The sequence below is a fragment of the Ambystoma mexicanum genome, chromosome 2p (genome assembly GCF_040938575.1).
Source record: "Ambystoma mexicanum isolate Mex_15411 chromosome 2p, UKY_AmexF1_1, whole genome shotgun sequence".
NCBI lineage: Eukaryota > Metazoa > Chordata > Amphibia > Caudata > Ambystomatidae > Ambystoma > Ambystoma mexicanum.
Window position 1 is genome coordinate 612,085,654 of NC_090923.1, and position 72,089 is coordinate 612,157,742.

Below are 72,089 nucleotides of genomic sequence, written 5' to 3' on the forward strand. Positions count from 1 at the left end.
TTACTTTTGCTATCTACCGGTTTCTGCACCTCATAGATCCGGGTAGCCTGTTCAATGACCCAGTCTAAAGATCTTTTCTCGTGAAAATCCCTCACGAGCTGGGTCATGATATATTTGGGCAAGGCATGGAAAAACGTATTTATAAATTCTCTGCTATCCGTGCGCACCCTTCTTGTGGTCTGTGCAAAAGCACGCTTTAACTCCTGCACAAATTCTTGTGGGGCCTGATCCTCCCCACATTGCAAATTGTAGGCTGCCTTGCGAGCCTCTTGAGGATTTCTGTGAACAGAAAAATGTTTCAAGATGGCCGCCTTATAGGTGGACCATCTTAAATGATTTTGGTCCTCCAGCCCCGCAAAGAAACTGGAGTATTCCGGGGAGAAGGTCCACTTTACATATTGAATACAGCTTTGGCTGTCCTTCAAATGGAAAGTCTCCATCATTTGTTCAAACAACTCTAAGTGCTCCCAAACAGAATACTTAGCGTTCTTATGGTAAGGCGTGATGACGCTCCTGATCGCCTTAATCTGCTTTAAGGGGTCCTTAAGCAAGGCCCTTTTTGCCTTATTGGCCATTTTGGTTCGGGTAACCCTTGTCCATTCGTCCTCGGACTCAGAGGCACTGCTCCCAGAGGTTCCCGTCTGTTCTTCCAGGTTTTCCCGGATTCTGCGAGCCTGGGAATGGCTGGCAGAATGTGGGGACCTGGTCTCCTGTGTCCTGCGCAGTTCAGAGGAGTCTTCAGATTCCTCCTTGCTGCCAGGATTTGATGGGTACCCCCTCCACTGACCTAACTGGGCAGAGGTTTTCAGGATGCCCTTAATGGGCCTACTCTCCTGGGGTTCCCCATTGAATTGCACCATGCTTGGGTGCCCATGCCCAGATGCCCGCCCATCCATTCCTGGGAGGTACTGGCCTATGAGCCCCACACTCTTAGCTGGATAGTAATCTGCCATCCCTGTGGCCCTGTGCTCATGTGCGCCAGGGGACATGGGGGTGGTAGAGTCCAGGGACTGGGGGAGATGAAGGCCCCTGATGTTAGGGCTCCTGCGGTTATGGTCAGGAGTCTCTCTTTCCCAGCGGACCTCATCTCTATCCGCCCCTGCTCCCTGTTGCAATGCAAGAGCCGGCATTTGTGCTTTCAGTTCCTCAGTCAAGGCCTTACTAGACTCTATCAGTCTCTCCTGCATCGCTACCTGTTGTTGGAGCCTATCATTGTGTTGACAGAGGGCCTCATTTTCCCTCTGTGCTTCCTGGTTGGTCCTGGAGAACTGGGCCAGTCTTTGCTGCAGGAGGTTTACCTCCTGAGTCCCATCCCTACCGGCCTGCTCCTTTCTTGCCAGAACATCTTCCACCCTTCTGGTGTGCTCTACCAAGTTCTGGTTTTCTTTTTGGAGGTCACCCAGCCCCTGGAGGGCCAGGTGATTTTCTTCAATTTCCTTTTTTAAGTGGCAGACTTTCTGGCCTAAAGTGTCTCTTTCCTGACTGAGAGCCTGCATCTGTGCTGCCAGGTCGTCCCTCTGCCTTTGAAGGGTACCAGCTTTCCGGCGCTCTTCATCAAACTCTGCCTGGGTATCCAGGTCTTTCAGAATCAGTTTATTGCTTTCTGCCTTTTCCCTATCTAGGTGGCCTTGCAGGGTGACTACCTGCTCAGCACATACCCTGTTGAAGTCCAGTTGTTGCTCCAGCTTTTTCTGGCTTTGCAGTAGGGAGTCCAAACCTTCTTAGTGTTCCTTCTGCAAGGCCCGAAATCTGGTATCCTGTTCTGACTTTTCCTTTTGCAGCACATCCATATCCTCCTTTATTTTAGTGATGTACTGTCTGGTCTCATTTTCTGACTCCTGGCTTCTGTGCAGCCTTTGCTCAGAAGAGTCCAGATCAGATTGGGCCTTCTCTAACGCCATCTGTTGCCTTTTTGCCAGATCATGGCCTTCAGCACATTTATTCTTTATGGCTCCCATATATAAATATAAATATGCCGCTATCCTAACAATCTTGTCGTGTTCATCTTTGGCCTTAGGAGCCATATATAGTTCACTCAGGGCCACATGTAATGGACCCTGATCTCTCCATGAGTCTGACCCTGTTTCAGTGACCTGTCGCGTGATGGCCTGCAACCAGGCATCCTGGCCCTGCTCAGCCCATTCACCTCTCACAAATAGTTTATGTAAGAAGTGCTCTCTGGCTATTTTCATATCTACCAAGGTCGTCATTCTAGAAATTGGTCTCTGTCCTGACTTACAGAAGTTTGTATTTTATTTTTGCAGAACAGAACTTTTCTTGGAGTGTCCCTTTTGAGGAATGCTTCACAGCGTAATGCAGCGTGGTGATCCGACTGGATATGTGTATCTGGTCAGCTGGCACGCTGTATTAAGCTGCACAAGTGGTATTCTAACCCAAACGTCCTGCCCGAGCCCCCAATTTGTAAGAGGATTCAATTCAGCACTACAGCCAAGTCAACGCCTAGTCTAGAATACTGAATGAAAACCCTTATTGATATATCCTGATGTCCAGTTCATGCGTTCTGGATGACTACCCCTCTATAACACCCCTCTCTTGGAATCCTCCTGACCCCACTGAGCCAAGAAGTAGTTCTGTTTTGCAAGTTAAAAGGTTTATTTGATAATTTAAACAATAGATATATATCACACTTTATAATAAATTAATAATTGAATAGCACACTTAATCTGATATGATAAAGATTAACAACGGAGAATCTGGCACTAACACACTTCTTTATAATCACTAATGAGTTGACATGAAATGGATAAGATAGCACACTGGTAAATAGGAACAAAAGAAGAAGGTGGTAAAGAATGCTTTATGTAAGCTCAGGTGGATGCACTATTCAATGAATGCAGTACAGAAAATAACTTGATAGGATTTCAGCAAAAGACAATGTAATCACTTTCTTGGACAATTCACCCCCCCTTTTATGCAATGCAAGGAAATGGAAGGAAGCACACAGTTCTCAGAAATGCAATTCAAATGTAATTCAGTTCACCCAGCAACTTAGACTACAGACGTTGAAAACACAGGCAAAATGCTTTGATAGGCGCTGGCAATGTAGAAAAAAATAATATACTAAAATGCTTTTAATTCCCTCTAGAGGTTCAGGGTGAGTGGTATCTAGTTAATATTAGCTCAGGCTCACTCTTGCAATGATTCAGGGATAGTTTTTATGAGGCAAACGATTTTCTGGCAAATGGAAGCAAAAGCAGCTATCTTTACACGTGAAGAAATTTGCAAATCGCGGTAAAATTCGCGAATGCGTGTTCCGCGATTGCGGTAAAACTATAAGGGGTAGGTATGCGGTTCTAGGTTCGTAGGAAAGCCACGATTCTCAGCTTTCAGGGGAAAGTTACTGCAAGTCTCTAGCACAAACGGTTGCGGAGATATGAGCGATTAAATAAAGGTCGTTTTTCAGATTTGAAATTTTAAAGTTCAAAAAGACAAGTGCAGCTTGCAACTAGAAAATGACAAGTGACAGCTTTACAAATGACCGTTGACAGTTAAGAGACAGTTCTACTTAGATTAAAATAGGATTGAATTATATTATTTTAACTAAGAGATTGGTTCTGCACAGTTTTCTAGGTACTCACACTATATTCTTGAGTGAAATGGGCCTCGCCATGGATCTGGTCAGGTTTTAGACTGAACTCTGGTCTGGCCTCTTCACAGTGATCTGGGTCAGCTCTCTCTGGTTCTCTGGTCTGGGTCTCTAGTTCTGGATAGATTGAAGTCTCTAGTTTGGCTCTCTGGAGGTTTGATGGAGGTAAAGTATGGATTTTTCCGGCAGAGCTTCCAGCTGCAAATGGATTTGAAAGTCTCTATCTGTCCTGTCTGTCTGCTTTTATGTATTTTGAGAGTGGGTGTGTATGCAGCATCACTAGACCCTACCCCTCTCCACTTGCCATTGGTCCAGCTTTCATTTCTCCCCTGATTGGGGGAGCTAAGTTGTGTCAGAGTGATGTCAGCCATTTATGATCTCTTGAAAAAACTCCCCTGTCATCTGTGCACCCAAATCTATATATGATCAAAACACATATTTCACAGTTACACAGTAGTTTGAAATTACATACCCATGTCACAGATCACATGAGGTATACTCTGTCCCAAATCTGCTGTTTCTAAGAGCTTGCATTGAGAAATGGCACATATTTCACTTTTTAACGGATTTTGCAATTTCTGACATTGACCCAAATTGACATACATGTGCGCAGGGAGTATGGACATTAACTGATGAAGTTTCAGATTTTTAACATGCACACATTTAGAGTAATATCTTCTTTTCCGCTAAAACCCCCCTGAACATGCCACCGGTTCGAAAAACCTCTTAAAATGTGGGCAGAAAAATCACAAGAATTATGGTGTCATTTATACAATTTTCACATGTCCGCTCTATGAGTTATTCATCTTTTTCTAAAACCATATTCTGGCTATAGAGGTGTGTCTTTTCATGTCACATGGTACAGAAACCAGTCTTTCCAGTTTCTGGCAAGCTCAGAGACCCTGCCCCTCCCAGCTTCTGCCAAGAGGAAGCTCCATTTACGACTCCCGCCAATAAAACATTTGCCTGAGTCAGGACAGGGCTTTGTTCAATTTCCTGCAGAGCCCAGGTAATTCAATCAGGGAAGTGTCATATCCCTTTTGGTGTGAGCAGCAAAAGGGCAGCTAGGCCTGGGAACACAGCTGTGACTCAAGTTTCACTCCTGATGGGGGTAGTTGCCAGGCAGAATTCAGTTCCTTAAGCCAAGTTTCAGATAAAATGTCACTTTTTGTTCCCCAGTTCCTGCATTCAAATAAAACTAAACATTTTTACATATGCAGCTAGAATGCTGATTCTAAGTTTACAACTATGACATTTAAACAATTTCAACCTATGTGACACTCAAAGTAGGTCACTCATTTCTTTTAAACATTTAGATTTGTAGTGTCTTTCAGTCCAAATTTACTTAAACTGCTGAAATCCACAGGTCAGCCAGTCTTGTTATAAACCTTCAAGTCACTTCAGAATATAACTTTACATTGGATCCACCTCTCAGTAAGTCTTTCTTTGGCTTGCTTTGGGTTCATTTATTCAGTTTTCTACAAAATCTGGTGGTTTTAAAACGCCGGCTTTTGGATAGTGGTGAGTACTGGTACTGCACCCCTTTTTGGGATTTAAGAAAATGAATTCCCAACAGTTATGGGTTTGCTTTTGGCAATCAGCATTGCCATTCCCAATGGTTTCAGACTACTGTGTGGGTAGTCCAATGGTGGTTTTAGGCAGTGTCCTTCTGTGCCCATAATATCGGCAAAAATGAGTGGCAGCCTATTCTTCATGCATTTCCCTGTGCATTTTCTGGGAAGCTCTGGCCATCATGAGGTTTTCCATGTCAGTACTGCACATTTTTGAGGTAGGGCTCGGATGCATGGGTAAATACATCCCACAACATATCAACCTTCATTTACACTTATTCATGAATACTATTAGTAAAGGGAAGGGGTAACAGAAGTGGATCAATATTGTGGGGAATTAGGGATTTGAACACGTTGGTCGTGAGGGGAGGAAGGTATTGATGTATCATTGTTACGTCTTTGATCACACAGATTTTAAGGGGATGGCGGTCTATGAAATGGGGAAGGGGTACACGTGCAGGTCGGGCAGTCGTATTTTATTTTGTCCATAATATGTCCTTGTACATAATATTTTAAGGCGGCAAACATGTTCACCAATTCTTCCATTTTGGCTTCCAGCCTGTCCAGTTTGCTATTTACAGAGTTTCTTTCCTTTCCTGTGTCTGCATGCTGTTTTGGAAGGGGTGCCACTTTTACTGAATTGCTTTCTTCTCCAATATGTTGTCTTAAAGAAAACAAATCTGTTAGGTGTATATGAAGCAATTGATGTAAAATGTTTCACATTTCAGACTGTGGTGCGTACCAATGGGGTTACTATCGTGAGTGATTTTGTCATCAGGGAAATTCTTTTCCAGCCACTCTAAGGTGCTTGCCATTGCTCTGTACAACAAGAAACGTTATGCTTATCTGCCATTGTGTACTGCACCACCTGTGCAATTATCATACAAGGTTTAGTGTGCTTACAACGTTGTAGTGACGTTCTGGTTTTAGTACTTTCCAGTCCTTACTGTGGCTGTTCATTCTTTGTTCCTATATAAAGCAGCAATGAGGTAAGATTGCCGAAGGCAGGCATCACTTCTCTTATTGGTGAATTACGTTATGGTGCACTCCTGATGCCTTTGTTCTGTTTCTTTCATAACTACATGGTTTCCAGACCTACTCTATTTTCCCTTGCAATTCACGTACATAGTGCTGTTTGTATATGTTCCTTGTGTTTACTGAATGGTACCACTATGTACCAGAACCTATGCCTTTCTAAGCAGGTTGGATGCCACCCAATGTCCACGACCAGACGCACACTCCACGACTGCTGTGCGCATTAGCCCGCGGGTTCAATATGTTATACGGTACATATCCTGTTAAAAACCTATGAAATTCACTGAAAAAAAGCGTTGTTAAAGGGTCTTTATGGTTAAGATACACTACTAAAGACCTATCAAATTCAGTGAAAAAACATTGTTTAAGGGACATTAGTACCCCAGAGAGAGACAATCAGAATGCAACAAGCATTCTGATTGGCTCTCGCCAGTTCCGTACCCAGGCGGGAATCCCTCCGTCGGGATTCCACGGCCTTTGTCCCTGCCGGGGGGTGTGGCAGCCCCTCAGCCAATGAGGAGGCTCGAAGCGGGGCCATCCACGCTCTGAGCCTCCCCACAGCTGAGAGGCTGCCTTTGCCCCCCGCCGGGGACTCGGGTAAGTCTTTTTTTATTTATTTTTTTCCTTCCCTTCCCTCCCCCCCACCCACCCCGCAACTTACCTTCTTGATCCTGCGTCCACAGCGGGGGACGAGGGAAGCCTCCAGCCGTGTGAAGACTCCGAGCAGGGCCATCCCCGCTCTGCGCCTCCACACGGCTGGGGGCTTCCCTCGTCGCCCGCCGGGGACGCAGGTACTTTTTTTTTTCTTTTTCCCCGTCCCACTCCCGCCCTCCCAACCCCACTTACCTTTTTTTTATCCTTTTTCGGGAGAGGACGCACTGGGAGTACTTGTGTTCCCAGCGCGTCCGCTCCCGATGGCCGCCATGGAAAGGGAAAACGGACTCCGTTTTCCCTTTCCATGGTGGCGGCCATTTTGTTAGTCGTTTTTTTTTCTGTCCCAAAAACGCTGCAGCATTGAAACGCCGCAGCATTTCGGGACAGAAATAAATTGCTTTTAGTACCCCGGTCACGCAAATTTTGCTTCGCTCGGGTCCTTACCTATGGGCCCCGGGGCATTACCTGAGTCGGTAATGCCCCCGCCGCTTGGGTTCTATTGCTTAATTATGATTTAGTTGCCCTACTAAAAAGCTATCTTTGTGATGTCATCTTTCATGTCCTGGGTGTTAGTCTTAGCAGTGCACAGTGGTGACGCGAGTTATGGTTGCTTAGCGTACCATACCTAGCGAATTTCTGGGGGGTTTCGATTTATGTGTAACCATAATATGGATAGGTTGATATTACTACAGAGTAACTGCAATGTCCCTTTAGACAACTTTTTGCACAGAATTTGATAGGTTTTTCTTAGGGCAACTGAACCATACCATCCCTTTAACAACGTTTTTTCACTGAACTTGATAGCTTTTTAGTAGGGCAACTTAACCATAACGTCCCTTTAACAATGTTTTTTCAATGATATATATATCATTGAAAAAACTTTGTTAATGGGACGTTATGGTTAAGTTGTGCTACTAAAAACCTATGAAATTCGGTGAAAAAATTATGTTAAAGGGATGTTATGGTTACAAGTAAAACCGAAAAACCCCTGAAATTCACCAGTTATGGTAAGCGAAACAACTATAACTCGCGTCACCACCGTGCACTACTAAAACTAACACCCAGGACATCAAAGATGACATCATAAATGTCATTGATGACACAACTGATGACATCACATGTCTGGCTCCCTCTGTTTTCCTTTACTGACATATCTAGGCCACATGGTTTTCTTCAGTAACAGTCAGGAATAAAAAATTCAAAAGGTACTATATTTGTAGACTTCTCCTTCAAATATGCTTTTACAGTAATTCTCTTAGGGTCCAGTCACATCATATGATACATATACATAGGGGAAGACACAAGCTTGAAAGACAGCAATCCTTTCTGTGCATGAAGATAATCAGTAAGGTTAAGAACACTTTCTGATAGTTCAGCTGTTTTTTTTTAAATTTGTATTACTGTACTTTCCCTGTATATGCTCATATGTGTATACATTGTAATCACACTGCTTTCCTTAGGGTCTAGTCACATCATGTGATACATATACATAGGGGAAGCAGCAGCTTTGAAACAGAGCACTAATTTTTGTGCATGAAGATAATCAGTTAGGTTATGAACAGTTTCTGGTAGTACTGCTGCTTTTTTGCTTACTTCACTTTCCTGAATATTCTCGTATTTGTATGCCTTGTTGTCTCTTTGTGTTTTGTCTGTAATAATGCAATTATGTAGTAAGTGAGTTTTATTAGCTACTTATTACATGTTTCACAGTACGCAAAACTCTAATAAGAAAGCATTTATCAATCGCTATTCAACATGGCAAGATTATGAATATTGCACCTACATCATGTATGCTGCACACAATGCCTATGTTTCTACATGAGTACCTTATTAAACTAGAAAGAACTTCATAATAGAATGCTATTTATATCAATGCATTGCTTAACTATATAAGCTGCCCCGATCCTCAAGACAGACACTTATGTTATTCTGCACTTGCAAGCAGCGTAAGGTTCACCATAGCCTGAGGTCAGACTTACCTTTGAAGATCCTGCTTCCTGGACATCCTGCTTCCTGCCAGAATACTTACCAACTGGGGGAAGCTGTTCTTACCTGTACATCTCTTCGGCGAACCAAGTATTCATCTTTACACTTTCCGGAATTGCAAAATCTTCATCTTGGCACCGCAGCACGAAACGCCCCATCGTCGACAGCAACGCCTGCAAGGAAAATAGAAGACAAGGTTAGACATCGAAAAAAAAGTCAGTTTAAGGTTGTGCTTCACCATACTTTGCGGTTTTCCTTAAAACATCACTTACCTGCTGTCGAACGTTGCGTTAGCATCCATCTTCCATCCGGCCGCATCTCGCGTCTCACAGCTGCATCGAGGCTGCATTTCCAACCAAGAGAAGAAAACAGAAGAGAGACATTATTCTGGAGCAACTTATAAAGGCATTAAACAGAACAAACAGCATCACAAGAGCTCAAGAAAGACTTACCAATCATAAGGAGAAGCATAGTCGCAGCTGGACTGGACTAATCCTTATCAGGGATCAGTGAAGGAACTAGATCCCATTCGACGCGCTCCTGCCAGAAGTAGCAGCATGGAGAGCTTATCTTCCATAATTCACAGGTGAGCTTTATGGGCCGGCGTATGCTAACAGAAACCGTACTTTGTGGTGAAGGGTTCGAGAAGAACAACAATCACAGATTGGCGCACTCATAGGGCCTCATTACGACCCAGGCGGTAAGTTACCGCCTGGGCCGTGACTTTACCACCATGGCGTAAACTACGTTTACGCCATGGTGGTTGGCGGACTTACCGCCCCATTCCGAGGTCGGCGGGGCGGTAAGTCCCCAATCCCCATTTACCCTTCCCCATTCCCATTTTTGCCCCATAGGGCATAATGGGAGTGGGGAAGGCGTTAATTACGCCACCGTAAATTACGGTGGCGTAATTAACTCCATGGTCCCTTAGCGCCATGGATTTTAACACCCGCTAAAAGCAGGTGTTAAAAGCGCCATGGCGCTAAGGGACCCCGTAATTGGCGGTAAGGGGTCGGCGCAGCTAACGCTGGCGCTAACCCCTTACCGCCAGGGTCGTAATGAGGCCCATACTCTCTTATCTCCACGCAGGAGCAGTATCACCATGTACCATTGCTCACAGCTTTTCTACTGAGGCAGAGGCCTGAAAGGGGTGATTCAAGTTCAGGGAGGGCTGCAACCATGCCCCAACGCCTCCGCAGAGACCAGGTGAGCGTAACACATTGTCGGTGGAGAACATCCCAGCAGTGGCTATAAAGTGACGCATGCTTCTGTTTATAAAACACCTTCCAACCTATGGCTGGGGACAAATTACACCAGCATGGTCCCATGCTCCTGTTGGTGGTATGCTTGAGAAAACCACCTTGGCAGTGGGAAAAATTTGCATCGCTGCTTTCATCATCTTCTTTAGGTGACGGAACAAATGTCAACATGACATGTACCCCAAATGTTCATCTCCATAATGCACGATAACAACATCAACAGTACTGACAGAGGCCACACATCTGCAAAGGTCAACCATACCACCGAAACTGCACTCATAGAGCGTGCCCCAGAAAGCCTCCACTCCTTCCAACTCAAAATTAACAGCAATGCCTCTTTGCATGGCATACCTGTGCAGATCTTGCAAAAAGGTATCACCCACAATAAGCACTCTGCTTCTCTCCATCTCTGCCAAACTCATAACACAGAGTATTGGGAAAAAATAGTTCTGCCCCTTCCTGTGAAGCACACCCTCAACACCTGATTGGAGAATCCACACAGTTCCATTTCCATGCCCATCATGTTGATAAGGGCAGATTGTGACACGTGCGCTTTCCAGCTACAGTGAGGGCCGCGCCACATTGAAGCATGGACAGTCCTTCTTCCCTTTCCACTATTGTTTTTGCAGCACTCCCTCTTTAGGAAATATCACATAGTCACGCAGGCTTGCAACAATCATATCCAAGATGTCTGCATCGTACACTATCATTTCTGTACAGCATTCCATATGTACCATTACACACTCAGAGTACACGTCTTGTGTGTTTTCCAAGCATCTCCCGTTAAATGTTCTCCAAAGTATCCACACTTTCAGGATCCACATTCTCCCAGAGCCACACCCATCTACGATAAGTACAGGTAGCAATAATTCTTTCCTCCCAGCACTCCAGTAAGTGCAAAGAACCAATATTTCAAAGTGCAGTACAGTAGTCAGTATTCTGGACAATGCACACTGCCCAAGAACATAAAATATCCAGTTCAACCCTACCCATTTCTCTACACACAGTATTTTAACACAGCACTCAGTGGGCACACTGCAGGAGTGTTCACACCATAAGCTGCAGCCATGGACTAAAAACTGTAGGATGTGCTAACAATCACCACACCCATGGAACCAACAATGTATGTGCGCCCAAACCACACACACAACGCAACAATGCCAAACCTACTTGCAAGCAAGCAACATAGTTGTCGGTGCAAGGGCTCCAGCCATGCATCCAAGATGCTAGGGCCTCACCACACACAACACTCCATAGTACACCCTATGTTTACATGCTCATGTCATGTGCAATGCACTCCCCATCTGCAATTCAGCCTGCCAACTTTCACCCTGGCCACATGTTTGCATGCATGGCTGCATGACGTTGCGTTGGGTGTGGTGAACGGTATGTGGGTGGCTGTGTACATTGTCCATATTTTAAATGTGTGATGCTGAGGACTTCCTTCATGACGCAATATCTTAAAGCACTTCCTACAGCAAGGGTCTTATAAGGGGCAAACCATAGCAAATGCAAATACTCACATGTGGCTCCCTAATGTGCAACACATGCAATGACCTACACTGTATGGTAATGTACGCATATCACCTCACTTCGGGTGTTCTACCAAGTCTGAAATGTCCTCCACAACCATTCTTGAAAGGTCACCACCATCAGAGATATGCAGAGTTAAACTTGCATGGCTGTATTATGTTGTGGTGGCTATCATTGAGGCATAGGCTCTTGGGTGCATGGCCTACGGCCTACGGCCTTTGGCCATGCACCCAAGAGTGTAGGCCTTGCCCACACCCACCACAACATAATATAGCCATGAATGGGAACATGTGGTCACGCACCTCAATCCACAAGCGTAACATCGGAAGGGTGTGATAAAGACAAACCATAGCAAACGCAAATGGTCACATGTGTCTCCCTAATGTGCAACACATGCAAATACCCTGCACCATATGGTAATGTACACACATCAGCTCACTTTTGCTGTTCTACCATGTATAAAATGTCCTCCATAACCATTCTTTAAAGGTCACCACCCTCAGAGAGATGCAGACTTAAAACTACATGGCTGCATTTTTTTGTGTTGACTATGGTGAAGTCCTAGGCTCTTGGGTGCATGGCCTATGGCCTATGGACTTTTGCCATGCACCCAACAGTGTAGGCCTTGCCCACCGTCAGCACAACATAACAGAGGCATGCAGGCGAACATGTGACCAGGTACCTCAATCCACACACGTAACATAAGCAGCAACACTGCTACCAAACCCCTGCACCATAATACAGCAATGCATGCATCCATGTAACAGTTACCAGAATCCACAAACATACCACAGTGTCTGGCACCCCTACCCACTTCTATTCACATAGCATTGTATTACTGCCAACCCAACCACAAAATCTTCACAACCGTGGCCCTGCTCCCACTACTCTATGCACAAAAACAATGCTACATGGAGCAGTAGAGTAGTCAGCATTCCGCGCAATGGACAGTACCTAAGCTGATAAAATATGCAGTTCACCCCGATCCACTTCTATGCAAACAGTACTTCAACACTGCACCCACTGGACACACTGCAGAACTGTTCACTCCATCAGGTCCTGCCATGGACTACACACTGTAGGATGTTCTAACAATCCGCACACCCATGGAACCAATAGTGTATGCAATGTTGACAAACCACACACACAAGGCAACAATGTGAAACCAACTTGCAACCAGGGCACATAGTTGTCAGTGCGAGGCCTCCACCCATGCATCGAAAGGCCTACGGCCTTATCACACGCAACACACCATAGTACACTGTATGTTGAAATGTTCATGCCATGTGCAATGCACTCTCCTTCTGCCATTGATCTGTCATCAGTCACTGCAGAAAGAGGTTGCCGCACCAGCTATCGTGCCATAACACAGGCTGCCTGCATTCACTACACAAGGTAGTCACATATGGCGGTACCCGCGATTTGGCGCAATACGCACGGATACTGCAGGCACACCACTGTCTTCTTCTACCTAATGAAATGTATCAGATGAACCACTTGTCAAGCCCCCATGCTTTGCATCCCTTCTTCCCACCACCACATGGCGTAAAGTATGTTCTCCAGGCCCTTCCGGCGCTGAACTGTCCTCCGATACACCATGGCAGCGTTTCCCAAACATTTTGATGCACAGCACGCTTCCCTCCAGCCAACCACCGGTCTCATCCAATGTTCACTGACATCGCAGCGTACTGCAAGCCAATGAGAACAGGGAAATGGGTCATAGAGCGGAGCCAGATACAACTCATTTTTGGAGACATACATTTCAGTTCTTTCCAACGAAAGTACTGGTCAGATTTCCACCAAACACACAAGAGCATGCTTTTGGAACCAAGCCCCCTCTCCTGCTGCAAATTTGGTTAAAATCCATCGAGTCGTTTGGCCTGTAGGCATGCGCAAAGTTTTTGCCCATTCAGTCTATGGAAAAAATAATTCAGAGCGGCCCATATACTTTTTCTGCATGGTTTGGTGAGGATTCGTCCACGGGGAGCGACGTTATAAGCTGCCAAAAAGTGCTCTTCCTATGAGTTGAGCAACTTAAAGATAACTACATGGCCAGCTATAGGAAGAGGGATTACTGTGCAATATGTATTCTGTTTTTCACTCTGGTTCGCTAACGTGACCAAGCGCTCAGGGAAGCGCAAAACGCGTCGTTCAGGACCCATCCTTGGCGTCCTGCTTTGTTTGCTGTGTGTTTTGCTTTTTTGTCTTTTTTTACCATCATTAAAACTCGTGTCTTTACACTGATTTGAGTTTGTTATTTCTGGGACCTGCAGTACCTCATGGTGGAGTGCGTTTTTTTCCCTCTGTTGTGCTTTTTGAGATATATATATATATATATATATATATATATATATATATATATATATATATATATATATATATATATATATATATATATATGAAGAAAAAAAACCAATTCCCAGATCCTGGATGGAACCGGGAAAAAAGTCGGCGGAAATGCACTCCCAAGAACAGTAGAGAAGGCCAAATAGCTCTCTACAAAGAGGTAAAAACACTCCAATGTTAGTCCAAACTGACAATGCTTTATTCTTTATGTCAGCATGATAAGGAAAAAAGACCAGAAAACGATGCGTTTCATGGTGCACAGACCGCTTGATCACGTTAGAAAGTGCAAACATAAACAAGGTGACTTTAAAAAGGGTACTTAGTCTCTTTGATCTCTGTATCAGATAGAATGTATCCCTTTCACACACTGTGCTTGAATTGCATTTCGGTGGCAGACATCTTTGAATGTATAAAGAAGCTTAGTAATTACCACAATGTTTGAGCACATGTCAGATGCTACTTAGTGTATAAATCCACTTTCTCAGCGATATTACATGCATTATTAACACTTGCTCAATCGTTAAACCGAAATGGAGAATAATTGAACATCTCACATATTATAAATAACATAACCACATGGATAATTAGCGCTTAGTGCGTGACGTTCCAAATGGGAGAATAAGCATATTAAGAGCATGTTAAAACCCAAAATGCATATAATAGTTCTCGTTTCGCTTACATAACTATTAGTAGCAGCCTCAAAAATATATGCTCATTCAACACCCCGTGTATGTATGTTCTTTTTCTTGCAATAAATAAAGGTATCACCAGATCATGCATCCGCCTTTTGCAATCTAATGCGGAATTGTAATATTCACGCATAACCCATTATTATATTTAATTATGGGCAAAGAAATGAACTAAGAATGTTACATGCAATCCTCAATTAAACATATACTGTGTGACTAAATGGAACATACGAGTTGGGTGTACTGCCCTATGCAAAATTATAGGACTGCACCAACCCTAATACATGGTTCCTAGTGAACTAGTCCTGGTCTCTAAAGTGCTGATTGCCTTTTTGCTGTAAAGTGCCAAGTGCATGTTTTGCATAAAGTGCAAAGTGCCTAATATAAAGTGCATAGTGCCTGTAAACATTCGACTTGTGCAAAATGGCAAAAAGATAGTTACAATATACACATTAAACCAGAAATTCAATCTTTAAAAATAGTTCACACAGCCAGCATAGTAGAAAGCAACATTCTTGCACAGCATGTAATAATTGTGGGTCTAAAATTCAAAAAATCATTTGTTAGATGCGGAAGAGATATATAAAAAGGCAGGAAAAGAGAGGGGATAGTAAAACAGAGACAGGATAATGGATACCCAATTATGTATGTAACCTTGGCGCACTTACATGAAACAAAATTAGGAAAAGATATGATGAAAAACAAATACATCACAATTCTAAAAACAGAAATATATCCTCTGCTGTGCTAGGAGTAGGGAAAAGAAATACATACTCAAATGAGCCCTATAGAATGATCTATATACTTAACCCAAAAAGGGGGTTACCCCTAGATTAAAGCAGTGCGGATTCAAACATGACCTCAAACCCTGAGGGGAAACCCAGTGACCACTGGCATGTGCATTACATACCTATGATTAACAAAAAAGAGAAACAGAAATATAGAATTACAGAAACCAAAAGCAGATCTAATGGAAAGGCAAGTAAAGAATGCACTACAAAAATGAATAAAACGAACTGTAGAAAGTCAATCAAAGGGATGCAGTCTGTAACCTGCAAGAATCATGTGATAATACCAAATAAGGATACCTTATAAAAATACCTCATAAGAAATATCTCTTAAAAAATACCACATAAAAAATACCATATATGAATAGCGCACGTCAACCTTTGTACATCTGGTTGTAAGACCTCAGACAGCTTGTGGATCTCAAACTGTTTGTATGCTAATGAGTCTCAAGAAATATACATGCCATCTCGCATATGAAATATGTGATAAATATAAAACGTAAGTCTAGAAGGCACTCTCATAGCAGCTGGTATGAAAAAGAGAGAAAGGGTGGAAGAGGAAAATGAAAATGAAAATAAAGGTTTACGAGGTAAAGGTAAGACAGAGTGGAAAGTTCTATCTCTTATACATGCCAGAAAAGGAAGAACAACAATATAACTCTTGATGACATCGTTTAGGGGAAATAGGTATTGTCATTAGGTCCCTAAAAAAGTATAAAGTTCTTCATCCAAATTATGACCTCTTGGTTTCTTCGTGTCAAGGTCAAGAATGCATTTAGTTTCCAACTGTCTCAGTGCCAATTCTCTATTGCCACCCCTAGGGTGTTTGGCTATGGTGTAAATGCCAAAATATGCAAAGCCATCAAGCTTACCATCATGTACTTCTTTAAAGTGTAAGGCCATGGGGTATGTTGCATCAACATTTTTAATGGCTCGAATATGCTGCAACATCCGCAGCTTAAGTCTTCCTGTGGTACTCCCAACGTACCACTTACCACACGCACACGCGAGCACATAAACCACGTACTCGGTGTCACAGGTGATTCGCGATGTGATGGGAATACTTTTAGCCAAAATAGGGTGATCATAGCTAGAGACATCCTTAGCAAACTGACAGGCCTTACATTTCCTACATTTTTGAAAGCCTATATTTGATGAATGTAGCCAAGTAGAGCTGCTAAGGAGCGAGGAAGGACTCATAAAGCTAGAGACAAGATTGTCTTTAAGTGAGGCAGAACGTCTGAATGTAATGTTCATCCTGTCTCCCAGGATCCCTCCCAAATGTTCGTCCAATTGTAGAACATGCCAGTGTTTTCTCATAATCTGTCGTATGTTCCGAGAATTCGTGCCATAAGTAAGAATGAGACGTGTCTCACTCTGACATTCTTGTGATGATGGTAACACTGTAGTTGTTAATAATAAAGAACGGTCTTGGTCCCTTGCTTTATGATATGCTCGTTCCAATATCTTCTTGGGGTAACCTCTCTGTTTGAATTTATGAGCCATATGTCCGCATTCTGCATCAAAAGTCTCCAGTCTAGAACAATTCCTTCTTATGCGAATAAATTCGCCATATGGTATAGACCATTTCAGGGAGGTGGGATGATTGCTCTTTGCATGTAGTGGTATATTTGAACTTGTCGGTTTCCTATAAAGTTCCGTTACAAGTTCCTCGAGGGCCACTTTAACAAGAATATCGAGAAACACAATAGCAGTCTTGTTGTGGCTCTCTGTAAACTGCAGATTTAATTCATTGGTGTTAAGTTTCTTCACAAAGTCTAACCACTCGGAGCTGGTTCCATCCCAGATAATGAATAAATCATCCATATACCTCAGCCAGAGTACAATTTTAGATGCATAACCATTGTACTCTGAGCCCCAAACAACAAACTTCTCCCACCAACCCATGAATAAATTGGCGTACGAAGGAGCAAAAGTTGTCCCCATAGCGGTACCCTGGAGCAGTATATAAAACTCTTTATCAAATATAAAACAGTTATTGGTTAGACAAAGGTGAATCATATCCAATATCATGCGACTGTGTGATAGAAAATTCATAGACCTGGTGCGGAGAAAATATTCACAGGCCCGTAACCCATCTTCATGTCTAATGGAGGTGTATAGGGAGACTACATCTAGGGTGGTGAGCAGGTATGTAGATTCCCAGGTGATGCCATCAATCTTATTCAGAAAATCTTTGGTGTCTCTCAAATAACAAGGAAGCGTCGTTACAAAGGACACCAAAGTCTCGTCCACGAATTTTGAGGTATTCTCATATAGTGCCCCACAGAGTGTTACAATGGGGCGTCCTGGGGGCTTCCTCATGTTCTTGTGTACTTTAGGTAAAAAATAGATAGTTGGCATCACTGGACATTTTGGATGTAGGTACTTGCACATGTCTTCCTCTAGTAGACCCTTGTCTTTATAAGTATTCAGCAAGTCAAAATGTTTCATATTCATACCTGCAGTGGGATCCTTACCCAATTTCGCATAGCAGGATTGATCATTGAGTTGTCTCACCGCCTCCTTGATGTAGTCAACACGGTTCATCACCACAATATTCGTGCCTTTGTCGGATGGTTTTATAATGCAGTCTGATAACATGCTGAGATCCTTCAGAACATCAAGTTCATGACGTGTAAGGTTGTCCCTATAGTTGCATTTAGTCTTTCTGATTTTCCTCAAATCATTGATGACTAGATCCTGAAATGCTTCAATATGTCCTCCCGGATTAAACATGGGATTAAATCTCGATTTGCACCTCAGTTGACTAGTACCTGGCCAGTCCGTATGTATATTCATGGAGTACCAGTCTAGATCTATGTTGTCATCAGATGGTGCACTGCCTGATCCCAGGCTTATGAGGTTACCAAATGTGGTCATATCTTCAATGGCAACTGATGTGTGACCTTTTAGCATCTCTGGACTTGTTATTTTGGACGGGTTGATGGCAAAAAACTTTTTGAGCCTGACCTTACGCATATATTTGTCGAAATCTATGCGTGTTTCTGCATAGTTATAATGGCTCGTCGGGCAAAAGTTGAGGCCAAGTTTCAGAATTTTAAGTTGGTCGTCTGAAAGGGGGTGGGAGGAGAGGTTGATGATGGACTTATCTTGTTCTTCCATATTCGTTGTTACAAATTCTTGGCGCCATATATGTACATTGTTGTATGTAATGTATTTCTTTTCATTCATGTACGCATGAGGATGTGTTGACTAGTGTGTGCTATCGAAGATGTGGGAGTTGTGCAATGTCAGTGTATCATGTTAGAGATACTGATGTGATGTTCTTGTGCTTCCCAGTAATGCACTATGCTGTGTGCATCTAGGGTTGCCTGTGCACCTAGAGAGTAAAAGAATGGAGAGAGTTGATGTTGGATTAGCAGATCCATAGTTGCCACGTTTTGCTTAGCAAAAACCGAGGCAGAGAAAAATCTATAACATTTTCCAAATACAGTTGCACCATAAATATATAAATAAACAAAGGCTCTACCAGTGCCATGTCTTAAGTAGTCTTCATCAAATCTAGCTTTTATCTTTTTTTGATGTAAATTTATAAACTAATTCTCATGTTTTAAATGTTATGAAATGTCACAACAATAAAAGGAAAGGCTTGTTCTACAATAATGGTTTTGTGTATAAAAGTAGCTGATTGCTGTGTACTGTAAGATAATGGTTGTCAAATGAACCCTCCTATAACTTCAGAAATATAATTATGTTGGTAGTTTAGTTATGCACTACCCTGGTGGTAGTTAGTGGGATATATCCTCATTGTGACATATTCCTCTTCGTGAGTCTGGCAGTGCCATGACACAAATTCAAAAGCGAGATGGAATGTTTCCATGCAGGGAAATGTGCATCAGATTCATAAATGGGATGCATTTTTCTGTGTAAGGAAAAACGGTCCTTCCCCTGTGCCTGTTTGAAACAGGCGAGGAAAGGCGCGCACTGCATAGCATGGGTATTTATGACTGTTCTTTGGGTTGGTTTAAAAGTGGGGTATCAGTGACATGACACTTTGCTGATTTCTTTCATTTCTTACCCAATAAACAGGAATAGCAACGCAATTGTCTTTCTTTTACTTCACAATGACAGGTCCTTTCAGGGTATTTAATGGTGAACTGTCCCCTAGCACCCACATAGTTTACCCGAGCCTTTGATAGTTTCGGCCTAGTTCCCAAAAGTGCCAGCCATCACCCCACTTGCCTTGACACACTGGGCCCCGAAAAATGCATAGGTCACCATTGTGGATGCAGTGAACCACTACATGTTGAGGCACAATCATCTGGAACGAATGCATTCTCAGTGCTTTTTTCCAGATGCCCAGTTTCCTATAATGTGTGCATTTGTTTTGTAAATCAGTTTTTTTTAAAACAATGAAGTTTTTTTTTATCTGACTTTGTTTCGAGCAGTGAGCCATGTAATATTCTAATCATATACTAAAAAATCAGTTCGGATGGATGGCACTCATGCTGTTTCGCTAGTAAAAGCCAGGTAGGAACAGGGGCTTCTGGAACTTATTGGAAAGATCCGTTCCGGCCCACGTCCAAGATGAAATTCTGCAGAATAGATACAATCTCTGTGAAGCGACATTTGTGATATTGACCGACATGAGATGAACCGTTTTGCATGATACAGGACCCTCTATATCAGTGATGAACTTATTTGTTATTTACTTCCTTTTTTGTCCTCACTGTTTGGCTGAAAGAGAACGTAGCAGTGCTTCATAGAAACTGGATTACCAATGTGCATGGGCTTACATGCTTCTCTTGCCCTTATGTATGCGTGTACCACAATCATTGTCATAGCGTTTATACTGTAGAGTAGGGGCTTGAGTGCTCGTCGCCCGCGAGATTGGTTTGAATCAATCCACTTTTTTGGGACCTAAAATACAAACACGGTTTGATTGACAATTATGAATTGAAATATACAACAACAACAAAAAAAAAGAAAATGGACTGTGCAGTGTGCATTATTTATTCACGCAAGCAATTCGCCTCAGGGGTATGCCTTCGTGCTTCCGGTGTGCTTTCTTCAAATGTAACTACTTTTTGAGGCGAATATGTTCAATCTCTTTCATTTGAAACATATAGGACTACACACTCCATAATGTAATGGGCAAAGATTTAGAGGGTAATTCATAGAAATTCACCCAAAAATGGTGCATGTGGCTGGCGCACAGTGTCCCCGTGTGATACACTGCGCCAGCCGCGTGCGAAAAAATCCTTTTCATCGCACAGCATATTCATGGATTTTAGCCTCCGAAACCAGCCGTGGCGCAGAGTGGCGCAGCGACCCTGCAGCAGCGCCAGTTACGCCCCCAAGATAGTCCTCGCGCAAGGAAAAGCCTTCACAATCCCCAAATCATCGCAAAGGGCTGCGCTAACCCTGGACCTGTTCACAGGGCTGGCAAACAGCAAACGCCAAGCGGGGAACGTGTATTTCAGTGGTTCGCGGGAAGTCCCACAAGCGATTGTCCTGGGTACGTGTACATTAGGGGTGCGTGGGAAGTAACACACGCTATTCCATCAGGGCACGTGTATTCCAGGGGTGCGCGGGAAGTATCACACGCAAAAGCAGCAGGGTACGTGTATTTCAGGGGTGCGTGGGAAGTATCACACGCAAAAGCAGCATGGTGCGTGTATTTCAGGGGTGCGTGGGAAGTATCACAGGCAAAAGCAGCGTGGTACGTGTATTTCAGGGGTGCGCAGGAAGTATCACACGCGATTCCATCAGGGTACGTGTATTCCAGGGGTGCGCGGGGAGCACCACACGTGAATTGCACATGTGGGTCCTCCCAGGTTTTCCCTCTACACCCTCCACGGCCCATGTGGGTGGCCCACACCACAGGGGCCTACCCTGCACATGTCCCGCTGGCACCCCATCCATCATGACCATGCCCACCAGCCAACCCACATGTCACCTTGCACTACTGCCCACCAACGCATGTCCCCCTGCACCCCCAGCCACCAGGGGCAGCCTCCACCAGGCCCCCACTCAAGTCCCCTATCACCCCCACCCCCAGCAGTGCAGGGGCAGCCTCCACCAGGCCCCCACTCAAGTCTCCTATCACCCCCACCCCCCAGCAGTGCAGGGGCAGCCTCCACCAGGCCCCCACTCATGTCTCCCACCCCCCCACCCCCCCAGCAGTGCAGGGGCAGCCTCCACCAGGCCCCCACCCATGTCACCCACCACTCCCACCCCCCAGCAGTGCAGGGGCAGCCTCCACCAGGCCCCCACTCATGTCTCCCACCACCCCCACCCCTCAGGCACCAGGGGCAGCCTCCACCAGGCCCCCACTCAAGTCCCCTATTACCCCCACCACCCAGCAGTGAAGGGGCAGCCTCCACCAGGCCCCCACTCATATCTCCCACCACCCCACCCCCCAGCAGTGTAGGGGCAGCCTCCACCAGGCCCCCACTCATGTCTCCCACCACCCCCACCCCCCAGCAGTGTAGGGGCAGCCTCCACCAGGCCCCCACTCATGTCTCCCACCACCCCCACCCCCCAGCAACCAGGGGCATCCTCCACCAGGCCCCCACTCAAGTCCCCTATCACCCCCACCCCCCAGCAGTGCAGGGGCAGCCTCCACCAGGCCCCCACTCATGTCTCCCACCACCCCCACCCCCCAGCAGTGCAGGGGCAGCCACCACCAAGCCCCAACTCATGTCTCCCACCACCCCCAGCCACCAGGGGCAGCCTCCACCAGGCCCCCACTCATGTCTCCCACCACCCCCACCCCCCAGCATCCAGGGGCAGCCTCCACCAGGCCCCCACTCATGTCTCCCACCACCCCCACCCCCCAGCAGTGCAGGGGCATCCTCCACCAGGCCCCCACTCAAGTCCCGTATCACCCCCACCCCCCAGCAGTGCAGGGGCAGGCTCCACCAGGCCCCCACTCATGTCTCCCACCCCCCACCCCCCAGCAGTGCAGGGGCAGCCTCCACTAGGCCCCCACTCATGTCTCCCACCACCCCCACCCCCCAGCCACCAGGGGCAGCCTCCATCAGGCCCCCACTCATGTCTCCCACCACCCCCACCCCCCAGCATCCAGGGGCAGCCTCCACCAGACCCCCACTCATGTCTCCCACCACCCCCACCCCCCAGCAGTGCAGGGGCAGCCTCCACCAGGCCCCCACTCAAGTCCCCTATCACCCCACCCCCCAGCAGTGCAGGGGCAGCCTCCACCAGGCCCCCACACATGTCTCCCACCACCCCCACCCCCCAGCAGTGTAGGGGCAGCCTCCACCAGGCCCCCACTCATGTCTCCCACCACCCCCACCCCCCAGCAGTGTAGGGGCAGCCTCCACCAGGCCCCCACTCATGTCTCCCACCACCCCCACCCACCAGCCGCCAGGGGCATCCTCCACCAGGCCCCCACTCAAGTCCCCTATCACCCACACCCCCAGCAGTGCAGGGGCAGCCTCCACCAGGCCCCCACTCATGTCTCCCACCACCCCCACCCCCCAGCAGTGCAGGGGCAGCCTCCACCAGGCCCCCACTCATGTCTCCCACCACCCCCACCCCCCAGCAGTGCAGGGGCAGCCTCCACCAGGCCCCCACTCAAGTCCCCTATCACCCCCACACCCCAGCAGTGCAGGGGCAGCCTCCACCAGGCCCCCACTCATGTCCCCCAGCCAACATGTCATCACAATCTAGATCCCTGGCCCCTAAGGTCAGCCTCCAAATGCCAAACACCCACCCGAGTATTGCATCCACCCACTTAGAAATGGTAATAACATGATAGAACCCCAATTGCCAATTTGGAAATGAACACATGTCCCTCACATACACCCAATGGGTGTCAGTGAATCTCAAAACCCATATCATGAAATGCATGAAACCAATGAGATGATACTACACATTGAAGTTTGAACAAAAAATATGTATTAAAAGAAACATAAATTGAATCAAAAATAAACAAACAGAAATGGGAATTCAAAAAAATAAAAAGCAGCATGTACGTGAAATAATGCAAAACCAAAAATCATAATCCAAAGGAATGGTGTCCAAAGTCACAGTCCACAAAAGAAAATCCAATGGAAAATTATAATTGAAAGCCATTGCTCCATGGGTAAATTGTAAAAAAAAATCCAACAGTCAACTATATACAGATAAACAAGCCAGGGTCCATGATCCCAACAGAAGAAATGAAACCTATCTGATAACACTACCTAATAAAAAAAAACTATATACAAAAATGTGGCCTATTGTCCAAAAGGTCCAAAAAAAATGCAAAACCAAAGGAAACCTAACACTAACTACAGAACTATTTACAAAGGCAGCGGGCTAGTCCGACGGCTCACTTTTGGATGTCCCGGGCCAGGGCATCATCGAACTCCTGCTCAATGTCCCGGAGGCGGTCCTCCTCCATGGCCCCGAGGGTCCGCAGGGCCGTCGACGTGTCCACTTCCAACCCCCTGCGGATTGCCTCGAGGCACACGGCCCGCCTCAGGGCCCTCCGCATGGAGTTCTCCGCCCTGACCATCGTGAGCTGTGCCTCTTCCGCCCGCTGCCGCTCCGCATCTATGGCGTGGCCCAACCGCTGACACAGAGAAGACACTTTCTGTCCTGGGTCCTACTGCCCTCCGGCCGATGCCTGCCCCTCCGATGTCGAAGGCCCCGAGCCATCATGGCTCCCACCACGTTGCTGCTGCTGCTGTGCCTCTGCCCGTGCACTGCCTCCTGCTGCCTGCACGTCCTCCGCTGGCTGGGGTGCAGTCGTTGATGTGGCCATCCCTGCTGGACGTCCGACTCCCGACTGTGGCAGGGATGCCTCCTCCACCAGCCTGGCCGCACCGTCAGAGGCAGCTCCACAGGGCACCCAGGTGACTGATGGTTGGGAAGGGAAGATGGCACGGAGGACGACTGGCGCATAGGGGGTTCAGTTGAGGAGGGGGTCGCAGCAAGCCCCATCAAACGGAGGAATCCGGCCTGGGTGACCTGTCCCAGTAGGCCGACGCGGTCAACGAGCCATTCGAGATGACGTGCAGTCTCCTCATGAAAAGACTGCAGGTCACCTCGCATGGCCCGTTGACGCAACGCCACACCAGTCAGGACAGGCTCAACCAGGACCCGGATAGCCACGTCCGCAGGCAGAGGAAGGCCAGTTGTCGTGAGCTCATCCCCTGCCTGAAAACGGGTCTGGACGTAGGCATCCTTCTGGTGCAAGATGATGCAGGGACAGGATCAGGGACAGGATTGCACTCAGGCACCTCCGCGGCAGCCTGTGCTGCCTCCTGTCCCTGGTCCTGCACTGCACCACTAGCACCAGTGGAATCCCCACCTCCAGACCCCATCTCTGTTGCTTGCACGGCCTCCTCCTCCACCAAACCCCCCACCAACCTGGATGACTCTGTGCCATCTTCCCCCGTTGGGCCCTGTGGGGTCCCAGCTGCCCCTTCTGCTGCCGAGGAGTCCAACTCCGACCTCCGCCTCTTGGACCTCCCCCCGGCAGCTGCAGCCTGGGACGCGGCACCAGATTCCTCACTCCCGGACGAGATCACAACCTGGGAGGGGAGCCGGGCCTTGCGTCTCCGGCTGGCGGTGGGATCCCCGCCGCTGTGCTCCACAGCATCTTCTCCGCCGTCTTCATCAGTTGATGCTGCAGACAGGGAGAAATAAAACACAGGCATCAGGGCACTGTACAATGGACACATACACACTTGACAGTTGTACATGAGTGGCATTGGCAAACCTCAGACATGCCATCACAATCCCCAACACACATGTCATTTCAACTTGCACACATGAGCCATACCACAGCCATATCGCAACTGCCAGCACCATCCATACACATACAACAACATGAGCAGGCAATGGTGAGCCAGACATCACATGCAACACAGGGAGTGCACTACACATGTACACACACCACCACACTTGCATGCATGTGTACACCTCTGCCAAGTGTCGCAGTGTTCAGATGGGCATCCATGTCACATCTGCCAATCAGGCTTCCACACATGTTGCATCACTGTTGCACCCTTGTCAAATACACACACAGGCACATGTACACAGTGCTGAAGACATCATACATGCGTGACATCACGAACGTGCCTACTTACATACACATTCGTCCAAACATGTGTGCCCACACAACTGCATTTGGCATGCAAGCCTACACACACAAGCACCATCCATGTCTCACACATGACAGCCCTCGCATGTGTTAGCCTCACGGCCCTGTACACCCCCACCCATGCTCGACCCCACACAAACAGATGTGCAACCTGCACACTACTGAAACATCACCACATGCACAGCTTACAATCAGGATGCATGTACACTTACCGCTCGACTCCAGACGGGTTCTGCCTCTCAAGGACCTGGACGTGGAGCGCTGGGGATATGCGTTCCAGGACCCTCATCTGATCTTCCGACAAGTGGCCCCGGCGCCCCTTAGCATCCGCTGCCTTCAAGCGGCGCTGGGCCTTGTTCAGGGTCCTGGACTTGAAGTCCTCCCAGCGCTTCTTGACATGTTGGAAGTCGCGGACTGCCACCCCCTCCGCGTTGATGGCAGTCACGATGTCCGTCCAGATCCGAGTCCGTCCTTCCTTGTCAGCGCGGGAACTTCCGAAGAGGGCATCATACTGCCCCAGGACTTGCTCCACCAGGACACCAACTTCCCTGTCACTGAAGCTGGTGCCCCTCTGCCTCTCTGGCCGGGGGTTGTCTGTCGTGCCAGATGTTGCAGTGCCCGACATGACAACCCCAGAGGCAGGAGTGGGTGGGCAACTGGGTCCTGGGGCTGGGCTGTGGAGCGATGGAATCCCAGTCGGGAGTCTTCGGTTCCAGCAGGGGTGGTCACAGCAACAGCACCCCTGTCTGATGTGCAGGCAGCAAATGGCAGGGCACGTGGGCAGCAGGCAGTCAGGCAGCAGCAGATGGCAGGTGGGAGCGTGCTCGGGGCTCTGGGGGGCAGTAAATCGGCTTTCTGGGCAGGAGCGTGGTCTTCCGTGTGCTTACGCGTGGCCAGCTTGATACGGAGTGATTTGGCACGTGAAAATCCTGCACGTCTGTGTGTAATTCGAGGAAAGGCCTTTAGCGCGTAAGCGCATCTGCACGCATACGCGATTTCATTGGCCCAAAGGGCCCCATGCGCGCAGCTGTGACGTCACGTGCATGGCCGTTGAGAATGGCGTGTGTAAAAATAAAGAGATACACGTCCGAGTGTCAAAGCGTGTAATTGGTGGAAATGGCCTTATCGCGTATGCGCGTCTGTGACGTGTGTATAAAAGGTACGTGTAGAACGCCATTTCCTTGTACGTGCTTTTCGTGGAGACCGAGTGGGTGAAATCTGTACTTCTTGTCGGTTCACACGTGATTTACTTCACAGCGTTTCCAGTTCGTACTCCCTGTTACCTCTGACAGCTTTTTCTCTTTTCCTCTTTTTGCTGGGCCTGTTTCCTGAAACAGCGTTCCCTTCTACTGTTGTCCTGTCTCCTCAGACAGCGTACAATTCTTCTTTTGGCGGGGGTGTTGCCAACGCGCACACGTGCATATTTTTCACGCTTTTGTTCCTGGCAGACAGTGAGTCGCGCACGTATTTAACATCTGTGCTTGCCCCGTGTGTCGCGTACCCCTTCAGAGGTCATTCTAGGCTGCGTGTGACACGCATACATTCATTCTTGTGTTTCTGGGTGCCACAGCGTAGTGCAGGTTTATTTTTCCACGCATGTGGTATAGGAGGGGTTGCATGCACCTTACTTCCCTTTTTTGAGGTGCCTGTGCGTTGCATGACCCGCCATCTTTCCCCAGGGGTGACATACAGCCTTGCTAGAGCACTAGGGTACGATTACCATCTGGTACCCAACCCCTTTGACCCACAATTGCCCAGGACAATAGTTCAAATCGACTCCCATACGCACAATAACATCAGTGCCATGGCTGGGAGGCGAACAAGCTGAAAGGGTGGCAAAGGTGGCTGAGCCCCAAGTGGTGGCCGTGGTGGATCCGGTAGGGGACATGGCCGTGACTTGCAGGGTGCCCCTAGCCTCCCATGTGTGGAGGAGCAGTCAGGGACACGCATGCCCCCCCCTCGTTGAGGTTAACGTGGCTGACACCATCCATGCTCAGCCCTTGTTGGACCAGCCCACTGTGGAACCAGACCTGGCACAGGGTGACTCCATGGCTGACTTCCAGGTCAGCAGGTCTAGGCCACGTGCGCCGGTGAACATTGGTGTCATCAGGCCACGTGGATCAGGGGCAGCTAGGTCATCTGCTGCCCCGTGTAGGCAGGCTGGGGAGGCTGCAGGGGCAGCTGCGGCTCCATCCACCCCACCTCTCACACATCCAGCCAGGACAGTGTCGGTCCAAGTCCATCATGCTGACATTCCCCCTGACACCATCACACTTGAGCTAATGCCTGCACCAACTCCCATGCTGAGTGTGCAATCCCACACTCCTAGTACTGAGTCCACCGGGGCTCCTGCCCCTAGTGTCCAGAGCGGCGTAGGACACTCAGGATCCCCACCACCTTCCAAGCGGAAGAGGAACAGTGCTCGTCCAGTAGAGGCTGATGCCCCAGACACAGCTACACAGTCCGGCCCGTCAAGGAAGCCCAGCTTCAATGAGGCCGAACTGAATGCACTTGTAGAGTACGTGTCCGCACATGACCGCGAAATGGTGATTGTTGCAGGATCCAAGACCACACCTGCACAACGTCAGGCACACTGGCAGACAATTGCGGACATCATAAGTGCCCTTGGAATTGTGAGGCGCACAGCTACTGAATGCTAGAAGCGCTGGAATGACCTGAAGCGCAGGGCAAAGAATAAGCTGGCCTCAAGTCATGCCGCAACTCTAGTGACTGGTGGTGGGTCTCCACCAGATGACATGGAACTCACTCCACATGAGCAGGTTGCTAGGACCTACGTCACGGAGGAATAGATCCAAGGCGTGGGAGAACTGGCAGATTACGAGGCATTGTCCAGTGAGTGCACATGCATGTGTGTGTCAACCATGTGCATGGTGTGTGTGGGAGGGCTTCTGTTTGGGGGCCAGGGGAGGGTGTGTGTGCCTGAGTGGTTTGGGTCACCCATGTGCCTCTTCCTATACATTATGCGCACCAGCATTTGGGTATAGCAGCATCCCTTCTGCCAACATTAGACATCCAGCCCAACACCACGCCAGTTGCACTTGGAGTGTCATCTTGCCACAACATTGTTGCTCATTTACCTCTGTTTATTCAGGCAGATTGTTTGCATACCACCACTTTTACTCTGGATTTCTCAGTCCTATTGTCACATGTCTGACATGGCTATGGTACAGTGGACTGGCTTTGTTTCCTGCACATGATTTGTTTAGACATGTCCCTGTGCTATAGGGCCATTTTGGACTGGCAGCTCCAGGTTAAACATTTGAACCATTTAAATGGAATAATTAATTTCAATAGCAAACTGGACTGAATGAACAATTGGTGACCTCCTCTCCCTCCTCACTTCATGGCTAGGGTACATGCCATCTGTGTGATGGCATGCGTATTTGACCTGCCAATCACTGGCCAATGTGTGATGCCACTGCTAGGCAGCATGCAGCAAATGTGTTCATCTTCCATCTTGGTGTCATCAATGTGTGCCATCTGCCTACCCTTCACACGCAGTGATGGTGCATGCATGGGAGGGTTTTAGTCATGTGGGACATATGTCAATCAAATACTGTTTCTGTAGCCTCTCAGCCCTAATTGTGTGCCATAGTTCTAATGCCTGTTTCTATTTGTTTTCTTTTATGTCTTTGCAGGGGATGACGCACTTGATACTGCTGGGGCTGTGGAGATGGTGCAGACCCAGGAGGGGTCTGAGGGCCGACCGACCACCAGTGAGGGACGTGGTGTGGTGGTGGGTGAGAACCCACAACTGCTGCAGGTCGTGCTCTCAAGGGGTGTCTCTGGCTGCCCCTCCCCCGAGCTGTATTCAGGTGTCGATTCGGATCATGAGACCTATGTGCCGTCGCAGGTGAGTGTTCCTGGGAGGGATTCTGTTCTGTCCGACCCACCTGCACCAGGGTTAGAACCCTCAACGGGGATGTCAGTGTTGGCAGGTACGCCTTTGGTGGTTACGGATGCAGGGTCACACTCTGCGACATCTTATCCTATTCCTGGGCCAGCAGATCAGAGGGGGAATGCAGTCCTGCAGCCTCAGGCAGTGCCGGCACAGCAAGGCGCAGTTCGCCTTGCCCCAGACAGGTGTGGTGCCCGCCAACGTGGTGGCCGTCAGCCACCTGGCAATACCGCATGGGAGCAATCCATATACGGTATGGCAACCCAACAGGCAGCATCATCAGAGATGATCACTTCCATTGTCCCCCCCAAAAGGCTGATGGAGCGACTACAGCAGGCAACAGACTCCATCTGCCAGTCACACAGGGAGGACATGTTGGCGTCCGACAGGGACAGGCGGGCGGCACTGGCGACTCTGCAGGAAGCCATTTCCATAGAGTCCCAGGGCCACAGGGAAGCCCTGAGGGTGGAACTCCTTCACCTCAGGATGACTCTTGTTGAGCATAAGGCTTCAACAAACAGAAGGACAGAACAGCAGCTGGAGCGTCTCACACGTACGCTCTCAGCTGAGATGCAGGAAACTAGGGCGGAGGTCCGGGCATGCCGTGAGTTGTTGCATGGGGACCTCCGCACAATTATCCTCCAGAACGAGACCTACCACACCCGCATGCTTGCAGCCATGGAGGAACAGACTAGGGCTTTGCGTGGGCTGCCTCCCATAGTGCCACCACCTCCTGATGCAGCTGCAGAGGGTGAGGAGAGCGACAGCAGTGATTCTCCCACAATAGGGTAGCCGTGTAGGCCATGAGCCCATGGAGGTGTTTTTTTTCCGCAAGATCCACACAGGTGGGTTTTGGTGTGCACCCTGTCCTCGGACCTCCTGGGTGGACTCCCCCACCCACCCCCCGGCCCATTAATGGCCATTTTTGATTTTTAATTTTCTTTTTTTTTTTAATTTTTGGGACATTGTGTTGCCTTGTGTGGCTCCCGTGGGAATACGCTGCATTGTGGCTGGGCACATGCAGGCTTGTCATGATTTTGGTTCAGATGCTTGGGTTTTTGTGACACACACCCCTCCTGCTTCCCGTTTCCATGGGCTTGCAAAGGGTGTGCCCAAGTGAAATTGACATACATGGTGACATTGGACTCCCATTCGATGTGTGGGCAGTCTGTAGTCAATACTGTGTATACATTCATAGTGCATATTGTTGTTGTATTGTACACTGCATGGTGTATTGATATGTGCCTCTGCATCCATCTCATCCTCCAAATTTGCAGGTCCATTTCTCATGTCTTCACAAGGCGGTCCACCTTGGAACTGGAGTCCCTGTTGTAAGCAGTGCACCTACACTCTTGCGTGGCACTAACAGTGTATACCTGGAAGTGTTTGAAGTGCTGGCATCGGCAGGTAGTGAGGCTAGCAAATTTTTAAGTCTGTTATGTCATGTTTAAGGTAGGTTGGAGGTTGTGTAGGTGATTGGTATTCTTGGTAAGTATTTGGTAATGTGTGTTGTAGGTCCTGCATTACTGTGAGCATTTCATGTGTGGCCATGTTTCCATTAGGCACACTGTAGCTGGTGACACTTAGGGCATGTTGTGTGGATTAATTTGTTTGCTCTCACATTGCATGACATGCCATGGTGTGTTGTGTGGCCGTGCAGGGGAGGGGTTGGGTGACATGGCACTGTTTTCATGTAGTATTTTGGAAGTGGGTATTCATTTCTGCAGCATGGAAGTGTGTCTTTTGATGACACTGCATTGGTGGTGTTTGTGTAGGTAGGGATGCACACATTGTGACACTTCCACTTGAACAATCTCAGGCTGCTATGGTTCTGACAGTTGACTGTCCCTTTGTTGGACATAATTGTCAGGTCGAGTCATCATTGCTTATCAGATGGTATGTGCCAGGGCTGTGTGCACTCCACAGGGGTGTGATTTCTATGTGAAGTAATTAGCCACCAGCTGCGTACGGGCTGCCTCACCCCGTGCCCTCTCCCCTCCCATGCGCAGCGTGCGTTCATGTGGTTGGGGATGTGGGGGCACCACCATGTCCACAGCCAGGCCCTTGCGTGTTCAACATTGTGCAGGACACATGCTGCCACTATGATCCTGCACACTACTGGGGACGCATATAACAGCTGCCTGCCAGAACGGTCAAGGGAGCGAAAGCGTGACTTGAGCACTCCGAATGTGCGCTCCACTATGCCCCGGGTTGCAATATGGGCTGTGTTGTATCTTACCTCTGGAGGCGTGATGGGGGTCCGAATTGGCGTCATCATGTGGGTGCTCAGAGGGTAGGCACTGTCCCCTGGTGAGGAGGTGATGGGTATCATTAGTGGGGTAGTGACATAACTCTGCATCTGACATGCATGCATGTGCAGTGGCATTCATATTCACCAAGCAGCCATGTATCGCCATGCCGCCCAGCTTCTAGGTCCCGGCTTAGGGTAGACATTCGGTAAAAGAAGCTGTCGTGGGTGGACCCTGGATAGTTGGCATATACTGAGGTGATGATTCCCTTGGCATTACATACTACCTGCACGTTGATGGAATGCCTGTGCTTGCGGTTCCTATAGATGTGCTCTGATGCCCTGGAGGGACGTAGTGCCACATGGGTGCAGTCAATGGCACCTAGCACTTTGGAGAATTGTGCCACACCGTAGAAATCGAGGGCGGCAGCCTGCCTTTCTGCAGGTGTCCTGGGCAGGTATATGTGCCTACGGACTGATGGGCGTGCAGTGATGATGTTCAAGACCTGGTGTAGGCAGCGTGACTGCATGGCCTGTGACACCCCACCCACTATGGCACTTGTCCGCTGAAATGATCCTGTGGCCAGGAAGTGCAGTACATTGAGGACCTTCTCCAGGGGGCTGAGTGCTTGGGAGCACAGGGTGGGTGATGTGAGGTCATCCTCCCACTCACTGACCAGGTCCAGTATTGTGTGTGGTGGAAACCTGTACCTCCCATACACATGGTCATCAGGCATCCCAAAAAGGCTGGTTCTGGGAGTGAAAATTCGGGCCCTCACTATCCTCCTCCTCCTCCTTTGGTAACCCACGGCCACTGCTGCTAGGAACGGTATATTCATCCTGGCGTCTGAGCTTGTTTGTTGTTTGCGCGCACTTTTATGCTGCGCGGGTCGACGTACGCCAGCAGGCGTACGTGTTTCAAGATTGGACCATTTATTTTTCGGCGCGTCTTAGGCGAACGTGTGAATCTTCCTGCCCACCCCAGGAATACACGTAACACGCTCTCCCAGGCCCATTCGCGAGTGAATATTCCCGCCCACCCCTGTAATACACGTACCCCACTCTCACAGGCCCAGTCGCGTGTGGAAGTTCACGCGCACACCGAAATACACGTACCCAGGGTAATCGCGTGTGGAACTTCCCGCGCACCCCGGAGTACACGTACCCAGGGCAATCGTGTGTGGAACTTCCCGCGCACCCCGGAGTACACGTACCCAGGCCAATCGCGTGTGGAACTTCCCGCGCACCCCGGAGTACACGTACCCAGGCCAATCGCGTGTGGAACTTCCTGCGCACCCCCAAACACACATACCCAGGCAAATCACACTGCTGGGGGTGGGGGTGCAGGGAGACATGAGTGGGGGCCTGGTGGAGGCTGCCCCTGGTGGCTGGGGGGTGGGGGTGGTGGGAGACATGAGTGGGTGCCTGGTGGAGGCTGCCCCTGGTGGCTGCGGGGGTGGGGGTGCAGGGGGACATGAGTGGGGGCCTGGTAGAGGCTGCCCCTGCACTGCTGGGGGGTGGGGGTGGTGGGAGACATGAGTGGGGGCCTGGTGGAGGCTGCCCCTGGTGGCTGGGGGGTGGGGGTGCAGGGGGACATGAGTGGGGGCCTGGTGGAGGCTGCCCCTGGTGGCTGGGGGGTGGGGGTGCAGGGAGACATGAGTGGATGCCTGGTGGAGGCTGCCCCTGGTGGCTGGGGGGTGAGGGTGCAGGGGGACATGAGTGGGGGCCTGGTGGAGGCTGCCCCTGCACTGCTGGGGGGTGGGGGTGGTGGAGGACATGAGTGGGGGCCGGGTGGAGGCTGCCCCTGGGGGGTGGGGGTGGTGGGAGACATGAGTGGGGGCCTGGTGGAGGCTGCCCCTGGTGGCTGGGGGGTGGGGGTGCAGGAGGACATGAGTGGGGGCCTGGTGGAGGCTGCCCCTGCACTGCTGGGGGGTGGGGGTGGTGGGAGACATGAGTGGGGGCCTGGTGGAGGCTGCCCCTGGTGGCTGGGGGGTGGGGGTGGTGGGAGACATGAGTGGGGGCCTGGTGGAGGCGGTGGAGGCTGCCCCTGGTGGCTTGGGGGTGGCGGTGGTGGGAGACATGAGTGGGGTCCTGGTGGAGGCTGCCCCTGCACTGCTGGGGGGTGGGGGTGGTGGAAGACATGAGTGGGAGCTGGTGGAGGGTGCCCCTGGTGGCTGGGGGGTGGGGGTGCTGGGAGACATGTATTTGTGATCAGTAGTGCAAGGTGACATGTGGCTTGGCTGGGGGTCATGGCCATGGTGGATGGGTTGCCTGTGGGACATGAGCAGGGGTGCAGAGTAGTCCCCTGTGGTGTGGGCTGCCTGCAGGGGCCGTGGAGGGTGTAATGGGAACACCTGGGAGGACCCACACGGCCAAATCACGTGTAGCATTCCCCGGCACCACCGAAATACACGTACCCTGCTGAAATCGTGTGTGAATCTTCCCGCGCACCTCGGAATACACGTACCCAGGCCAATCGCGTGTGGAACTTCCCGCGCACCCGAAGTACACATACCCAGGCCAATCGCGTGTGGTACTTCCCGCGCACCTTAAGTACACGTACCCAGGCCAATCGCGTGTGGTACTTCCCGCGCATCCCGAAGTACACGTACCCAGGCTAATCGCGTGTGGTACTTTCCGCGCATCCCGAAGTACACGTACCCAGGACAATCGCGTGTGGAACTTCCCGCGCACCCCGAAACACACGTACGCAGGCTAATCGTGTGTGGAACTTCCCGCTCACCCCGTAGTACACGTACCCAGGCCAGTCGCGTGTGGAACTTCCTGTGCACCCAGGGACACACGCACACGCTATTTTTCACACAGCGGGTGTCCGTGTTTGTCGGTACACCTTTGCACCTCATTTGTCCTAGAGGGCCACTGCATGGACCATTCATCATGGATGTATATGGGTGCTTTTTGTTATCGCACATTTTGACGCACATTTTTTTCATGCGCAGGGATGCTACCGCCTGCTTTCTTGTGGTGTACTTGTTTGGCCCAGTGCGCGTCTTTGACCGTGCGCTGGTTTGCCCTATTCGATTCCATGAATACGTGTTGTAGGCGAGCGTGTGGGCGTTCCGCGCACTTGCCTCCTGTACTTCCCCCGTGACGCCCATATTTTCATGCGTTGTTCCCCATTCCGAGTGTTACGCCCCGTGTTACGCCTACTTTTGTGATGTGCGCCGCGCTATGTGCGATTTCGCAGTGGCCGTGGCGCATGCTGTTGGATTACCTGTGGGCCGGCGTGCGCGGCGCACATTTTCAGCGCACATCCAATGTTTTTCTCGCGCGCGGACTTCCATGAATCGATGTGCGCTGGTTTCCCTGCGATTTTCGCACTTGCACTGCCATTTTTGCACTTTTACTGCGATTTGCATGTTTAGGCACCTCTGCGCGGGAATTTACGGCGCAAATTAATTCCATGAATCGGCCCCTTATTTTCATACAGTATGCTTGTATGGACGTCAGGCTCAGACATTAGTTGTGCTGAGGTTAGAATGTTCGAGTTGGAGAAAGCAGTTTTCAGAGCTGCGCTCGTTTTTTTTTTTTTAATGTTCTAATTTTTCCCTTCTTTTGCCTTGCTATTGTAGTTCTGAATGTGGCACACCACTGATATGTATTCATGTGGTAACCACCCGCAGAACACCCAGTACTGCCTTTGGCCACTTGCAAGGTGTTCACACCTTTGCAGATGGGTGATTTCTGTCTGCTCAGTATGCAGAGGCCACAAGTCTGTGATTAAGCTGTCAACCTTTGATGACTGTACTCAATGTGGTACTTTATGAAACAATGAAAGAAAGAAAATCAAGATTGTAGCACACTTTGAGTACTACTACTCCTCCTCCTCACCCAACCTTCTTCAAAGGATCCCATTTTCAAGACTGCCATACATGTTTTCTTTTTACACTAAAACCACTGCTATCTCCAAGGAGGGGCCAGGGTGGGCAATGAGCCTCTTTTCACAAGGTCAGCCCCCCCCCTGTCCATGCGACCACATGGCGAAGTAGCAGGCCAGGTGCTGGGCGCATGCAACAAGAAAATGTGATAAGCATCACACTGTAATGAGTTCCTTTCTTTTACACTCAAAGCAACTAAACAATGTGCATATGGCAGTTAATATGGTCTGCATTATGCCATTCTGTTATTTTTAAGACGCACCAGAGGCAGCTTGCAGGTTTATCCAAATTCCTCTTTATTTAGATGACATAGGCAGGAGACATTGAAGAGTGGCTGGGCCCCAAGGGGACCAGTTCCCCAGGGGAGTACCTCACTAGCACCCACCACCCAGGCAGGCTGTCACCAACTGCCCCAGGGAGAACACACATACACACAAGCATTCCATCCACACAGGGACACTCTCTCGCTTACATCACTCACTCATGGAAGACAGGGAAGGCACTGAGATGAAGATGCAACACATCTCCCTTCCTAACAAAACAAAGCTACACTGCTGAACATGCACACACCACCTGCACACAAGGGACCCCAAAGTAGCACACACAAGCCTGTAAACAAAACTACAAACCAACCGTCCAAAGAAACAGTGCATCTTCTGTCCAAGGCCCTCACCGCTGGGCTTTTATCCTGCCACTATCAAGCGCTGATCCACCACGCACACATGGAAACAAACAAGAACCGTCCAATCCCTCTCAAAGAAACTGAACACCTTCCACCAGGGTCTGCCACCCCCAGGCCTCGTGGCTGCCACCCTCGAGGACTAACCCAACTGTCGAAGAAGAGAACCTCCACTCAATATCCGACCGGTAGATACGGAGTGTAAGCTGAAGAACGAAAAGACGAAAGTGTGTCCTGGTGCAGAGAATGGAACCGCACTGTGTATTAGGTGACACATTAAAATATGGATAAAAGGAGTCAGAGGCACACACACAAACACCCAACATTCATACCATTCACACCTGACAAACACCACCTCCCCTTAACATTCTATAAAAAAAATGATAGGGAACATCAAAAGTACAAGCGAGATGGGAAATAAACACACATTCAAAGCCACCACTCTTCCCTTCGCTGTGTCACCACAGTATGCAACTCTCAACAGGTGTCTCCACTTAAGGAGAACGTACGCTAACATTCTAAAAGCCACTGGCAGTCAACCAAAAACTTAACTAGCTAATCACTGGTTACTGTAATGTAACACAGAAAGGAAAAGTACATGGGGCCACAACCAAACACCCGACCATTAGTCACAAGAAACTAAACATAGGTTGGTAAGTAGAATATGGCTGATATGAGCACTAATTACGGCCCATTCTACATGTAGGTCTCCTGGATCATACACAACAACACACTGTATAGGAAAACCTTTCAAAAGGAGAGCAACCTTCCGGCACATCTGATTAGGACTAAAAACGAAGACCTATCAAGAAACAGATGTGACACACAGTCTTATTCCTACTCAGAGAAAAGCAGACGCCTAACAATACCTTAAAACTTTGCTTAGAGAAAACGCAAGAGTGCAGAGAACTCTTTTTTGCTTTTTTGCTGACTAGTTGCCTGGTTCACCTTCAGAGCCTTACATGTCCCAGGCCACCGTCCCCTTCCCCCCCGCCAGTCTTTGCACTTGCCTTCAGGCCACTGCGCTATGTTCAGCACTACTGCACTTTCTGCTTATGCTCTATGAGCGAGGCAGCCTCTCTGCACTTAATGCAGGGCTCTGCTGGACTGGACGCATTTGTCCTCCCGACCCTCTCTTCCTCGCACCTCCGTCTGTACACATGCATTAACTAAATGTACTAGGACTAGTAAGCTCATCTGTCCTGTCCCCCCTCCCCACCTTTCTCTGTCTCCACTCCCTAGCTGGTCGAAACTCTAACACTTCACGCACTTGCACTAGGAAAAATGCTGTCAGGCCTAGTATGCTAATTTTTCTGGTTAGATCTTTCAGAAACTTAAAGGCCTACGAATGATTACTTTATTCCCTTGTTCCCATGCCGCCTTTAAGCGCTTTGAAGCACTCCACCTGTGTATAAGTGTTGTGTAAATAAACAATTACAATTAACAATTGATCCGCATTGTTCTCCGCTGCCTTTTCACAGCACGATTTCATATGGAGCTGATTGGGAAGAAGCACATGGAATGGAAAGTTATTTGTGCATGACATGGTGTGAGCAGGATGCATGGTAACATTTAAGTGTCCCTTCCGTTAACGTTGCACGACGCAGATCAAGTTCTACGCTCTCAATGAACTATGTGCAGTGTTCTAACCTTGCCCAGCTCCTGCATGGCCCAGCTGAAGTCATCATAATCAAAGAATGAGCTGAGGAGAGTAGAGCTCCAGACCACTGATAACAATAGCGGACACCGCTGGGGGCACGTGGTAAGTAGCAGCTGGTCTTGTTGCACGGATCCCCATAGAAATACGGCCATGTACACCAAAGCTCATAATGGGCAGTGCGGCTGACAACAGGCTGGAGACAACTGGTAGGACTCGAGACAACTCTCCTCAGAGGGCAATTAAGTAGATCCAACTGTAATGCTATCCCACCTCGATGCTGCTCCGTGCAGCGCTCCTTGAGAGGTGGGAAAAAGAGCATTAAATGGCATGCCAGAGAACAATTTGGGGGAGCAGAGTGCAAACAAAGGTACTCTGACTGCTTGTGGTCTGGAGGAGCTCCCTGTTTACAGGTATTCCGGTTTTGGGCATAATTGCAGCCTTTAGTTAGCCCGGGGAAGGGGGGTGCTGCCTAGTTCCTTCTTACTTTTCAACCATTGCGCAGCACAGGTACACCATCCAGGCATCGTCTGGTGTCAATGAGTGTTGATATTTTGCATTGGGCAGTGTTCCCTTGTCCTTGGCAGACCATCACAGTGCTGGGCAGTCCCTCACAGGCCCTGGGTGGAACTCCCAATCCCAGAGTACGGCATCTGGGCCCCAGACAGCCAAAACATTGCTCTGAGAGACTCCTGATCTGTCCTGAGCATTCCCTGTTAGGCCGCTGACAGCTGACCATGGGCCTGGGTGGCTCCTCTTCTGCCCTGAACTTAGTACTGGGTGGTGAGTCTTTTCATGCTGTTGGGCGATGAGTCTCCCAAACGTAATCCTGAACCCCCTTCCCCCCGCAGCAGGTAACGCGCACCTTAATGTCCTTTGCCTTGGCCCAGGTCTCCATGGGTCCAGTTTAACCAGCTTGTCGCCACTGTTACATTTAAGAAGGACTGGAGGTAGCTTGAAGGTTCATCCAAGTTCCTCTTTATTAAGATGACACAGGCAGGAGACATTGTAGATGGGTTGGGCACCAAGGGGACCAGTTCCCCATCGGAGAACATCACTGGCACCCACCACCCAGGCAGGCTGGCACCAACTGCCTCAGAGAGAAAACACATTCACACACAAACATTCCATCCTCACATGAACATCCTCTCGCTTACACCACTCACTCAGGGAAGAGAGGGAAGGCACTGAGCTTGAGAGGTAATACAGCCCACCACAGTTTCTCTTGTCACATTTTACATTAAATTTGGTTTTCTTGCAGTGGCTGAAGTGCAGTAGCCTCAAGGGTAGGTTCTTAACATATTATATAGGCAGATTGGATGTGATAGAAACAGTATTTCTTGTCTACTGATACATTGATTGTTTTATGATTCTGCAGTCCATTATTTATTTCGTTTGCTAGTGGTTATTTTTAAGAAAATTGGGGAAAGGTTTTTCTTAAAGGGTACATACGTACGCTGATGATTCTATTCACACTGTTTAGCATAAACACCCGTTAAAGCTGTAAAGCGTACACAGTGTTACAAATATAAAATATTTATGGTTCTCTCACTGTGCTGCCAGAGAACAGCATCTTCAAAGACTTACTGTAAAACACATACAAACAACAACTGAACTACATTTCCCAAGATACTAGTGAACAGTGGTAGTCTAGTCCAAAACATGTGGCTGTCCTTAACCAGTCATGGCATAATTGTCACTTCCCCTCAATGTCCTCTTCTTTGATGCGAGGCCCATGCACTTCCTCTGTCCATTAACTCCAGACCCATTGGATCGCACAAGCTGCATCGTCTCCTCCCGCTTCATGCTCTCTCACACCGATTTCGAATCCACACCTGTAACAGAACCGCAAAAGAAATCACGTCACCATCGGGTCGGCCGTGCAACGCGTCATTCCATTGCAACTTTTAAACTTGGAACATCGTTAGAATCACAATGCAGAACACATTAGCTTTCTCTCAATTAAAGCCACAACCGCATCCTAGCATTCTAACGTGCTTATGCTCATTCTAACCAATCGCTTCTTCACGTTTGCGCAGGAGGGATAATACTTCACCTCTGTGTCTTAAATAGAATCATGATAAAAGGTATGTTATCATAAAATGTGACACGCTTTAAAAAGCTTAAGTGACAAATAAGGATGCATTTTAGAGTAGCATAATGTATCCATGAATACACTTACAATGTGATGCACATAGTTGTTTATTATTGTATGTTAATTATGCTAGTTGTACTGTTTAGCATATACAACTGTACATTCTAAATGTACAGGCACTTAAATGTGCATAATGGATAGCTATTTAGCGTATACACTAGTCGAAGCTGTACAGTTACTGAAACATGTAAAGTAAACAGTAAGCTACTGCATACATTTGTATTTGGCTTTAATATTTAGTGCTATATAGCTTAACGAAATAAGTAACTGATTTACCAGCACACATGTTAAAAAGTTACTGTCCATAATACATGGTTATTAAGCATACACACTTGTTGAACCTAGGAAGCGTCTGAAGCGTATACACCCATTGAACAAGTAAACAGTAAGCTACTGCATACATTTGTATGTGTAGATATTTCTAGAGATATAGCATTAAAGCAGCTAGAAGGGTAGGTTTTTATTGTTTAACAGTGCTAATATTTAACTAATTGTTGCATTCACCGGTGAATGTAGAGTTTATAACAAGAATTTTTCTAACTTGGCTCTCTAGAAGAGTCTAAAGGAGTGGCTGACATTTTGAAATGTGATGCAATAAAAAATGCATGGATGAGTTATTTTAAAGAAGAAAATTAGAAATATTGCAAGTTTGGCATTATTTATAATACTTGTGGTTATTTTTATGAAAAAAGAAATGTTTGTAAAGGGTACTTACTTTGCATCTGCACTGGCCACTGTCCTCAATTGAAATGTTTAAAATTGTCAATAGGCATGGATGGATAGGTTCCGTATTTGGGCAAAAGCATAAACAGAATGTGCATTTGTTGCAAAATAAGTTTGGTGGAGTATTTCTGTGTGCTCATTGCGATTACTATAGCAGCATAGAAGTAGTTTACATTACACATGCACTAATAGTAATTGTTAGCATGTGCGCCTGTGAATGAAAAAGTGGTTGATGTAATTTGTTTTTTGTTGATGTTATCGAATTTTGAAAATGGAACACCAGGTAAGCATACAAGCAAATGTGGTGTGTATATATTATTTGTAGCTGTTCATATCTCAGTTTAATATGTTTTCAAAGTTTTGTAAGTTTTGCAAGTAAATAATGATATGCATCTGCAATATAAGTGCATTTTGCATTACAAATGCATGCGTATAATTAGTGTGCAGTGTGATTCCAGACACGTGTCTATAAGTATTGGTGAAGCATTATTATAGTATGTATGTGCACACTACTTGTATGTGTGGTGTTTTGTACACAATATACAGCACACATGCGCTTAGAAAGCAAATTGATTGTACTTTACATTTTGTATGCATGTATGTATATTCTTATGTATTCATGCTTCATTATGCATGTGCTTGTAAATTTATTTTTCCATGTGCATATGGTGATTGAAAGCACTTACTTTAAAAGGTGTTTGGTTTTGGTGCAGTTTAGACATCAAATGAAACAACAATGTTATACATTATGTGAGACGAGTGCTAACTCTCCTGCAATTAGGAAATGTTAAAGGGGAATGGCATTGCAAGCGTGATGTAAAATAGAAAGACATAGGGCCTCATTATGAGGTCGGAGGTAGCCATGGTGCTAGTAGCACCATGGCTACCCCCTTACCGCATTCCGGGTCTGGGTTCTCGAAATAGGGACTTACCGGGTCATTCCAACCTTGGAGGACCCAGTAAGTCCCCATTCCGAGAACCAATCCCCATTCCCATTCGAGCCCCCATAGGGCTCAATAGGAATGGGGATGGAGCTAATAACGGGCCCGCTAATAGCAGGCCCGTTATTAGCTCCCTGGTCCCTTAGAGGCTCCCACTAAGCGCGCCTGGTAAAACCAGGCGCCCATAGCTGGACCCGCTAAAGAACCTCGGAATAGGGCAGTAAGGGTTTACCGGCACCGGTTTCCTTACCGGTGCTCGTTAACCCTTACCGCCCATCTCGTAATGAGGCCCATAATGTAGACACGTGTTTTGTATTGTGACAGTGGAAAAATACTGGATGTAATTTTGATATACGCTGAGGATGTGAATTGTGTTTTTAGATGAAATCTAACTTGGTACCACAGCAGGATTGTTTCCAGGAACCAACATTGAATATTCATGCGTGTCAGCACGTTCAATCGACTGCTTTCAATCCAATTGATAGTCCCTCACACTTGCTTTCTTTCGGTTCAGTATTCATAACAATATGTTTCATTTCATTCCATTCAGTCACATTGCATAATGCAGCATCAAATTTCCAGTTTACTCTCCTGCCGGGAATTTTCATGCTCGTCACAGGCGTTTTCACAAATTCAAAAACTTCTGTTTCCCTGGCCCTTTCTTGGCTTTATCGATTTCATCCTGTTTACAGTTTGGTATTCACAAAAGCCTTTCAATCAGTTTCCTCAGCCTTCAGGTTATGGTACTGTCAAAAAGTCTTTATTTCAAACTGGACCAGCACTCAGATTGCCTTAATGGTGCTTTGCTCACTCACGAGTGATCTGACCTACAGAAACAACGCGGTTCACCCCACAGCCTCCGAGAATCATTAAGCCTCCTTTGACTCACCGGGTATGCCGTCTCCAGGTGCTGTTCTCCGTTTCGGCAGGCTCTCTGTGGCTGTCGCTGCTCCCGTCCCGGCACATCTGTCACCCAGCATCTCTGCCACCTTGTTGAACGGAGAGGGAGTCTCACCTACTCTAGGAGGTATGCAGACCACCTCTTCTACCAGAGACCTTTTGAAAGCTCCCACGACCATCTGCTTCCGCTGCAATGACTGTGCAGCGCCTAGGTACTTTGTCCACGCATCTCCCTGGTCTCACTATCTGCTTCTCTTGCAAGCGTTTCACAGGCAATCTCTTTAGCCTCACCTGATCAGGCCATTTATACCGCCTCCTTGGCCCCAGGTGCAGGCATTGTTGCTTTACTGCATAATGGTCTTGGTAATCGGCATCCCGCTTCCTCGTCCCAGTACCAGAGTGGTGTTTGTGTATTGGGAGAGTGTTTTCTGGAGAAATAGTGAAGAGATTGGTAATACCCTACAAAGGATTTGGGGGATATTTGACTCCTTATGAAAGGGAAATGTGGGAAACCGTGTCGCACCCAAGGGTGCCTCATTTCCATTCCCCAAATCCCCCACACCTAGGTGATCCTCCCTAGCATATCCGACCCCCAAGTCAGTATCCAAATGTGACAGCCTTTCCCAGGCCACCTGGCAGGAGGATATATTGGGGAAATAACGGAGGATGCTCTCAGATTCCTCACATCACCCCAACTCTCCCAGCACTCCTGCTCACATGTGTCTCTCCATGCGCACCCTTGGGCCACGTTCACCATTAGCACACTGTTAATTTCATCACTGTGGGTGCATTTCTCTTTGCTTTTGCCCACCCAGGATACTTTTTAGTTGTGTCTTTGCCACCACTTAGCCCACCATTTACTCAGTGGCACCTCTAGGTGACAGACTTCCATGCTGTACGTTGCCGCAGTTACTGGCAATGCTCAATATACTCCCTGGTTGCAGGCTGCCCTGGGTTACTGGCATAAAACAACTCATCCATTGCATTTCCACTTTGTTATCCAACTGTACCCTGCGTGCAAACAAACATTACTAGCATCCTGCCTCCTTCCTCCCTGGGTGTAATCTTGCCCAGCCCATTTAATTGCCATCTCCTGTCACATCCTACACTGTGTCAAACTCCCTGGATGCAATCCAAACAATGCTTAGCACCCTTCACTTTTGCCCCTGGATGATGGGACTTTATATTTAGGGTCAGTAGGTCCCACCTTCTTCACCCCCTGCAGCAGCTTACTTGATGTCTTTTCTCGCTCGGTCCAGTTACAAATGTTCCATTCTCTGCACACCTGAGTCCTTCATGAAGACCAACTTGTCACCATTGTTATTAAAATCAAAAAATGTGGGCTCCTGGTATGGAACCTATTCTACTCAGGAGGGTTAAATCAGAAACAAAATACACCAATGAATAGGTTCAAGAGTACTCATACACGAAGGGCTCCCACAATTGGTTTGAAAAAATGACTCTTCGAAATTGTTATCATAGAGAAAGATCTCTAGAGGACTTTTTATGTTGTAATCGCATGAGTCAAAAACACAATAACACAATTTACAGAGAGAGAATAGACATCATCAATGGTTTGTTGGACCATAACAGAACATAAACGTAAATGCTTTAAAACACCATTTACCACCAATGCTCGGGACTATGTCATACTACTCCCCGAATTCACAGCACATTGATTGCTGTTCACACATGAAAAATCTTATCTGTTGCCTCTTAGTTGTTTTACGTTGTCTTTAGAATTCCGCTTTGAATTGTTTCACAATTGAACTTTGTCTGTTTTGACAAACCTCCACAGAGGTTGGGTTTGTTGCACACACACCATTTTCAACTTTGTCCCGAGCATTGGTGGTAAATGGTGTTTTAAAGCATTTACGTTTATGTTCTGTCAGGGTCCAACAAACCATTGATGATGTCTATTCTCTCTCTGTAAATTGTGTTATTGTGTTTTTGACTAATGCAATTACAACATAAAAAGTCCTGCAGCGATCTTTCTCTATGATAACAATTTCGAAGAGTCATTTTTTCAAACCAATTGTGGGAGCCCTTCGTGTATGGAGTACCCTTGAACCTATTCATTGGTGTATTTTGTTTCTGATTTAACCATTGTTATTAAGCAAGATCCACAGCCACTTCACATAAAAATACAAGTAAGATCCTTTATTCCTGTTACTCTTAAGTCATTAAGTTACATAAGAGGAGCCCGCTGGCTCCAAACATGTTGCCGTGCCGACACCATTGACTTGGAGAGGAGATGAAAAAGGAAATCTGGAATCTCCACAAGCCAAGAAAGGCGACTCAACCATTGCAGTACATTTGGACAGAACAAAGAGCGTGGGCTGGAAATAGAGATGGGATGTGCAATGGTGAAGAAGTGCAGAAGGGGAAACCTACCTGTTAAAAGAGAGTACTGGAAAATGTGTGTGCCGTGTAAATACTACTGGATAGTTAGGTGCAATGTAAGTGGTGCCGGAAAATGTATGTGCCATGTAAATGAGACTGGATGTTTATGTGCCAAGTGAGTGGTACTGGATGGCTATGTGCCATGTGAGTGGTACTGAAAAATATATGTGCCCTGCTAGTGGCAGTGATTGTTTATGTGCCATTTGAGTGATACCGGAAATGTATGTGCCGTGTAACTGGTAATTTTGGATTTGGCTCACCAAATTCCTTTAGTGGGTCACTTGGAAGTGACTAAGTCATCGGACTGGTTTCCTGTGCACTTTTACTGGGCGTAGTATGGCGTGAAAGTTAAGGAATTTGTCCAGTCCTGCCTGAATTGTCAGGATTCTGGCAAGTCAGGTGGTTTTACAAAGGTCCCCTTAATTCCACTACCCATGGTTGGGCGGCCTTTCGGGAGAAAAGACATGGACATTGTGGGTCCGTTGGATCCTCAAACCAGCTCAGGGAACAGATACATCTTGGTGCTGGTAGACCACGCCACAAGGCTGTCCTTCTAGGGAGCATCAATGCCCCTGCAGTTGCGAAGCCTTCGATTGGCATATTCTCCCATGTTGTTTTCCATAAGGAAGGCATTTCTGACAGGGGATCAAACTTCATATCAGCGTATATAAAGGCTATATGGAAAGAACGGGAAGTCAACTACCGGTTCTCTACCTTCTTCCATCCAGAAACAAACAGGCTTGTTGAGCAGTTCAACAAGACCCTGGAAGGCATGATAGGTGGCTCAGAAGAGCATCTGAGGAGAACATGGGATATTCTACCGTGATGTTGTCTATTCGCCTACATGAAGGTGCCAAAGAACGGAGTAAGGTTTAGCCCCTTTGAACTTTTGTTTGGACACCCTGTATGCAGTCCCCTCAGTGTGAATAATTTGATCATGTGCATGGTGGGTGTGCCCTTGCCTGGTAAAAATGTTTTAAAATGAAATTGAATGATGGTAAATCAGGCGTAGTCCTCATGTCATATTTAGTTGGGATATGACAGCCAGGAGTACACCATGTCATCTCAGAAGGGGGAGGGCCAAACCTCCCCCTGCCATTGGCCAGAATAATTAAGTAACACAGGCTCCATGTACCTACACTATTCGTTTGTTGAGCCCTGCAGCTGGTGGCAGCATTAATCAGAGTTTAATTCAAACAGGCCCACATGGGGCTTGGCTGAATAGGCTATCAAAGGAGACAGGAAACCACAACACCCTTTCATATGTACTGTGTCAACCTGATGCCAGCACCCGTCCTTGGTGTCGATTAACAGTACATTCTTATGTCTGGGACTGTGTGTTTACAGTAGGCATTCACCCAGGGAGACCCCATTCAGAAGGTACAGGTATGTGGATTGATGGAGCCAGAAATGTTGGTCTGGCCACAGCTTCAAGAGAGAACTGCCACTTTCATCAGGAACCACAGAGAGCTCCTATAACCAGAGGGTCCCTTCGATCCACAACAGACAGGAAGATGGGTGGGACGTAGTATTACATGTATTCACCCCTTTACCTTTTATGTTGCAATGCACTCTGGTTAGCACCTCACGCTTAGAGGAGACTGTTGGTGGGGACCCAGGAATGGTTCATTAATGTAGGCCTAGCCTACACAAATCCCTGTGGTGCATTTGGCTTTAAAAGAGGGTCGAGCCCCTCTTTTAGAAGATCATCTGAAGACTTTGCAAGTAGTAACAAGAATAACTCAGCATTGGACCCTGGCTGAAAGTAAAGTCTGCCTCACATCTTCCACCAGTGAAGGAAGCCCAGGACCACCAAGAGGGAAGCACAATCCCTCGCCTAAACATCTCCCAGGGAACAGAGGGAGATACTGAATCCAGAACCAGTACCCAGGCAGGGTATCCAATGAAATGCTCGAAAACAAATAAACAAGAGCGAGAAAATGATGAATTTGGCACCGAAAAAAATTACGGAAAAAAAATGTTCATAAGGGAAGCAGGAGTTGCGGGGGATCCCACGCTCTACTTAATCAACAATAATGGGTGGTGGAGTTGTCCCCCACTTCCCTAAAATACCGTTTTTTAAAGAAGGAAAAAAAGCACCCCACAGCAAAAGTTCTGCCTCTCAATGGGGAGGCAGAACTCGCATTACAGGGATAGAGCCGCTCAGAGGAGCAGCAGGTAAATCGGGCACAGAAGTAAGTATAGATTGTAGGGGGTGGAGGGCGGTGGGATAGCAGGCGCAGGGTGATGTGCGCGCTTATTTTGATACAGGCATGCTGAATTTACTAAATAATCACATACATCCCCCAGCCAGCACACAATGGCCCTCATTCCAAGTTAGGACTACACCATGGAGTAAATAGCTCCATGGTTGGCAACCATGGAGCTATTTACTCCATGGAATACCGGCATGGTGAATGGAGTAATTTCCAGTCCATTCCAAGGTTGGATGGACCGGTAATTCCCCATTCACCATAGCCCTTCCCCATCCCCGTTTCTGCCCCCATAGGGCTCAATGGGAATGGGGAAGGAGGTAATTACGGCACCGTAAATTACGGTGCCGTAATTTACTCCAAGGTCACTTTGCGGGTCCCGTAATTTACTCCTGCTAAAAGCAGGAGGTAAAGAGGGACCCGCAAAGGGAACTCGGAATACGGAGGTAAGAGATTACCGCCATCGGTGCCCTTACAGGTGCCGGTAATCCCTTACCTCCAACCTCGGAATGACCCCCAATGTGCCATGCTAGGCTCTTCAGTAGGAAGTGCCAGAAAATCTCTGAACCGCAAACCCAGGACAAGACAGCTGCTTGCAACACACTCCTCAGCTTTGGGCCATCCGCTGTAAAGGACAACACAAGGCCAGTGAAGAAGCTAGGAGAAGTGCATCAAGGAGCATCTACTGACGTCCACCTTAAAGGACATTTTCGAGCCAGTCGAGTCCCTCGAGCTGCAATCGACTACAACATTGACGTCACTTAAAGCCATCCGAGACATCTCGACCAGTGCTTCATACCTGCTGACCAGCACTGAGACAAGGATTCCTGACCCAGTACCGCGATGTAGGCCAGCCTGCAGCCGTCCAGTTTTGCTCCCCAAAAGCTTTGCACCTGATACTTGCAGCTGTGTCCTGTATTGAACCGACTCGACCCTGCCAAGCACCAATAACATCTACAAGCACAAGGTACATTGTGGTTCTCTGGAGGGCCCTAGAGACATTTTAAGACCCATTGCTCCTTTTGTGCTGAAGCCAAGTAACCTTGAACTGTTTTACTATACCAACCATCCTCCTCTCAGTATCTAGAGTGCATCCTTTTTTTCTTCTTTGAAAACATCTGTTCTCTGCATTCCCTTCCAGGGTGGGTTGCATTTTATAGTGTTGTTAGAACTGTCTATTATGATAATAATAAAGTAGATATTTGTATACAACCTCGTCTGGCCAATCCCTTTGATCATTGGGTTACAACTAGGCAATGATACACAACCTTTCAGAGATAAGCCTTCTGTTCCATCCATGTAACAAAAATTAGGCAAGAAGGTTTGCAATTTGCTTGTGTTTCCAATCTGTTCTCAGGGACGCCATTTAAGGGTCACTAGGGGTTGCACCTGTGACCTTTGAGGTCTCCCATGCTACCCCTGTGGTCTCCCTTTCTACCCCTAAAAATAAAAATAAAAATAAAAAAACGATTTCTTTCCTTTTTGTAAATTAAATGTAGGCTCCTGGGCTGTGCCAGCAGCATGTGGCTCTTTGTTGTTGGAGTGACTGGTTTTCTGATAGCTATAGCCATTAAGATAGCTCAGTGGGTTGAGCGCTCACTGCTGCAATGTGTGTGTGGTCTGCAGGTTGCAGATTGCAGATTCCAGTCCTGGTTCGACTCCTGGTAAGGTCAACTCAGACCTTCATCCTGCTGAGGTTGATAAATAAGTACGAACACAGGTCGGGTAATATTGCATGTATATTTGTTCTATATGACACACTTAAGCATAAGTGCTATATAATAACACATCATTATCGTTTGGCCTTGGACGTCTGCTTGCATTCACAGTAATTTGTTCACATGGGCCTATAAATGCTGATATTAATGGTACATATGGTGATCCATTCTTGTATGAATGTATATCACTTTACAGTGATATCCTAACATTATTTTTCGTAGTGTACTTAGAAACAATGCTATGTGATACCACTTCCTGTTTGGTCAAGGGGTGAAAGGTTGTGTTCCATCGCTTCTTGTGATGTCACTTTGGGGTGGGGTCAAATAACATAATTCCCTGTGATGTCATCAGAGGTCAAGGGTTGTGTGATATCACTTCCGCTACACCTGGCATTTTGGTGAAATGACGTCCTTGTCTGTTCGTATCCCTTCTGTTGTACTAGAGGTGTGGGATGATTGATGGTTTAGAAACCAATATTCACTCAGTGCCCCGGAAGTTGGTTTGTCACAGTGTGTGTGTGTTTGTGTGTGTGTGTAGGGAAATACATAATTGTGTGTTTTATTGTTTTTGAAGAAAGATTTTATCTTACCCCTATTAGGTGCCCCCCTAAATATGATTCCTAGAAATGCCACAGATTGCAACTCATGAGTAACCACACCTGCTGTATTCTCCAATTTTCTCGTTCAGCGCAATGACTAAAATCATTGTCTCAAAGATTAGCATTTGACTGAAGGCGCTTCTGCTGTTTCATATGCAATTCTTGAAATCCAACAATGGCTAGTAATGCTTTGGATTTGGCTATCGTGGCCTGCCACCCACTACCACACTCCGAGGAAAGATCATCCGTAGAAGAGAATAATTAAGTGCTGTAAGGGAGGCATGGTATCACAATTGAAGACAGACACAAGAGATGCAATTCAAGGGTGTTTATCACACAAGGGTTGGAAAATGCCTATCTGCCCCTATATCTAAAGATGGGAGTACGCTTGACCATTATATAATACATATAGTCCTAGTAATGCCCTTCAAAATAAACTGGCCTATACTAAAGAAGCCTATTGCCTGCCCTTATACTACTACAATAAATGAGTGTAGGTTAAAATGTATATGTAAAGGAATATTAGTGTTATAACTTGAAGGATCAAAGTGGCTGAGTCAGCTCTCCTCCCCACGTTGGACAGCACAGAGTAAAGCGGGCCCCCATAGACAGGATGACACAGTCTGGCTCAGGTTCTCAAAACAAAGGCAGTTGAGGTGGATTGAGGCCCGCTTGGCCTTTTACGTTAAAGTCACTTATTCCAGTTCACAAAAAGTTATTTCACAGTTCAACAGAAAGGTCAGGTCAGTCTTCCTCCATCGGGCCGGACCTCTCCAAGCTTTAACAGTTCATATAGGTCTCCCTCTGTCGGGCTTGGACCTCTCAATAAATAATAGTTCAACAAAAAGTTCCCGTAGGTCTCACTCTGTCGGACTCGGACCTCTCAAAGCAAAAAGTACCTGATTCAATGTAGGTCTCCCTCAGCCGGGCTTGGACCTCACAATGACAGTACTTACAAGGGTTTGCTTCCCCAAACTTAATTCTCATTTGTTAGGGGTTCCCTTCTCCTAACTTATAACACTTCCGGTCTCCCTCAATCAGCTTGGACCCTACATTCATGGCTTTCCAATCGAAGTCTTTCGAAGGTGCGAGGCGTTTCACAAACACCTCAGCATGATCACTTCAATATCTTACCAGATTACACTTTGCCTCAATCCTTTCTGGTATTGGTAGTTCCTTCAAATAACATTGCCTTGTATTTGTAACAATTCACCGTTCAACAAACATTTCACTGAGACCTTTGAATGGTCATCTTTCCCTTGCCGGAACACTTGGTTACTTTGTTTCTCAATATTCCTTTTACAAACATTCACAATGTATCTTCAAGTGCGTTTGTCACATCTCTTTCAAGTTGCTCTTGCAACAGTTTCAATCACAAAGCTAGGCTTTTGTTTCTTTTCCTGTTGATAACTCGCTGGCTGGGATTTTTACTATGCTTCCCGGTTCATCTTTCCAGTCTCAAGAATCCTCCCGAAGTATGTCCTTCCCAGGGAGGGCAACAGGCATCCATTCTAAGGCCTCAATGTGGGACAATGTACAATTCTCATTTTGCATGCTGTTGCAGCTCTGCAGAAGTCATACTTCCTTGCCTCCAGCCTTTCCTCCTCTGTGTCTCTGAGTAGCAAGACAGGGATCCCCTGCAGGGCACAGCCTCGTATCCTCCCTGTTGCTTTCCCAAATGCAACTCCCTGTTCTGTATCGGGCCACTTCTTTTACACACCTGGGTTGTGTCAATTGGTTGCAGGTGCACGTGATTGGGGTGGAGTGCCTGATCCTGCCTGGCCATATTAGTCTGACAATATGGTGGATTCCCATAGGAAGCCATGATCTTGCTATTCCTATGAGAAATCTTCATTCCTCTTTCTTTGTTCTTTTTCATCTCAGTATTTGGGGAGTGGGGACAAAATGTTTATGTGAATTTCTCCTGACTAAGTAAAAGGGGCTAGATGGAAAATAGGAATGGGGGAATGCAGCATATCTGACTGAGGCACCCTCCCTCTAATCCCCTGAATAAAGAATTCCCCATAAGGGGGCAGTGAAATACTCTCAGGTTTTCCACAGTACCAGAATGAGCAAGTGTTGTGGGTGCTCGTAGCAGTATATTGTATAGTGCAGCAGGGTGGAGTGCTATTCTATATTCTACTGTTTAATGTAGATATGTACATGCGGTACAATGTCATGTGGTGTTTTTCATGGTTCCTAAACATACAGTAACATTCCCTTTCGTTATCTGTACTTTTATACCCCTCTGTGAGATCATTGACTTGCTTTTTAAGGAAGATGGCCAAAGAACTGTGTCAGATCAAATCCCTTCTGTCCCCCCTTTACAATTTTCAAATCACAGAGTAATGTACTGTGCTTGGTGAGTTTTAGGTTTGCAAATGGCAGACTGTGACATGTGTCATATTTACTGGTTGCCCTGGAAATAGGGGTGTGTTCGTTTATTTTAAGTGTTTTGCTTTACTACAGTAAAGCATGCCTTTCAAATCACCCTCATTTGGAAGGTGTTTTTCCACTATGTGCTCATTTCACCTTCTTGACAAGGCCCATGCATTCCACTAGCACCCAAGCTGTGGACTCCATGAAGAGGGTGAATACCATTAAATGAGAATTAAGGCTGGTTAAAAAGGTTTCCTGGTGGGTCAACCTATTGAACACCTCGAAGATGAAGGGCTTGTTGACAGGGTGAAATGTGTCTATTCTAACCGAAGGGCGTACAAAGTCAACCTTACATTTTCGGTGTTGTTGATATGCTTCATTTGTATACAGTTCAGTAATGGCATATTTTTGTTATGTTCTAAACTTTCACCTCTGGTCTGTGACATGAACAAGGAGCAGTGGATGTTGCATTAAAACCAGTGGATCAAGACAGGCAAGATCTTCAAAGACGTTCATGGATAAGACTTCAATTGTGCTTGAACTGCTCAACATGATGGTTTTCCAGAAGATAGGGCATCTATCTAGTAAACCAGAGCCAAATCACCCAATGAGCATCGGCTGGATGGTTATATTTGGAGAGATATTGCATACAGTCTTCTACAAGGAGCACATTGACTGTGTGACATGTTTTACACCCAGCATACCCACAAACTGAGACTAATGGAGGAAAACAATCCAAAAGATAACTCAGCGTCTGAATGTGTAGAGATTCAAGGATACTCATTGGGTCAGGAATTCCACCTGAGTCTCTGGACAGAAATCCAATAGAAATGGTATAACCTCAGCTCAAGGGATGTTTGACATGGGTTCATAAACTAATGAACAGGGCTGGGCTAATGGATGACACCACAACTCTTTGGTTTGAGATACTTTCACAAAACATTTGTTGAGGAAATGTGTTTATGTTAAAATAGTCATTGAAAGAAAGGGTTCAGTGACTAATATGGAATGCATATATTGTAATACAATTTGGTTTTGTTTAGGTCTGCAACAGTTATATAATAAAACAAGTATGTGTTCTTGTATCAGAATACTGTATTATATTGTGATTTTGGAGCTGTTTTGTGGAGAAGGGAATTGTGCAGAAATGGTAAGGCAAGGGGTATAGCAGGTATTTTGACCATGCACTGTTTTCCTCGGACCATTATGTTAGCAAGGGGGATGGGGGGACATCATGTTAGTGGGGTGAGATTGAACTGAAACATATGGGGCAAAATAATAATAATAATATTAATAATAATAATAATAAAAATAGTAATAATAATAATATTAACCAATACATGTTGAATACAAGTTACATATATCTGACTGTGGGTTTAAAAGGCAGGGAATGCTCAGGTACAGTTACATTCATGAGCAGGATGTCAAGTGGGGGTCAGATGAGCACTAGGAACTGGTCTATAACTGGGCAGGGGAAGACAGTGTGTGGAGTGCTGATATTTTACCACAATTGTTTCCTTTAGCAGCTGTTTGGGCTGTGCAGCCATCTGCCATTGCTGTTTTCTGGACAGTCTCAGCTAAAAGGAGCACATCGGCCCTGATTATGAGTGTGCCGGTCGCAGTAACAACGGTGGACTTAGAGTTCTGCGGGCGGGTGCTGTCCCGCTTGCCAGGTCTGACCTGGCGGGCGGAGTGGCACCCGCTCACAGACCTTGTCGGTAGCACCGGCACCATTACGAGTGGTGCTGGTGCTACTGTCGTCCCCATTCCCATTGAGTCCTACGGGACTCGAATGGGAATGGGGACCCCGGAAAAAAACATGACTCCGCCAGCAGCCGTGCCGTTTTTTAGCGGCAGCCGTGCCGGGGTCATAATGAGGCCCATTGTCTCTTTGTGTTGGAAAATGCTGCTTTCTTTTGCACAGTCCGTAGAGAATTGTCCTGGTGCATAGGCAGTGGCTGCTGATCTCCTTTGTGGGCACTTAAAGGCTCATTAAAAGTCCTTTCGTCTGTGATCTTGATGCACTTTAATGTCAATGATCCTCACAAGAGAAAGTAACAGGATGAGTACAGAACAAATGTAACTTATGCCCCATATCAAAGTCTTCCAATGCCAATAGAAAAGGGATTATACCATCACAAATAGCAAAACAAACAGTATTATAGCAACACATCAAAGCCTTCCAGAGCCGATATTGCAAATAAGGGTCAGAAATGTGCAGACTAGCCAGAATGGTGGCACATGAAATCTTTCCCTCTGTTTTAACTGGTACCTGGATTTATTTATTTATTCGGTAAAGCGCCTATACAACAAATGATGTTTCAAGGCACCACAAGACCAAAAAAAGGGGGGGGGAGGGAAGAAAAGAACCAAAATGGTCGTACTGGGCCTTCTGTCCTTCGGATCATGCAAGTGTAGTAACAAGAAGGGCAGGGGGAGAGAATGGGGGAGTGACAGTTGGAAGATGGGATGATGCTAGGGTGGGAGGGCGGTCCGGGGCAGAGTGGAGGCCACTAAGTGCAGTGGGAGGAGGAGGGGAAGAATAGGTCCTCTAGGGCTAGGCAAGAGCTAATGGGAGGCCAGATGGGCAAGTTCCAGGAGATGCAGGGAGTGTTAAGTGCAAGGACGGGGGTGGACCGGGCTCGGTAGGGATGCACACTCGACCAGGCTAGTTTGGGGATGAGGGTCCGGAAGGGAAAGTGCAGGTTAGGGGGGATTCAGGGAGACTGGGGTGCTGGGGTAGACTGGGCAAGGAGGGCCTGGTGCCCTGTAGGTCTCAGTAGGGACCAGGCATCCAGTCAATGTGGCAGAGGGGACATTAACAGGGGAGGGTGAGAGGGAAGGAAGAACTTAAGATGATCCGGCTCAAGCCTGAGAGGGTCAGGGAGGCCATTCCAGATGGAGGCTCCTACCGAAGAGAGGTCTAACCCCCACTCTCTGCTTGGAAAATCATCTAATCTGCAGAGAGTTGAAGCTATAAAACTGAAGGGCTCTAGCAGGAAGGCATTTAGGGAGAGAGAGTTGGGTGCGTTTCCAGGCCCCAGGCCTTGTGGATGATGCAGGGGGTCTTGAACCTGATCCTCGCGGAGGAGAGAGAGAGAGAGAGAGAGAGAGAGAGAGAGAGAGAGACATGATTGACCTCATCAAAGTCAGTGGAAAGATAGAGATGGATCAGAACGAGAGTTGGAATCGAGATTTAAGAGCAAGTCTTCACAGGTGTTCAGGAGAGCAGTTTCTGTGCCTCTGGCTGCTCTGAAGTCAGACTGGTGGTCGTGGAGACAACCAACAGAATCAGTGTGGTGGATGAGTTGGGAGATGAGCAACTTCTTGAAAGATTTTGCCCAGGAAGGGGGTAATGGAGATAGGGCAGGAAGGGTCAGCAGAAAGCTTTGTAAGGAAAGGGTGCACAAGGGAATGTGGGAATGAGCCAGTGGCAAAAGAGTGATTGCAGAAATCTTCCAAAGCTGGAGCAAGGAAGGTAATGTGGTCCTTGACAGTTCTGGAGGAGCAGGAGGAACACCTGTTTGGAAGAGAATTTCATAGAGAGGACTTGTTTAGAGACCTCATCTGGTGCTATGGGTGAGAAGGAGGAGAGTAGGAGGGAAGGGTAGAGGGGGGCCAAGGGAGGCCTCAGAGCGGGTGAGGGAGGAGGGAGGGGAGTAGAGGAGTTTTGGTTGTGAAGTGGGAGACCAGTGCAGTGCAGAGGGCCTGGGATGGTAGAGGAGAAGTAGAAACTACAGTAGAATTGGCGAGTTCTTTGCAGATTTTGAACAGTCCAACCGTGTTGTTGGTGGCCCCAGAGATGCACGCTAGGATATGGGCCCTCTTCTTTCAGCCGATGGAGAGTCTGTATTGCCTTTGACGGAGGCAACTCTGCACTTGCATTTCAGAGAGGTTACGCCAGAGTCATACCAGGTGTTAATCTTGGAGGTAGGCTTCATGCAGATACTCATGACAGTGCCAAGGATGTCCAGGTTGTTGGAGATGTAGAGGTGAAGGTTAGCAAGGGTTGTGTCAGTGTGAGGGTTAGTGGAATGAAAGTGGCGGCAAAAGAAGCAACTGACACTTGCTTTGTCGGTTGAATGATGGAGAAGGAGACTGGGAGTGTGGGTAGAGGCTTAGGCAGATCAGAAGACAGGAGAACATGTTCAGACCAGGAGAGAGGTGTAGTCAGGGGGGTGGATATGGAGCTGTCTGTTGAGATGAGAGCATCCAAGGTGTGTCCGGCTGAGTGGATCGGACCACAGGGAAGAATGGTAATGGAAAGATAGTCATAGAGGCTGTGGAAAGGTCCAGTGACTGCATCAGGAGAGTCAAGGTGAATATTGAAGTATCCGAAGAGGAGAAGCTTGGAGGTAGAGGTCAGGAGAGAAGAGGTCAGGTCATACCCTCCGAAAGGCAGTGGGAGACAGGACCAGGGGTCCTGTAGATGATGGTGAGAGTCATGGAGAGGGATGGAGAGACACCCGGACTGCAGACGAGGCATTCAAAGGAAGAGTAGGATTGAGTGGGTATGATAGTAGCAGGGACCCATTCAGGGAAGATTAGGGCCACTCTTACTCCAGAACGGTTAGGCCTGGGCTTGGAGAGGACATTGAAGCCGTCAGGGAGGAGTGTGTCAAAAACAGTGACAGAGCTGGCAGTAGACCACAGAGTGTTTAACGGCAGAGCAAGAGTTGAGGGTAGTTAAGTGAAGCCGGTTGCCAACTTTGAAGGTCTTCTGAGGAGGGGGATAGGGATGTGGTACACCCATCGGTGGTGGAGAAGGGGCTAGGAGGGTGACAGAAGGAGGAGTAGCAGGTGAAGGGAGGAAGTTGATGAGAGACGGAAGATGCCTACCAAGAAGAAGGAGGTGGTGCTGAGAGCTCAGGGCCATGACAGTGCCATTCTTGTAGACAATAATTATGCACCTAGAGGATAGGAAGTATGCCAAGAGTACTTCCCATTTGGTTCCACGATTAATGGGTGAAGAAGAGAAAGAAGAGGACTCAGACCATATGCGGAGTTCATAGGTCTGGAGAGGGAGCGACAAAGAGGATTTCAGGGACAGTCTGTCTGGAAGAAGTGTTGACGTAGGTGTCAACAATGGCCTGGGTTGGAGAACAGGAGATCTTTCTTGAAGTTTTTTCTTCCAGTCTTTCCTTCCAGGCTTCAACAGAGAGGTAGGATAAGTGATAGAGTAGCAGTTAGAGTAAATAGGGGAGATTGAGAGCACCATGGAGGAAGAGGGCAGAGAGATGGAAGGGGGAGAGGGAGAGAGATGGAGAAACTTTACAATGCACAATGAACTGACCAGGCAGTCTAGCAGCAAGATAGGCACAGATGAATTAGGTGCACAACATCACACAGGTCACAGACGGGGTATTGCACTGCTCCAGCAGCAGAGGAGGAAGGAAGGCAGTAAGAGCCCTTATCCAGAATACAAAGAAAGTGCCTATAATCATCAGTCACAATGCACTTCTTGTGATTGCATTGTAATGGCAGCTTGAAGCCCAACGGGCTGCGAAGGCTCAAACTGAGCCGAACTGCTGGGTGGGCATTTATACATTTTGTGGCCGTTCCTGGGTGTCTAGAGTATCCAACTACCAACAGAGGACTGTCACCGGGATTCATGAGACACCAGACTCACCTTATGCTTCACAAACCTCTATTCCTGCATTTGCCACAACACATATATGTAGAGCACATCACCTTCTCCACCTCGCCACTCTGGGATGCAAACAGAAACTACACAGGAGTAATGAGGCTCAAGCCCTCCCATAGAGCAAGCCAGGAAATTGATTCACTGTCAGACAGATTTGTCAGTGCAGGCTGACCCTTCAGATTCAACAGCAGAACTGACAGAAGAAGCTTGCCCACAGCCTTAGTAGTGATAGACAGCAGGGCTCCCAGACATGCAATAGTTGGAGGAGACAAGGTACTTTCTAGCAGAATCATACCTCTGCTGGATAAGAACTGAAGTGGTCAGTGACAATCAGTGCCAAAAAAACAAAACAATACAATGACTCCTCGGCAGTCCAACATGGCCGCTCGGCATACTTGTGCTCAACGTGTAATTCACCAGTGTTCCTTGGCGTCCCAAGCCTTCCTGTTTCTAGCACTGTACTTCCCAATATTCTGAATGCGCTTATTCTGAAGGCCAGTTACCGCGTCTGAGAACAGGTACCCAGTGCAAACCACGTTGGCACACTGTCCTCTCCAGAAGTACTCACTCGAAGCTGCCCAGTCACTTAACCACCTTCCAGTCAGGATAATATCACTCCACCTGGGGCCGGGCTACACAGTGCACTTGATCTGATATGTCAGGCTCCCCACACAGATCGTGTCACAGACGTCCGCTCTGTTCATAAATGCGGGTCTCCGAGCTATGTTCACCGCACCTGGGTGATCACAGATCGGAAGGAACACTGCGTCCCAGAAGTGCGGCTACATTCACTTCCCCATCCCGAGATGGCGTCCACCATTGGGGTGCGCCATCTGGGTCTGTATGCTCAGGGGCACAGCCCACATCTACAATTTGAGAAAGACACTTCGGTTGTTCACCTCTCCCAGCTAGACGCCTGTCCAGCAGCATGTCCGCAGCACCCCTGTGGGCCGAATACTGTCTATTGTCCCGGCTCGCACAATGCTCACACGCGGGGGCGATATTCCTCAGTGGCCACATTCCTCAGTGTTCCAATCTGATGATTGTCAGATTTTAACAATTTATGTCATGACTAAAATCTTTCTGTCATAATTGCTGCTGTGCTGTGAACGGGATTGTCCTATAATGCATTGTAATTCAGAGCTACCATTGTTTACGGATGATCTGATTACTGCTCTCGACAGTCACATGCAGCGTGGATGAGAAAGAGTGTATTCAACATGTGTGTGAGTGTGTGATATAAAGTGTATGTTGTATATATGTGTGCATGTATGAATTAACTTGTGAGCCTCTGATTGTGAGGCTACATTGGTGCACACACACACTAAGGAGACTGGAGGGTATATTTTTCTGGACCTCTCTAAACAATCCTCTTCAGCTTAGACTGACATGGTACATCAACTTTGTTTAGATGGTCCCTTGTCTTCTCATGCTTTCATCAAGTTACTCGTAGATTTGCTTTAAATTATTTTCTCTAAGTCTCACTCACTTCCACTTCTCATTCCCAGTACAGAAAGGGAATTCTGTGAATCCTTAGCGTTTAATACAGAAAAAATATGTATTTATTCTTCAACAAATATACATTCAGGCTTTTAAAAAAAATACAATGCAATTGCTGTACGATCAGCCTGTAGAATCTGTACATTACTACTTAATGTTTACTTCTCAAACAATGTTCATTTTATTCTGTTCATCCTCGAAATCGGAGATACACAGAACAGTCCCTCACTTACATTAATTCCAGTGATACTACTCAATCATCTAATTTCTCTAACAGCTCACACATCCCTACACAGCCAGACATGGACATGTTTTCTTTCAATTGCATAACTGCCATTATGGACAAAGTCAATATAAATCGTTTTTTTACCTGCCATCTCTGGGGTACATTTATTTAGCTAGCATGAATGTTGTCTTACAGTGGGCATAGACTCACCCCCACTATTCTACAATTCAGAAAAGAAATCAAGACCCATCTCTTTAAGGAGTCTCTCCTTAATGCCTAGACCATCATGTAGCCCCTTTCATGCCACCTGACTCGCTAGATGCCACCCGTCCCTCTCCTCTCCGCCACCCGGTACAGCTGTACCCCTCCTCTGTACCCCTCTGTATCCTACTAGCCGCTGCATACCTGTTCTGTTCTTACCAATGAAAATCGCTCCGTTATGCATCTGTAATATTGTACACCCATGTAAAGCGCTCTGTTATGTTTATAATTTGGTGTATAACTCTTTAAAGCTCTCTGTTGCTTCTTAAAGCTAGGTTTGCACTCAATAAATATAATAATTATTATTATAAGAATGATAATAATGAATTAATAATTAATAATTAACGGCCACTCACTGACCCTCTTTGTATATTATATGTATATTGTATATCTTCTGCTCCTTTATTGTATCTTATAACTGTCTGTATTTGTAACATGCAAGCCTAGCGCCCAGTTGCCCAAGGGCTTGGTGCGTTCTATAAATAAATAAAATAAACAAAACTAATAATAATAATAATAATAATAATAATAATAATAATAATAATAATAATAATGCTGGCATTATGGACAAAGTCAGCATGATTAATATTCAAACCTTCTTAAATTTGGATGGGTACATTGGTGCAGGCAGCATGGACTTGTATTTTACAGTGGCAAGGGATTGTTAATGGTATTATGGGCAAAGCCAGCAGCATGAGTGTTCTTACATGACCATAATGGCATAGATCGCTGAAGCCCGCATTGACATATATTCTTAATCTGGAATTGCATGTTTTACTGTTGTTATAGGCAAAGCAACAATGATGAGTGTTCTTAGAGAGGCACACTGGCATAAATTGATGAATCCAGTATGGGCATCTTTTCTTATTTTTTTATTTATTTATTGCACACTTGTTAGGCGCTTATTCAACAAGTAAATTGTGTTTCAAAGCGCCCACATGGCAACAGGGAGTGAACACAGGATTGAAAAACAATATAAACATTGGAGGATAAAGACAAACCTACTATGCCGTGTGAGTGTACAGAACCTGCAACTGCATAGAGAGAAAGGGGTAAGAGGGACTGGGGGTAAGTGCTGGAGTGTCTGTGCTCATGGGTGAGCAGCAGATGTAAGTGCCGAGTATAGTAAGTGCAAGGGAGCCTTGGGCTGTATTATGCAGGTAGGTGCATGCCTACAATGGCTTAGACCAGTGAGGGCTGAGGCAAGTGCTGTGTGTAAGCAGGATCTGAGGTGATTGGATGTGGGGGGCCAGGGCCTGAGGAAACATAAGGGCCCTTGTCACCAATCACAGTGACTGTGAGGTTAGCGGAGGAGGGAAGAAGCCAAGGAGGAAGTGAAAAGGAAAGTTGAAGGAAGTCTGGCTCAAAGTGAAGAGGAAAGGGGAGGGTGTTCTACAAGAGGGAGCCAGCAGAAGCAAGAGATTAGCCTCCGGACCTCTGTTTAGTGAAACGCTTCACACACAGAGAGTTGGTTCCGGAGGAATGTAGAGGTCTAGAGGGAGAATATTTAGTAATAGCAAGTTGCAGATAGCGTGGTCACAGCCCCATACAGCCTTGTGGATGATGCAGAGGGATTTTAATCTGTGCAGCAACCGGGAGCCAGTGGAGAGTTTTAGGGCAGGAGAGATGTGGTCCCTGGGCTTGATGCCAATGATACATTTTGCTGTCCTATTCTGGATTAGTTGGAGGGGTCGTAGAGAGGAAGAGGGTAGATTCTAGAGAAGGCTGTTGCAGTAGTCAACCCTAGAGAGAACCTGATAAAATTGAGCTTCTGGGGGAAAGAAATGGCGTGCTTCATGTTCATCCTCTGATAAACTGGCCTGCCGCCTGCTCCAAAGGCAATAACGTCTCTCCGTTCTCACCAAAAAGAGAGCCCTTATCCAAGCCCGCATCTCTGCGGCATCCAACAACTCGGCTGAACTCTTTAAAATCTGCAAGGAGCTTGCCAACCCTGCTGCAGTCTCTACCTCTCCTGTCCCCTCCCAGGCCCTCTGCACTGCACTGGCCTCTCACTTCATCTCAAAAACTCAGGACATCCTGTCCTCACTCTCCTCCTATCACCTCCCTCCCTCTCTTCCCGACTCTTCCTCTGGCCCTTCTGCAGCCACCCCTCCTCCCTCCTTCTCTGCCTTTCCACTTTTTTCTGCTGACGAGGTTTCCAGACAAGTCCGATCTATGAAAGTCTCGTCTAAACAGGTTCACCCCTGTTCCTCCAAAACTATCAAGGACCACATCGACTCCCTGGCTCCTGCCCTGGCTGACTTTTGCAACCACTCCTTCGCCTCTGGAATCTTCCCTTCCCCCCTCAAGCACTCCCTTGTGCACCCTCTTCTTAAGAAACCCTCCTCCGACCCCTCCTGCCCGGCTAACTATCGCCCAATCTCCATCACTCCCTTTCTGGGCAAGCTCCTGGAGAAACTGGCCATCTCCCAGCTTAACCTCCATGCCGAAACTGTTGGTAGTCTCCATGACCATCAATCTGGCATCAGAGCGGCCAGAAGCACGGAAACTGCTCTCCTGAACATCCGTGAGGACCTGCTCTTGAACCTCGACTCCAACACTCCTTGTGTTCTCATTCTGCTCGATCTCTCTTCTGCCTTTGACACTGTCAACCATGCCATCCTGCTCAACCGTCTCCGTGATGACCTGGGTATCACTGGTCAGGCTCTGGCGTGGCTGACCTCTTTCCTTTCAAATCGACCCTCCCAGGTCCAACTTGGGTCCTTCCTCTCTGACATCTTTTTCTCCACCTGTGGTGTTCCCCAGGGATCTAATCTCTCTCCCTGGCTGTTCAACCAGTATCTGGCACACCTTGCCCACCGCATCGCCGCTCTCTGCCCCTACTTTCAGTGCTATGCGGGTGACACCCAGCTCATTTTCAGGCTACCCTCGGCCTCCTCCTTTCCTTCCCTCATCTCTGACTGTCTGTCTGCCATCCAGGAATGGTGTGCCGCCAATGACCTCTGCCTTAATGCTAGTAAGACTGAGATTCTACTCATCGGCACACCCACTCCCTCCTTCCCTGTAGCTCTCTGGCCATCCTCGCTTGGCCCTCCTCCTGCTCCTACCTGCAAGGCAAAAAACCTCGGGGTCATCTTCGACTCCACACTCTCCTTCTCCCCTCATATATCTGACGTCTCTAAGAAGTCACACTACCAGCTGCACCTCCTCAGAGGTATTCTTCCCTTCCTCTCCTTCCCCCAGAAGCTCACTGTCTCCCGAGCCCTGGTTCTCTCGAAGCTGGACTACTGTAACAGCCTCTATCTTAATCTGCCTGCCTCCACTCTCCGCCCCCTGCAACTCATCCAGAACAGAACTGCAAGACTTGTCCTTGGCCTCAAGCCCAGGGACCGTATCTCTCCAGGACTGAAATCTCTACACTGGCTCCCAGTGGTTGCGAGGATTAAGTTCAAAACCATCTGCATTGTCCACAAGGCCTTCTGGGGCCTGGGGCCTAAATACCTTCAACTCGCTCTTCCTAAATATCTTCCTTCCCGAGCCCTTCGCTCATCCATCTCCAACTCCCTCAGGGTCAGCCGCTTCTCGAAGCAATGAGTCGGGGGTCGATCTCTCGCCGTGGCAGGGTCCTCCCTCTGGAACAGCCTTCCTGTCTCCCTGAAACTTGAGGAGAACCATCTCCGGTTCCGGAAGCACCTCAAAACCTTCCTCTTTGCTTCTGCTTTCTCTCTCCCTCTACCCTGCTAAAGTCTCGACATGAATCTGCACCAAATCTGCAACTGGGCCACTCTCACCGACCTCGGTCCTGGTCCCAGCCACTCTCCTCTTGCACTGCCTCCCTGGCAACCCCTGCACTGAGGGACTGTTCTCTGTATCCCTACAGCCCCCCTTTTCCCAGCACTTGTCTGCACTTACCTTGCACTTGCCACCAGCTGGCCCTATTTATTTACTTATTCTACTTACTTGTACTGCACTTCCCCCTTCCCCTTGCACTTTTCCCCTTCCCCCTTCCCCTGCACTTGCGCGGTCTGAATGTCACCTGGCCTAGTAGGATCGTTGTCTGTCTTCCCCTTGTTTCCCCCCCCCCCTGCCTCGTCGCGCCTTGAAACACTTGTGTATAGGCGCGTTACAAATGCCATATCATATCATATCATATCAAAGTGAGAAAAGGGAGAATTCGTTTGCTTTGGAAGAGTTGAAAGTTGGACTTCTTATCAATGTCCTGGATGTGAGGGAGGAGCCAAGGTGTGTGACATTGCAATTTTTACTGGCATTCTGGGACAAGCCAACATGATGAGGGTTATAATATGGTTTTACTGGCCTATATTGGTAGAACCCATGATGGATGGTCTGACTACTGTAGCTCTCAGTAGTGGGTCAGTCTAATATGTATAAGTGGGGGGTGGGAAGATAAGAAGCTTCCAGCTTTGGGGAGGTGTGGAAATAACGAGAAGAGCAGCTTCTGAGGGGTAACATAGCCATTCAGCCCCAATTCTTGAGATCTCTGACATAAATTCAATGTTAGAGTGACAATGGGAATATATGGCTATAAGCTCTCTGTTAGCACTCTCAGCAACGTTTCCCTCAGCCACTTCACCAGGACTGCCTAACACACATTAACATGAATGGAACCCAGGGTGTATACATGTCTAAGTAATGTATAATTAACAAAACATACCATAACTTTATGCGAGATAAAAAATAAAAAATAAAATAATGTGAATTATGGCAGGGTGAATCAAATGGTGATCACATGGCCCCAGTTGAGTGAGGATTTCCCAGGCAGGCGTCGTATCCATGAGTCTGCCAGCATGATATAAATGACAAGTGCTTGAACTTCTACATGCCTAAAAGTGCTTCAATGTTACACAATACATGAAGTAGGCACTGCAACTCCATATTCTAGAAAAGAAATCTCAACGGTCCTTCAGGTTTTAAGTGCACTTCTACTCAATGCATTCACTAGAATGGAGTCCCTTGCTTACATACAGTTTGCTTGCACGCCTAGCGAATGACAGGGAGGCACCACGTGGTGAAATGAACGAATCACAGTAGGCATTATTGACCTGCATTGGAAGTAACCTGAGGCCAAAATAGTGATGGGATATGTTGATCAGCCAATAAAAAAGGAATGAGATATTGAAATGTCACTCTCAAGTGAAGTATGTACTGTAAAGGTGGGCTGCTTAGGAACTGTGGCGAGAGCAGATGCCACGCCAGATGTACACAAGACCCTGATTTCCTCTGCTCACTTGGGTTCCGCTGCCCCCTACTCAGGTCTGCCCACTCACGCTGCTTGGAGGCATTAGAAGGCTATGCATCTAACACTGCCGGGAAATAATTGACACTTTCCTGATGTGCACGGCCCCTAGATGCACACAGACCCCCCCTGCAGTACGTGTGCGGCTGACATCTCTTGAATCCCAAGCCGGCTCTCTTCTAAAGACTTGCTGGAAAGCCTGATCGAAAATACTCCCCTCTCTGGAGATCCCTTTGAGTGCCTGAGGCAGGCGGAGGAGGGAGGATATCTGTCGGGCCTCCTGGGGCCTGAGAACAAGGGGAATGGAAGCATATTACATTAAAATAAAAATGTAAAAGAATTCAACTTCAACTGGATTCAAAAACAGTAGCAGGTTGCTATGGAAACTGATGGGTGCATCATGTTACCATAGCAACCAGCAACTCATCTATGTTTGCGCCTGTACATTGCAACATTTGTTTTTGTGACTCCTGTGAATTTGGTTTAACCCGTCGGTTTTTACGAAAGGTGTGAATTCTGGTGGGCTCATTTGCCTGGTTGCTGAAGGGTGAACACTACTTTCTGTGAAATGGGCATCTTGTAGCTGGAAATCCTCGGCCGAGGGGTACAGCTTCTGCAGCTGTGCTCTGCACATTTAAAGCCATGCCTGGTTAACAGTGAATTGGATCCCACAAACTGTTCCAGGGGTTTTAGTCTTTGCATGTATTTCTGCATGACAGAACAAGCTGGCTAGTCTAGCCCAGCTTCCTTTCCCATTTGCATTGCAAGCCTCAGTGCCTTCAGGTGGGACTGACAACATGTTAGGGTGTAGGCATTTCATACTTCTCTGCACAGTTCCCTCTCCCTGCTGATGGTGAAATGAGAAGAGAAAGCCTCGTCTGCGAGGCAGCGTGGACTATCCACTAGGTCGTCAGTAAATAGTGTACATTGTCGGACTGACCCAAAGTAAAAGGCTCAATAAAATTCACTTTGTGCGCTGTGAAGAAATCCCAGTTGCTGGAAAGCGCCACGTGCCCGTGCATTTTACATAATTCTTGCAAGGCTCCTTTTATGCATGACGTGGCATAGCCTGCTTCACCAGTAACACATTTCCCGCTGTCACAGCTCACTCAGCGAAACTTCCCCACTAGGTAAGTGGCCCACGAGATCGGGGCATTTAGGCAGCAGGCGGCCGGGCATCATAACCTATGGGAAGGAAACAGGGGGGGCGGGAGGAGTGGGCAACAGGTTCGAAAACAACCTTTTAAATTAACGTTATTTCCAAAAAAGATTCTGTAAATGTAAATGTCAACAATTCCCCTGCCAGGCCAGGGTTTTCACATAAAAGAGGCAATGTTATGCAAATGACCATAAAGAAAAGGAAACATCCTGAGAAGAAACCTCTGCCCACTCCCGAAGAAGACACCACATGTGCTGCTCATTGTCACCTGAAACACTGAATGGAAATGTCATGATTTGTGGAATGGCTTTGCTGAGTAGCCTGTGTGATGTGCAAGAGCATGCCTGTGTTCTGGGAAATATAGCAGTGATTTAAGCGTGATAAGAAATCGCGGAGGGAAAACTAGATATGAAACTATTTTAGGGGATGGGGCCTAAGAAGTGTATGGGGAGTCCTCATTCTTGCAGGCTACTAAGGAACCTTCAAAAGATGTGTGGCCGATTTAAATAAAGGAGTCACAGTTAGTTGACATAAAAGGAAGTACAATCTATTTTAAATGGGGTTTTGAATATAAAACAACTGATGGGCAGATAAACAATCTACTAACATATACATAATCACATATACAAATTAAATCACATACTAATATGTCAATGCATGTTCCAGTTCCTGTAAGATAGGTCAGGGTGTTGAAGTGCCTGCTGCAGAGGTGTGCGTATACCCCACCGGTCAGAATTTGACATTGCAGTAAGATAGCTCAATGGGTCACTGTGCTGGCTACAGTGATATGTGCAACACGCAACGATCCCTCCGGTAAAACACGAGAATGTTTCACAGAAATGTACATTTTAACCAGGGACTTCATTTGGTGGTTTCTGGGGGTCGCAACTGCAACCCATGAGGTCTCCCTTGCTACCCCAAAAAAAAAGAAAGAAAAAAAGAAAATATATATATATTTTTTTTTTGTTTTCATTTTTTAAATGGAAGCTCCTGGGCTGTGGCCAGCGACATGTGGCTCTTTGTTTCTGGAGTGGCTGCATTTCTGGATCAGGCCTCTTAAAAAATATAAATGTATATGGGGGTTCTACACGTGTAACACTTTCAGCAGTTCCCCTATACAGCAAAGAATAGGAATGTTATGTTATGTTACTTTGCATTTATATAGCGCCTTATGTACCATTGGTATGATCTGAAGGCATTGGTAGGTTGAACGCCCTCGGGAACCGTAGTTCAAGTCAGTAGAGAGAGAGAGAGAGAGAGAGAGTCATAAGGTGTGTGTGTACACCGGATATGTATGCAGCAGGTGTGGCACTCGTATGAAAGCTGCTTCTTAGCGGTAGGTGTGGTGGTTGGAAGATCAGGCGTATGTGTTCGTTCTGGCAGCGTGATACCAATCTGATTCTGGCTGCGTTAGGCCTGAGGAGAACGCCTAGGTTGGCCGGTGGGCAACCATCTGTGTTTATTTAGGATGATGTGGATTATGTGGCAGGTGTTGGTATGAGAACAGCTATACCGAATGTGTAATAGTATCGCTGTGTTCTAGTTGAGTGGTGGTGTATAGAAGAAAGTAAGTGTGGTGATGTGATATGGTGGTTTTCAGTAGGTGCTTGGGGTCGAGCGTCTTCATTCTCCATGCATTCCATGCACTCCAATCATTCCGTGCATTCTAACCGTTCCATGCACTCCAACCGATTCCATGCACTCCAACCGATTCCATCCACTCCAACCATTCTTGTAACAAATAATCTTTCTGGAATTCTATACAATAATTGCTAGACTCATTAAAGGTTTATTTTAGGCACACATCAGGGGGTGAGTCACTGTTTTAGTCTGGTTTTCTCTGTTCTTGAATACCAAAAATTCACAACACAGAAAAAAACTATATGAATTTTGCTTCTCACAAGTTGCAGTTATATCATGTTTTTTTCCTGTCGTTGTCTCTGTTACGATCATTACAAGAAATTCCATCTTGGTGTTCTCTGTGACTTGACACAATCCTAGTTCCTAAAAGCTTGTGTGCAGTGTAAACATGTTTGACCATAGCACATCAAGTAGCCCTTGATTTCACTGTACCACAATTAATGCTTTGTTGTAATGTGTCTATCTGTCCTATCTCCCTGGCATGCTGTTCAGGATGTTTGTTTTCATGTATGAGATAACGAGTGCCCAGAGTACGGGATGCCGTGTGAGTGTGCTGCTTTTCATGCGCTACTCTAAATTCTTTAATACACAGTTATGAACCCTCCCAATGGTATGTATTTTGTCAACCTCTGAAGCCTGAAAAGTAGATCCATGCAGGCCTGGAATGTGGCCAACTTTGCACCAGACCCGCAGATGAACAGGGCTGCTGTTAAATCTCAGTTACAGAGTGTAATTAACTTTCAGACTTTGAGAACATTCAGACATGTAATTGCTCATTTTACTATAACCGATAAGATAGCTATTGCTGGTAAGATAGTTCAGCGGGTTGAGCGCTTGCAGCTGTGATATGTGTATGATCTGCAGGTTGCAGGTTCGAAACCCGGAAAGGCCAACTGAGCATTTTATCCTTCTGGTGTCTATACATGCCTACCAACACAGGTTGGGTGATATTGTATGTATATTTGTTCTATATAAAGCGCTTAAGCATAAGTGTTATATAATAACACATCATTATCATTTGGCCTTGGACATATCCTTGCATTCTAATGTTTTAGTATGGGCCTATACACACTGATATTAACGATACATATGGTGAATCATTCTCGTATGAAATGTAAATCACATTACAGTGATATCGTAACCATATTTATCATGGTGTACTTAGGACACAATGCTATGTGATGCCACTTCCTGTTTTGTCAAGGGGTGAAAGATTCTCTTAATACACACCGGCCTGGTTCCTAGTCCATTGTGGCATAGGGCGTCTGTTGGGTTTGTGTGTGAGACGGGTTGGAGGCCTTATCAAAAAGGACCTGAAGGATAAAACTGAAAACGTTTTTATTGTGCACCACATTCATAGTAGGAGAAGGAGATCCCTGACATGCGTGTGACTGTATAATAAACCGCGACACAACTGGGGGCTCATGTCATGATCGGTAGAGAGTTTTCACTCGTGACAGTGCAGCAGAGCAGACTATTTATTGAAGGTGTTGTTTCATTTAGTGGGTAGAAAAATGTGTTGCATTGTGAAGGCACCATCCAAACCTGTACCCTGGGTTTCAGGGCTGTGTGTATAGATAAAAGTAATCAACAGTGATCCTTGTGAATGCAAACTAAGCAGGATCAGGATTGAGATGTTGCCCTTAAATAGAGAACATTGTAGGTACAGAATACATTTGATATTGAGCACCGTAGAGATTAATCTGGGCAGAAAGCACCTTCTATCCAAATTGTTTATTAAAGGTGAATAGGTAGAACAGGAGAATTAAATGTGGCAATCTAGAATAATACAGGGGGTTACCTCTGTAAATATGGATATGTGGCAAGATAATGGCCTGTTACATCTTGTATGCGAGCAAGACTTTGTCCACTGTGGAGAAAAAATTAAACAATTGTGAAAAGGCACCCCTGGCAACGGTGTGGGCATTGACGAATTACTGCCTGTTCATCCAAGGGGAGCGCATCATTGTCGAGACTCCTCACTAGCCGTTGCAATGTCTCCAAAATGACCAAATCCGAACAGGGTACATAAGTAAATCTAGAATTTCTTCCTGGATTCTGTCCATGCAAGGCCTTCCTGTGGAGGGCAGATATGGCCAAAACAAGAAGAGTCCTCTAGTGCAAGGTTTGGCTGACTTGCATGACTGTGCTCAAGAAAACTGTCTCGAGGACGAAAGTCGAAAGACCCAAGACATCATGGAGGCCGATCTTACTTGCCTGCACAAAGTGAATGAGGAAGACACGTGCTAGGTATACCCACAGTTTATGTGGATGGGTGCTCCTACCATGATGATAATCACGGAGAAAGGGAACTAGTGGCTGGCGTTGGTAATGCCTGGCTGAATGATGCTCCAAGATTGGTTCCCGAAGTAGTCAGGCGGCAGAGGTGATGGAGTACATCAAGCCATCCTCACTGCCATGGAACACCAACTCCAAGAACTGGTTATAATCACTGATTCAGATTATGTCAAGAATGGGTTCGTAAATCACCTGATTAAATGGAAAAATTGTGGAATGCTGTGTGCAAATAACAAACTGTTCAAGCATGGGAAATTAATAAAATCCATTGATGATCTGGTCACCTTTAATGAGATGACTATTTACTGGAAAAAGATCAAAGGTGACTTCAAAATAGAGGAACCATACAAAACTGGAAAGGACTTGGCTGGCCAGTTGGCCAAAACTAGATCCACCCACAGGGATCCCATAGAAACTGAATCTCTGTTGTGGGAAATCCAGGTTGCTGCTGTCATCAGGTCCCAAACGCATGCCCAAAATTAACTCTCAACTGCCCAGTGGAGAAAGGAAACCCCTGATGCTGATTTGATTACGGCACAAAAAGGGGATCCGATTATTGGGAAATGTTATCAACACATTGAAAACCCTGTGAATATTCCTCTGACCAAATCCAATTACATCAGGAAAGAGGATCTTTGGGTGTTGATTACGTTTTCTAAAATGTTCTGGATCCAAGACGGTTTGTTGGTACGGAGATCCATCTCTGGATATGACCAGTGGGTAGTACCTACCTCATTCCAAAGCCTGATGTTAAGTCACACCCATGACGCAGCCACTGCCGGTCATAGGGGGTTTCATACAACTTTGGAAATCTTGAGAGATGTTGCATACTGATCACACATAGGTCAGGACCTTGACCAATACTTGAGCGGGTGTCTTGTGTGTGCTCAGTTTCAGCCAAGTTCCCTTCCACACCGAGCTCGTCTGGGGGAAAAAAGTACATGTTGACCGTGACATGCTTGTTCGCCAAGTGGGTGGAATGTCTTGTGGCCCTGAATCGCAAGGCAGAAACAGCTGCTGCACTAATGATCAATCACATCTTCTCACATTTCGGCTTTCCCCAAAGGATTGAATCAGACCGAGGAAGTCATTTTATCAGTAAGGTGATGACAAAGATGTGGGAGATACTTGAGGTAAAGAGAACATTCCACATTGCCTACTGCCCAGCCTCAAGTTGGGGAGTTGAGAGGTACAGCAATACAATTGTGGGCATCCCAAAGAAGGTTGTGGTGGGCCTAGTTGGGACATCCAATTACCACTTGTCCTGATGGCCATCAGGTCTACACCATCTTCTGCGATAAAAATGTCACCATTCAAGCTCACGACTGGCCAAAAAATGGTGCTACCTCAGCATGTGCTCTACTGTACTCAAGAGCAGACCCTGATCAACGTGTCCACGACCCATGAGGACATTGAGAATGTATGAAAACACAGTCAGTATGCTTTTGCGTACTCTCAGCGAAATCTAGAAAAGTCGGCAGAGGGGATGAAAACTCACTAGGACTTGAAGACCACCTAGAAAGAGTATGAAGTAGGAGACATGGCCTACCTGTATAATTTTCAAAAGAACCAGACCAAAGAGCAGAAGTTCCTCCCCTCCTGGCGCAGTGCCTTTGAAATTGTAGATGCAATCTCACCTGTCACCTGTAAGATCTGCATTCCTAAAGGAGAACAAACAAAAGAGAAATGGGTTCACATCAATCAGTTGAAAAGCTGTCAGCCCAGACAGAACTTGCGACTGATTGAAGAACCCAGTGAGGGTAGAGCCCACAAACCATCTGAAGAGTAAATGTACAGAATGGCAACCCGGATGAAGAAAATCACACATTTACGTGCAGTAAAACAACGTATGCTCATTTTTGATGTTATTATAAACAATAATTTTAATGTTCTAAAAGTGTATCATCAAATTTTATGTGTCCCTTGTTGTTTTGTTGTAGATTTTCACATCCATACCGAGGAAAAAAGTATTGTATGAAATACTTAATCTCTCCTTTATTCTTGGCAGATTGAATAACTCGTTGTCTCTACAGGCCAGAGGTGAAGCTGCTGGAAAAAGGATGGGTCCAGGACCAAAATATAAGTATCTGAAAAGAGTGGAGGGTGGACCAGAGCACCACTCCATCAGGACCAGGAAAAGAGCAGATGCGCTCTAAAGAA